We start from the raw sequence: 61,321 nt of genomic DNA, 5'->3' as shown, positions 1-61,321 counted from the left end.
GCTGGTTTGGAAAAAGCGGCAGGGCACCAAAATCAACCAGGAGATTATTGTACTGGTTTTGGGAAACAATTCGCTGGTCCAGCGGATTTCTTCACTGGACCAGTGTTCTTTTACGCTGGATCAGCGTTTTCTATCGCTGACGTCCAGGTTTTTTTTCCGGCGGCAGCACCTCGTACCAAAATCAACCAGTAGATTATTCTACTGGTTTCGGCGAAAAATTCGCTGGTTCAGCGAATGTTTCCACTGGACCTGTGTTTTTTTGCACTGGATCAGCGTTTTTTTTATCACCGACGTTTGTTTTTTTTTTTTTTTGTTTTGGCGGCAGAAGCCTATGCCAAAATAAACCAGAGGATTTGAGAACCAGAGATTAATTGGGAATCGTGTAAAGATTTCGCAGTAACGGAAGCAGAATTAAAAGAAAGTCCAGCCAGGTTGTACTTACTTGCCACAGCACAAACTGTTCCGCGGCCATGGGCAAGTTCCTCGTTGTACTTACTTGCCACAGCACAAACTGTTCCGCGGCCATGGTCAAGTTCCTCGCCTACGATTCTTGCTGCCACCTGCGACAATTTGTGCACTCGTCTATGCAGCAGTACAAATACATCTCCAGCTTCACTGCACCGTATTTTTCTGCTGCGAGAACTTTATGGAAACGTGCTTCTTTTCATTGAAAAGAACCATCACCTGTTGAGTATGTATTTTAATGCTGAACACTTGATGCAGAACTTTTTCATGCTTTTTGTTTTGAAAAACCCTAAAGCAATTCGATTGCCACAAATCGCTTCCAAACGTGAACAATAACAAACATTTATGACGGCTGTCGGAAGGATGTGTATCAAACCAGCGAAAACTTTCGCTGGAAAAGAAACCGTTTCGGAAATAACAAACCAGCGAAACCAAGTTGCTGAATTTGATTTCGCGCAGCCATTTTTTTCAGCGAAAAAATTCGCTGGTTTAGAGAAAAATTTCGCTGATATCAGCAAAACCAACCCAGCAAAATTCGGTCGCTGGTTTGGCGATCGATCCCCTTTCCGTGTACATTATGTTATAAATTGTATAACAGAATGTCATTTGACACACTCTACCTTTGACTAGTTGATCAATATTTCGACTCTCGACTCTCGGGTTGTCAATATCCAAGGGACCGTCGAGGAAGAGAATCATCAGTTTACAATACGATGCAAAATGAAGAGTCGATTGATTTTTTTTTTCTTGATACCCAGCTATGGGAGAGAATCATGGCAACGTCCAGCAAACAAAAACAAACTTATGTCAAACACCCTTCAAAGCTTCGTTTCGCCAAGAAAAATGTCTATGCAAGCCATAAGAAAGTGAAATTATTGACAACCGGAAGAGATTTTTAAAGCAAACAGAATCCAAGGGACCGTCGAGGAAGAGATTCTTCAAGCAAGGGAAAATATTGAGGAATGAAGATAGTTGAAGTATGCAGATTGAAGGGACTGAAGAATTCATCGATAGATGGAAAATTATTGATATCGAGAAGATCGACAGCCAGAGAGTCGACTGTATTTCAATTTATACAAAACAAGTCTTACCCGACAAACTTGTCTTGTCCTTTTTTGTTTGTTGACGTATAGCTTGTTTGCTTATTCAGCCTCCTGTGATCAAAATTTGATTTTAAGTAACTTTTCCCATACAATCTGCAGATGTTCCGGAGTCGGCCCAGAGTGGCCAAAGTGGCAATTTTTTGGCATATAAACCTTCCTTGGACTTATAAAAACCCAACGCAACAAAGAGCACCTCGATCCGACGTTCCGTGTTGAATTGATTCGCGTTCGAAAAAAACCGTCGAAATTTGTTATATATATATAGATTGTAAAAAAGGAAAGAGCATTCCAAACCCAAATGATTTTTTTTATCAAATTTTAACAGATTCACTTTCCAAATACCTAACAAATACCTAACAAAATTTGTCAGACTAATTTTATGAAATATAAATTATTCTGAAAAACGATCTGAAAAGGATAAGATTAGAAATTCAAGAAAAATCTGGCAATTGACAAAATCCCAGGCAAAATCCTTAATTTTATGTTATCGACTGCGTCAGTCCCATTTCATCTAGCATAAATTTGCTAATCACATTTTGGCACGCTGGCACGCAGCAATTTTAATAATGATATGAAAATAACCCGACACATTTCATTAGCAGTGAAAACATAAACTTCCCGGCAAACTTCTCCTCCGAACCCAACCTTCCAAAACTGTTCCGGCACTGGTAATTAACCTGCCACAAAGAATAGCGTGGATTTTGGTTACGTTTTGTAAACTACAACATTTCCGATGGTAAATTTGGGACTACAAGGAAAATTGTTTGAAAACGTCTTAAAATTAAATGTAACTGACCGTAATTTAAAATCAAGCAAACAAGCCCTTTTCAAACCTTTCACCGGCCACGTTCCACCCTTAAAATTCATTAACCAACATCTAAACACTTGCAGCGCGTCCAGCTATGCACGAATTTCCCCATTTTCAGGGGGGAGGCGTGCGAGAGAGTTTTTCCCAACTGATGTTGGGATTTCCAGTTCACGAGAGCTTCCTATGCACGCGCATATGCACTATATTAGCACCACATGTATGAGTTGATGGTGCCGCCGCCGGGGGAGGACAGCAAAGTTGGGCCCCCAAAAATTAATTATACAATAATATTTTCCACTTCGGTGGCGGTGTAAAAGTTTTGCTACAAACACATCCACATCGCACTAGCTAATGGGGAATACAGGTGGTGATGGGGCAAGTTTAAACGAAAATCAACAATTTCAACTGCCACGTGCATACGAGTTTTGAATTTTACACGGATGGTTTTTGGCTGATTACAGGGGTAATGAGTGGTATTTGGGGAATTTTAAAAATTTCAGCAGTTGAATAAGAATTAAGTGTGATTGTTGGTAACGAAATTCCTAAAACAACAAAATAGACTGATGATGATTTTTCTAGTCATCAACAGATGTCGTTTCTCAGAGTTATCAATCTTGTATGCAAGTTTTCCATGCAAGAAACTGGCTTGCAACAATTATTGCAACATGTATCCCAAATTATACTGTCATACAACTGGAAACGAATGCATTTAACTCAATGTTAAAAATAACCTTTAATCAGGTTTAAACAGTAATTACTTCTACAGCCCTTTTTTGATCACTCCTTTAACGAACCCATCAAACATGAAGGGGAAACATTTTACGCTGATCTGGCAGCGCTGATTATGTTAAGGTACAAAAATGGGCAGGGGTGCCAGATTTTTTAAGTCTTATCAAGTTGAATCAATTAATAACTTGAAATCTGTAGTTTGATTGTAAAAAAATAAGCTTCAATTGATCAAATACCAATTCTGGCAACTTTGTCCCCACGGGTTTTCGCAAACCTTTTCATCACCCAAAGCTCTCAAGCATCGTTTTTCATTTTCTCTAGTGACACCGCCAGAACCGGGTGGGGGATTATTCTATAACCAATATCCGTCGTTGCAGCGGCAGCGTCAGGGGGAAAATAAATTTTCTTCAAAATTCAATTAAATGAACTTTTCCACCCACCACACACTATTGAAATTTTGTTCTGCATAAAACACTCACCTTCAACCGCAGAGGTGGTCTCCAGCAGCTTTGAAAGCTGCAGCAACCCATCGTTGAGCTTTTTTGTTTGTACCTTAATCACGAGGAACTCACATAATGAATTATATTCAAAACTCAAAAATTTCGAAAGCACAAGTGAATCTAAAAAAATGCTACCAGACTTCGAAGTTAATTATATGTTTCAAAAACCAATATCCATATCTAATTGTCTCTGAGCCGTCATCCTCAAGCATTCGATAGTGGTGCCACGAAGGCTAAAGTTGGTTGTAAGGGTAGAATAATGTAGTGTGTGCAAATTTCTTTTGTCTTGCATTTCCTGCCAGGGAGGGAGCACGAAAATGTGGTGGGAAAGCGCAGCAGCTTCGAGTTTTTCGAGCGGTGTTTTTCAGCGCCACACTCCCCAAAGCTTTTTGTAGTATTTATTTGAATTGTGTCTTAAGCTAAGATGAACTTGTGGTGATGGTACACAATTTGTAAGCAAAAAACAAAAAATCTCGATCAAACTATTACGATTTGTCATCCGGTAATGTCATGCACATTTCTGACAAGTTTAGGAAATTTGATTGATTTGTGTTACTGATAGTTAAAACGAGTTTTCAAAATTTATAAATACTCACATATTTTTGCTTCCTTAGGCCGTTGCCAATATTTTTTTTTTTAAGTTTATGTCCCTCTGGCCAAAGTCGAGGGAGGGGGGGGGGCAAAAAATAAAAAAAAAATATCAAAATTAAAATTACAAACCAAGGCTTTAACATTTGGATGAAAAAGTGTTTTAAAACGCATTTTACAGGCGTACAGTTGCTTTTCAATCATTAGTTTTAAAAATATCTAGGTATTAAGGGAATTTTTTTTTCGCAAAAAAAAACTTTTCGTGGCCTGTACATTGGTATTTCATGAAAATTTAAAATGTTTTTAAAGGAGTTCAAACATGCTAAATATGATTATAAACGCGGGAAAATGCATTTTAACTGGTTTTCAGTTGATTAAACTTTAATTTTTATTGAAATTTTTTTTCTCGAAAAAATATGGGCGACATAAACTTTGAAAAATATTTGTAACGGCCTTATCTTAAATTAAAATAAATCAAAATCCCCTATTCTTTAAGCTGACTGATTACGAACTAAATTGAAATCTAAACTGTATTTCCAAATCATAACAAACACCAACAAAAAAACACATAAATTTAATTTCGCCAAATCCTTATTTTTAATTTGTTCGTTTTGTTTTAGTCGATAAAACCCACAACATTTGCGCCTTAAAGAAATACTGCCAAAAAAATTGCTGCAGTGATCGATTTTTTGACAATTATGTTAGCTGAAAAAAAATTAAATTTCACTCATTTTTCAACTAAGTGTTTAATGTAAAATCAAGTAAGCAATCGAAAAGTACGTAGCAAAAATTTTGATAAAGTGTACAGTTTTTGAGATATGTAAAGTAAATCTTTCCCAGTTCCTGAGGGGAACACCCTTGAAGAGTATCGGGGCCGGCATTTACAAAGCGGATTCAGTGGCAGTTTCATTCTCAACTTAATGTTAACATGTTAAGGTTAATGTTAACATTCCATAGGTCGCCTCCCTAAGGTGTCGTGATAAGGTCCAGTTTGTGACGATACACTACCTTCCCTTTACTAAGCAATCGATTCCAGAAGAGAAAAGATCACCAGTTGTGTTGGTCCGAGCCGGGATTTGAACCCCGATCTACCGCTTACGAGGCGGAAGCGTTACCACTGGGCTACGTGGCTCGGTCGAGATATGACCAGATAAAATTTGGTTTCCACTCAAAATTAGAAGTTTTTCGTTAAACGTTTTTTTTCGAAAGCTTATAAAAAATTAAAGATATCTGATTGAAAAAAAACATCCGTTAAAATCTTTGGTGGTTGTGGTCGGATAATGTCAAAAAATGAAACAATTGTAAAATTTTCTGATCATTTCGAAATAAAAACCTTAAAATTTGAAATAAAAACAGTTTAATTTTCAATGTTTTGAATTTTAGTATTGATTCCAATATTTTGGGTAAGATTCCTAAGTTTTCATAAAATCATTAATTGGTGGCAAACTTTTTGAACGTTACTTCCAATAGCTCAAAAGTTGCAGGTTTTTGTCCCCTAAATAGCATAAAAAAATTGCAATAAATTGAAAATAGCCAATTTTAAATAGGTAATTGATTTTTTGTAAAGAAAAAATAATAAAAACATATTTTATTTTTTTGACAGCATTTTCTCCTGAAAAGTCATCATCAATACCCAATACCTATACAAACCTACGAAAAATTCTATCAAGGCTTGAAACAATCTTTGGTCACTAGCCCGATTTTGCACGAAAAAAACAAACATTTTTTCAACTTTTTCAAATAAAAAAAAAATCATCTCCTGGATGAACGATTCAGCTATCCTTATTTCAGTGTCATTTAGGCAAAAAAAATCATTTTTCCAACTGAGCAATTCTCTACAAAATCGGTCTTTTTTCTTAAATTTTAATTTTTGTATTTTTTAATCCGACTGAAATTTTTTTGGTGCTTTCGGTATGCCCAAAGAAGCCATTTTGCATCATTAGTTTGTCCATATAATTTTCCATACAAATTTGGCAGCTGGCCATACAAAAATGATGTATGAAAATTCAAAAATCTGTACTTTTTGAAGGAATTTTTTGATCGATTTGGTGTCTTCGGCAAAGTTGTAGGTATGGATATGGACTACACTGAAAAAAAATGATGCACGGTAAAAAATTTTTGCTGATTTTTTATTAAACTTTTTGTCACTAAAACTTGATTTGCAAAAAAAAAAACACTATTTTTATTTTTTTTATTTTTTGATATGTTTTAGAGGACATCAGATGCCAACTTTTCAGAAATTTCCAGGTTTTGCAAAAAATCTTTGAGCGAATTATGAATTTTTAAATCAATACTGTTTTTTTTCAAAAAATCGAAAAATTTGTCACAAAAATTTTACAACTTCATCTTTCGATGTAAAATCAGATTTGCAATCAAAAAGTACGCTAGTGAAATTTTGATAAAGTGCACCGTTTTCGAATTAAATCCATTTTTAGGTGACTTTTTTGAAAATAGTCGCAGTTTTTTCCTTTTTTTAAATAAGTGCACATGTTTGCCCACTTTTGAAAAAAATATTTTTGAAGAGCTGAGCTGAGCTTTGCATTTTTGAATTTTGTTGATACGACCCTTAGTTGCTGAGATATTGTCATGCAAAGGTTTAAAAACAGGAAAATTGATGTTTTCGAAGTCCCACCCAAACAACACACCATTTTCCAATGTCGATATCTCAGCAACTAATGGTCCGATTTTCAATGTTAAAATATGAAACAGTCGTAAAATTTTCCGATCTTTTCGAAAAAAATATTTTCAAAATGTTTATACCAAGACTAACATTTTAAAAGGGCGTAATATTGAATGTTTGCGACTAATTTTTCGATTTTTTGAAAAAAATCAGTATTGATTCAAAAATTCATAATTCGCTCAAAGATTTTTTGCACAACCTGGAAATTTCTGAAAAGTTGGCATTTGATGTCCTCGAAAAAAAAATCAAAAAATAAAAAAAATTAAAAATGGTGTTTTTTTGCAAATCAAGTTTTAGTGACGAAAAGTTAAATAAAAAATCACCAAAAAAATTTTTACCGTGCATCATTTTTTTTCAGTGTAGTCCATATCCATACCTACAACTTTGCCGAAGACACCAATTCGATCAAAAAATTCCTTCAAAAGATACAGATTTTTGAATTTTCATACATCATTTTTGTATGGCCAGCTGCCAAATTTGTATGGAAAATTATATGGACAAACTAATGATGCAAAATGGCTTCTTTGGGCATACCGAAGGCATTAAAAAAGTTGCAGTCGGATTAAAAAATACGAAAAAAAAGGAATGACCGAAATCTGGGAGAATTGCTCAACTTTAACATGTTGCCAATGAAAACTGACGACTTCCTGGACCAATATGAATACAGAATATTATTGGTAGGACTCCTAACTGTGTGTGTGTGTGTGTGTGTGCAACCAACCAAACGGGACCACGCGGTCGCTTCTTACAAATTGAGTTGTTTCCATTTTTTTTTAGATTTTGAATCTTATACATGCAATTAACTCGCATAGGCATTTGGCAGGTGTTAGCTCTGCCGAGCTTCGGTGACCCATTTCTACGCAGGCTAGCCGTGCGCGAGGTACTTCAGCTTGAATCGACAAGCCCCGCCCTAAAGAACGTTTGCATCAATCGGATTCAAACGTTATTTAGCACTTCCGAGTCCTTGTCAAATGGACAAAGACCCAGCACGTATATAGTTTGTAGTAGTAGTATTCCTAATTCTACCAATCCAAAGTACGGGGGATTGAACCCTGGTTCGAGCGACTTTGATGTTTCGTTCATGTTTAGAGTTTCAAAAATTCATATTTCCTGATCTTTCTCGTTTGGAGCAGATGGGAATCGAACCCAGGATCATTCGCTTACAAAGCGAACACCGTAACCAGTCAGTCACGGCTGCTCCATATTTTCAATTGGAAGTTTCTCACCCGAAAAGCAGCATCATCCGTCAAACCGGCAGCGATTACATTCACTATTTCGTCACGAATCCGGCGACTTCTCGAGCCGCCTGCATTTTGAGCCGCTCAGAAATCGAGCCGCCAATCTCAGCAAACGTTGCCTACTCCCGTCCCCTTCACTCACTACTCAACTCCATCAACATTTTCCTCAGCAATTTTCACAACTTTACAACAATAAAAACTTGGAAAATCCACCCATTTTTCTCTTAAAGGGCACCTCCTGTATCGGCAGGAATTTCTGACCAAAATTTAACAAATGGCTTCAAAAAACTCCGCTCGGTGACCGAGATTTCTCATTAAAGTGTCACTTCTTCACAACACCCAAATCACATGAAAACCTGCAAAAATCCGTCTGAATTCTTGTACCACTCAAAACCACTTCACTACCGAACCAAGGATTGATTATTGGTAGGACTCCTAACTATGCTTTAAAGTGAAATACGGGACAATTTGAACGCATTTTCTAAGTTTTCAAAACAAAATATAATATTTTTTATGAAACAGACTATTTTTCAGTAATTGGCAAATCGTGAATTCTCAACGATTTCTGGGATTTGTTTGTTGTGTTTTTTTTTACTCGACCCTCTCCGGTTTCAATGAAATTCTGATAAAAAAAATCGCTGCTTGCTTGTAAAATTACAAAAAAAACCCAAATAGGAAAACATGTTTTTTATTGAACTTTAAAAAAAAAACTCCCGAAATGTCAAATTTTAGGTCATTGAGCTCAAATATTACCCCAAACTGCTATAAAGTAATCCTGCAATGCTTAATGTTGGCTTAAAATCTGATTTGATCTCAGAACCAAGTTAATGAAAATAATTCTATTGGTTAATTTCTCCGAAGAAGAAAAAGTATTTTGACTCTAATTCGTATCCTTAAATAACGACTTATTTAGCAGAAAGGCTTTTTGACGTGATTTGAATTATTCAAGGATTTGTTTTAAATTTGTTTTTCTGCAATCAAGCAAACAAAACCAAACAAACGTCACATGTCAACCAATTTATATAATGAATCAAATCAATCAATCATCACACCACTATTTGCATTAGCCGTGCAAAGGCTTGCATTTTCGCCAATGAGCGCAATTTGCATAACACCAGCCACTTCCGTTTTTCCACTTGGTACCTCAAACCTCTCATAGCTGGTCTTCTGGTTCCCGGCAACGAACATGAATCATTTATTCTGATCTGTTTCTAAAATGAAGCCAAAATTGAAAATTGACCAGACCAATTGTTTCCAGCAACGCTGGTGGGTTGTCAAAGGAGGAGCAGGAGAAAGGGGGTAGAAGTTTGTATTTTTTTCAACCCATTCCAACTCCCACGATCCCTCCCCTTGCAATGGGTGTTGATCTGTGGAGCCATTTGGCAGGGTAATTTCAAATGTATACAGAACAGACACCATGCGCAAAATGAGCGCGCTGCCGCCGAATATCTCGGAACACATCAGTATAAATTAACACAAACATTAGTGACTGGTGTCGATGGCGGCTGGAGAGAGATAGAGAGGAAAAAAGTATGTGAAAATTGAAATGCAATTGCAAATTGCAAATGCAAATAGCAGTTGCACTCAACTATGCACGAGACATTCGCAAATGATCGAATTTCTGTGAATGATTTTGATATCAGTCTGCAAACAAAACAGTTTTTTTTTTCTTTCTGTACAAAGGATTTGGGATTGATTAAAACTGGTTTGATTTTATTAGCACTTAAATTAAAACATTTATTTGAACTTAAACTATGCTATTCATGGCAAATGTAACAATTCTTACACAAGTCGGTGCTTATTCTAGCGTCAACTATTCTACTTCATGCACTAATCCTACTAAAACATTCAGTAAATCCTACTATCAGTCGATTGGAATTTGTGACAATCTGTCTTTCGTGGTTTGTTTCTTTTTGGTACACAATTTTGACTATCTCAGATTTCATCTCCTCTCCCCCTCCCTCCTCAAAACTTTCCCTTGCCACTGCTGACCACCTCAAAGTCAGCCTGCTCGAACCGGCGGTAGCTTCCATCCCCCTGCAGATAGTAAATCGCATCCTTCACCTTCTCCAAGTTGTACCCGTCCAGCTGCAAGTCTCGCTTCTTCAGCTTGAACGTGGTCGTCATCGGAAGCTCGGACAGCACTCGGATAAACAGCGGCCTCGCGTAAGCCGGAAGACTGCCCCGGATGCCGGCGCCCAGCTGGACCAAATCAAGCTTGCCCGCGGTGTCCACGATGGCTGCCATGCCGGCTTTGCCCTCGGTTCCGGGAATCTGTGGGGAGAAAAATAAAATAAAACAAAATTTAATTACTTGACATACAAAAATCCATATCCATTTTGTTATAATTAATCATAAAACTCACATCAACTCCGTACACGGCACAATCCTTCAGTCCGACAATGTTGGTAATGACGCCCTCAACCTCGGAAGTAGCGACATTTTCACCGCGCCATCTGAAATCAACAAAACAGATAAGTTTTTTATGAGGTAAAAATGTAAAAACCTGCTCTCGACGGTCCCTGCAATATCGACACTGTACCATTGGAATGTTAGGTCTGGGAATGTGAGCAGATTTTGTGTTAAAATTTAGTTTTTTTTAGAATTCAAGGAAGCATGTTTCAAGCAATTCATGTTATTCAAGGAAGATCCACTCAAAACTTTCCACAAATACGACCGAGAAATTAATCAAAACATACATCTTGACAATTTTGAAGTTGGTGCTTGTAAACACTTCAGTTTCGTCAAGGTAGGATGGATTTGGGCTCCCTTAACACGCATTTATCGACAAATTTGAAAATGTATTTATTGGCCGGGAAATCATTAAGTTTCTATTCTGTCGATTGGAGCATGTTTAGGGAACCCGAATCAACTTCAAAAATGTCGAGTTGTGTAATTGGTTAGCATGAAAATATGATTTTTGATGATGATCTGAGGGAGTCCCGTGACATTCTGTACTAATTATATTACTAGATTCCACATATATTTGAAACAATTTGTAACAATAACCAACTCACCTGAAAGTATCACCGGTACGATCCTTGAAGTAGTAATATCCAAACAAATCCGTCACCAAAATATCGCCCGAATTAAAGAACATATCCCCCTTGGCGAACACATCCCGCAGAACCTTCTTCTCGGAGGCCTTCTTATCGGCATAACCCACGTACGAGTTCAGCGCCTTCTTCATCTCAATCTTCCCGATAAAGACCCCAGCCTCTCCAGGTTTACACCGAATGCAGAACCCATCGGAATTTCGGATAATTTCGCCAGTTTCCTCCTCACATCTGAAATTGAAAGAATTGAAAGAAAAGCTTACTGATTACTCAAAATTTCATGGAGACGCTTGGTATTTCAACGCAAATTTCACTGCTCTTGCAAATTTCCTGTAGGCAAATCGATATCGAACTCACCTCACCAGTGTCACCGGATAGAACGTCCGAGCAAACGCCGGAACGAACCCAACCGCCCCGACCGTGTTGTCCAGGTTCACTGCAATTGAAAGGTAAAACGACAAACGAAGCAAAAAAAATGGTATTAAGGTACAACTCATCAATCAACATCAGAAACATTGGCAGAAAGAGCAAAAAAAAAACAACAGAAGGAAAACTCACTCAAATTGGAATTTCCCTCGGTGGAGCCGTAAAATTCGCCAATCTGTTTGATGTTGAAGCGTGACGCAAATTGGGTCCAGATCTGGGGCCGCAACCCATTCCCAAACATCATCCGGACCTGGTGCTGAGTGTCGGTAGGCTTGGCCGGCGTCGTCAGCACGAAGCGACAAATTTCGCCGATGTACTGGGCGACGGTGCAGTTGTACTTGATGCAGTCGGCGAAGAAGTTGGACGCGGAGAACTTCTTGCGCAGGGCCGCTGTTAGGCCGCACAGGAGCACACTGCCGATGCCGACCATTCCGCCGGCCGAGTGGTACAGCGGGAGCGAGTTGTAGATGATGTCGTCGTCGCGCAGGGCCAGCATGTAGTACACGCCGGTGCCCATCATGATGAATCTGGTGGAGCGGATTGAAAAGTGAAGGCAAAATTTAATAATTTAAATGCAAAAAAATCAAATATGAATTCCTTATTACGATAGAATATTATTGTTATTATTTGATATCTTTTTTATAGGTTTCTTTAGGTTACACAACAACCAAGAAAGTTGTTGACCATTTCTCAAATATGTTTGGCATTTACAGACTCATTTTCATGGCATACCAATTATAAAACATCGTAAATTTCTCTGCAGTTTCACAATACTCTGAAATAAAAATGTTTTTTTTTTTTTAATATTTGTGTACAACAAAAAACGTTCAAAATTGCAATAATTTAAGACACTAAATATTCAAACACAAAATTTTCATAAGTTTTTTTTTAAAATTTTCAGAGTTTTCATCAGCTAAATTAAAAATTCAGCTAGCCTTGTTTTTCGGAACTTTTAGAAATTTAAATAAGTACCGTAAAACGGGGTGACTTTGATAGCCGGGGTGACTTTGATAGGTTTGCGATTTTTCCGCAAAATGAAGAGTACAATTAAAATACGTAAGGAATGGTTCAGAAACATACTGACCGTGGTAGAGAAGTGTTCAAAGTACCTCATGAAGAACTTTTCATAAATTTTTGAAAAGTTTATAAAGTTAGTTAACTATAGTTAAGAAAATGTTGATGAAAGTCATTATTTTAAACTTCTCAAAGTGTCATGATTTTCTCAATGAACATGATTTTTAATCGGAAAACGGAATGCATTTTCGGATTCTTTGGACAATTTTCCACTAGGAGAAGGTTAAATAAGTTTGTAAATAATAAATTATATGTGTTTTTGAAACACAATTAAAAAAAATCTCCAAATTTATAGGCAAATTCAGTTGAACAAATTTCATGTAAAATGTGAAAACTTGTGATACGTGCTTCGAATTCAGTTTAAAATGCAATATAAATCGATAATTTTATAAACAAAACTATTTTCAACAAATTTCAGGCAAAATTCCGACTTTTTAACAATTTTACCTAAAATTTATATGTATTTTGTTAAAAAGCTTATAAACTTAGTTAACTTAATATAAACATTGATTTTTTTTCTTACAAACTATATCAGCTACTTTAGTGATGGTACATTTAACGTACAAATAAAGTTTGAACATCTTAAATATGATTTTAACAAGAAAAACTATGACTATCAAAGTCACCCCGGAATTAAAACCAAGAATTTTTAACGTAACTATTTTTCTAAACACTATTGAGAAAACTTTTTTTCCAAAATAGTGCATGGACTTTGTGTGGCCTACCCCAGTACATGTTTTAAAAATAATAATCTTGAGAAAAACTCTACCTGTTGGAAAATATTCTAAAAACAAATTGAAATCCTATCAAAGTCACCCCGGTTTACGGTATCAAATAATATGCAATAAATATCTCTTAAACCCATCACATTCTTGAAATTATAACAAATTTTTATTTGTTACAGGTTAATTTTTATATTGATATGCCCAGAATTTTTTTTTCATGATGAATTTTAAAAAACGAAAAAATTAAATTATCTATCACCCAACCACAACAGCAGTTTTTTCATTGCAGTTTTCAGAGAGATTGAATGACTCAGCGGTGAGAGCGCATAGTCTACAAAAAGGGGAGGAGTGAGAGAATGACATCGCTGGAAATCACGAGACACAAGAAGAGATCTCACACGCTATACACCCTTACCAAAAATCATGATTTTTCGAGTTCCAAATCCCACTTTTCATACGATTTTTTGAGTTCAGGTACTACAACCATAAAAATGGCTAAATGGGTTGAACGAATTTTTATTCGTATGAAAAGTGGGATTTGGAACTCAAAAAATCATGATTTTTGGTAAGGGTGTAGTTACGGTCGCTTTACTCTCTGATGTTTTGGTGCAGAGATCATCAAATGATAGCTTCTTCTATCACTGACACACTGACGAGAAGCATTTTTTCCGGGTTACGTGGCTTACGCGAAATCGCAAAAAATCACTAGCCCGTCATGGCTTACTGGTAAAAAATGTCAACAAAAAATATAGTTTTTAGTGACTATAAGGCCGGTTTAAATTTTATTTAAGAGGCAGTATTTGTAAATATTGCTCGGTTTGTTCTAGAGGTCGTATCGAGGTGCTCCGATTTGGATGAAACTTTCAGCGTTTGTTTGTCTATACATGAGATGAACTACCTACCGGCCAAAAACTAACGTTGTAAAATGCTTGTTCTAGAAAAATCGAAAAACTATGAGAAAAACTGCGATTGGCCAAAAAGTTAATACCATAGGCTTATAGTCCATGTAATTACCTATCTTTTGACCTATGGGAGTATGGGTGTTGGAGGCTGTTGCAAAAAGATATTAAGGTTTTAAAAAAATCCATTTTTGACAGTAATTTGCAAAAGCTAAGAGAAAAAGTCGAACCAATCCTGGATGTCTATGGCACATTTTGAAGTGCTTCAAAAGACCTTTCGAATGCATCAAAGAGAGTTGGAATTGATGAAGTTTTACAGAAATGCGAGCAATTTTAAGATTTTTTAGGTTTTTTGGACCTCAAACTTCAAAGCCCATTTTACCCCACTTCCCTTTGTCGTAGAGGGCTCATATTTGGCATGAGTTCATCTCATGTATAGACAAACAAACGCTGAAAGTTTCATCCAAATCGGAGCACCTCGATACGACCTGTTACACATTGGTGAAAAACTCGCTCTTAAGTATTTGTATCTTTTTTTGCATCAGATAAAAATCTGCAAAATATTAATGAATCTATGAAAATATTTTTTTGTTAAAGTTTTACATCTTCTCCGATCTGTAGTTTTAAAATACACCATTTTAAAAGAAAAGTTTAACATGCGTTTACCTTATAAAAAAAAATTAAAAAAACATTATTAAATGTGAATAAATAGTTTACAATCAATTTAACATGTTTTTTCAACGAGAACTTCAATTATCTCTGATTTTTTTGAAAAAAAAAAATCAAATTAGCACTGGTCTAACTTGAATACAGTGCATGATATCGGAATGTGTGTAAGGCTGATGTAAATATTTTTCAAAGTTTTTGTCGCCCAGTACATCGGCGAGATTGTCACTTTGCGCAGGCGACCCCGACCAAAAATCCACAGTCAGCTTGAAAAAACAGGGGGCAAAATAATCTGAAAACTGCAAAATATCAATAACATTTGAACAAAATGTTTTCAATTATTTTAGCTTAAATTCATTTATTAATATGTTACTTAAAGAAATATTTTCTTTAACTTTTAGTTTTTTGCAAACTAATTATTGCAAACCAATTTTTCAAAAAATTGAATGAAAATGTTGAAAATCTGGGTAGTGTACTATTTTTTATGAAATTCTAATTTCTGCGTTACGTAATAAAATAACGCTCCTACAACCCTACAACTTTGACATAATTGAAGAATTCATTCGCTAGGCTCGCTGTTGTTCCAGCGGTGCTCTGAATAACAGTCCCCATACACAGGGTTGCCAGCAGGGATGCCACATGGTTTTTTTAAATGTCTGTATAAAATTATGTGTTTGTCTGTGCTTTGTTCTAAAATTCAATTTTATTAAATCATAGTCATGGTAATCCATCAGAAGTTGCGTTTTTAAGCATTTTAAGGCTAACGAAATAGGTCTCGGTTGATATTTTTACAAAATAATAATTGAATAAAGTTTTTTAAAAGTCTGTAAACCCAAAAAAATGTCTGGCTCAAGCTTAAATGTCTGTGAAACACAGACAAATCTTGTATCTTCGGTTGCCAGGTTGCCAGATAAATCTGACAGATTTTTCAAGCTTAAGCCAGAATAAAAATTCTCTATTCTCTGTGCCATTAATTGAGAGATTTTGCCAGATTTTTCGATTTATTCCCATTTTGAACAACGTTTTTATTAAAATGAACTAATTTTATTGAATATAAAAATAGAATGTGTTTTCTTAAAGAAAATATTAATTCAACACTTTTGAGGCCTTAAAAACAGTTAAACCATTTAAATGTTACAAACTCATAAATTAATTAATATCCTCCCTCCCCTTATCATTCAGAATTGTTAGATTTTTGTCTGACAGATTTATACAGTTTTTCGATACTTTGCAAGATTTTTCAAATTTGGTCCTGGTAACCCTGCCCATACAGTTTGAGCAGTTTTGTAAGGAAAAAATGCATTTATAATAAAAAAACGTTACTTAATCCACCTTTAGGTGGTTGGTGCCTTCCTCGCATTCATAAAGTAAATACACTACATAGCTTCAAAAAAGTGTAGAAATAACACTCATTTTATCACTAAAGTACTTATAAATATTGATAGGATTGTCAGATCTTTAATCTTTTGGACTCGTTGGAAAGGTCTTTTGATTACCTATCTAACGACGGGTCGCATGATAGATCCGGACAACTTTCTCATCAAAATATTTGAGATCCGGTCTCAAAAAAGTGAATAAATAACACTTAAGTGTTCATAACTTTTGATGAGGTAGTCAGATCTTCAATCTATTAGATGCGTTGGAAAGGTCTTTCAAATACCTTTCTAACAATATGTAGCATGACGGGGTTTCTTACAAAAACCATCCTTTTAACATTCTTGTGGGACCCCAAGACGGGTCGAATGAGACCAGAACGGTCTAAATCGGTTAAGCCAGTCCGGAGATAACCGTGTGCATATTTTTCGGTGCACGGACTTACAGACATATACACGCACAGACATTTGCTCAGAATTTAATTCTGAGTCGATAGGTATACGTGAAGGTAGAACTACGAGGTCGAGTAAAGAAGTTCATTTTTCGAGTGATTTTATAGCCTTTCCTCATTGAGGTGAGGAAGGCAAAAACAAACATATTCAGAAAAAAATAAACAAATATAAAAATTTAAATTACAAGCCATAGTCTCAAAATTGTAATCCAAAAAGTGTTTTAAAATGCATTTTACACAAGTTCAGTTGTTTTGTTATAATTAGTTTTCCAAAAATTTAGGATTTTACGAGAACAAACATTTGAGCAAAAAAAAACGTTTTGTGATCATTAGGGTGCCCAGAATATGGGCAAATGTTTCAAAACCTCGCTCCACAAGCCGAAAACTGATCCCTAGGGTATTCTAAGCCTCTGTGCAAAATTTGAGCGAAATCGGTCAACATTAACCCATTGATACTCGGGCATGAAGTTTGTATGGGAAAAATCGTCAAAATGTATGGAGAAACGGCACAGTTTCGTAATTCTCCCTGTAGGTGGCGTTGCGAGTGTCCAAAATTTGCCAAACGTGATATTCTTATGTGAAATTTAATGCCCAACAACTTTGTAGAAGAGTGCAAGACGATCCGAGTTAACCCCAAAAAGTTATTAGCATTTTAGTGAAGTGGTCTCCAACCGACATGGCCAAAGGGCCTAATCCGGTATTGCCACTAAGGAAAGCAAGCATAAAATTGTAATTTTGGGATATTTTTGTCAAACAAAGAAAACAAAATGAACAAAGTATGAATTAGACTAAATCGATCCAGCTGAATCCGAATTTAAAGGTTGATAGGCGGAATTTTCAAAGAGACGCAAGACATTCAAGATGGCGGCCAAGATGGCGGCTGTATAGAAAACCCTATACATAAAGGGTATTATGCGACCTGCGAACGACTACTCAAATTTAACTAATCTTGGGGCTCTGAACACGATTAAGACCACTACAGAGTTCCAAACAGACAATGTTATTCAAACCAAGATGGCGGCCAAGATGGCGGCTGTATACAAAATCCTAATGAAATACTAAAATACTAAAATACTAAAATACTAAAATACTAAAATACTAAAATACTAAAATACTAAAATACTAAAATACTAAAATACTAAAATACTAAAATACTAAAATACTAAAATACTAAAATACTAAAATACTAAAATACTAAAATACTAAAATACTAAAATACTAAAATACTAAAATACTAAAATACTAAAATACTAAAATACTAAAATACTAAAATACTAAAATACTAAAATACTAAAATACTAAAATACTAAAATACTAAAATACTAAAATACTAAAATACTAAAATACTAAAATGCTAAAATACTAAAATACTAAAATACTAAAATACTAAAATACTAAAATACTAAAATACTAAAATACTAAAATACTAAAATACTAAAATACTAAAATACTAAAATACTAAAATACTAAAATACTAAAATACTAAAATACTAAAATACTAAAATACTAAAATACTAAAATACTAAAATACTAAAATACTAAAATACTAAAATACTAAAATACTAAAATACTAAAATACTAAAATACTAAAATACTAAAATACTAAAATACTAAAATACTAAAATACTAAAATACTAAAATACTAAAATACTAAAATACTAAAATACTAAAATACTAAAATACTAAAATACTAAAATACTAAAATACTAAAATACTAAAATACTAAAATACTAAAATACTAAAATACTAAAATACTAAAATACTAAAATACTAAAATACTAAAATACTAAAATACTAAAATACTAAAATACTAAAATACTAAAATACTAAAATACTAAAATACTAAAATACTAAAATACTAAAATACTAAAATACTAAAATACTAAAATACTAAAATACTAAAATACTAAAATACTAAAATACTAAAATACTAAAATACTAAAATACTAAAATACTAAAATACTAAAATACTAAAATACTAAAATACTAAAATACTAAAATACTAAAATACTAAAATACTAAAATACTAAAATACTAAAATACTAAAATACTAAAATACTAAAATACTAAAATACTAAAATACTAAAATACTAAAATACTAAAATACTAAAATACTAAAATACTAAAATACTAAAATACTAAAATACTAAAATACTAAAATACTAAAATACTAAAATACTAAAATACTAAAATACTAAAATACTAAAATACTAAAATACTAAAATACTAAAATACTAAAATACTAAAATACTAAAATACTAAAATACTAAAATACTAAAATACTGAAATACGAAAATACTAAAATACTATAACACACTGAAATCCCGATGATTTGAAACCAACTGTTGAAAGGGGTCACTTTTTAGTTTGTCACGCTTTTCACACAGTGCTTACAATTACTACCATTTTGTTTGATAGTATGTGTGAGTCCCGTGAAAAAGTGACCGTTCGTCACTTTTAGTTCGACTTTGTCAAACCAACGGGGTAAAAACTAAAAAGATTCAAACGAAAAAGTAACCAACCACCGGGGATTGAGTGTACTAAAATATTTAAATACTTCAATACTGAAATACTAAAACATTAAAATATTAAAATACCAAATTAGAAAAAACAAAAACAATTCATTTCAAATAATTTCATCAATATTTGTGAAGCCAAATTAGAATTTTCTATCATTTTGAGCAACTTTTGTTCTACGAAAAACATCACTTCTCTTGTTTTATCTTTTTCTTGTTTCGTTTTAAGTATTTTAATTTAAATTATTTTTGTTAGGTTTATGTTTGTTTTAGGTAGTAGTTTCGTCTTTTCTACCACCTCCTATCATTACATTTTGCCTATTTATTTTTTCATGTTTTTACAGTAACTTTTTTATTTATTTTTGCATGTTTTCAACATTTTCTGCTTTGTAATGGCACCATAATCATTTAAATTGTAAATAAATGTTAAGAGGCAAAGTCTGGGGCACTAGAAAAATACTGCATTCTTCTTTTACTTAAAGTCTAGGAAATGTTAGTAAAAACACAACCAAAGCATTTTAAAATACATTTTTAAAAACATTGACGAAGTCACTCACAATAATCAAGTACTTCCAACCCACACAGTATTTAAAATTTAAGGGCTCTTCTTTCCAATGCTTTTAAAGATCAAAAATTTGTTGAACAATGGATTTTTGGCGATTTTTAAATCGAAGCCCGTCTAAAGGCGGGGTTGGGTTGTAGAGGGATAACCTTGTCTGTTTGGAAGTGTGTGGTCTTAATCGTGTTCAGAGCCCCAAGATTAGTTAAATTTGAGTAGTCGTTTGCAGGTCACATAATACCCTTTGTGTTTAGGGTTTTCTATACAGCCGCCATTTTGGTTTGAATAACCTTGTCTGTTTGGAAGTCTGTAGTGGTCTTAATCGTGTTCAGAGCCCCAAGATTAGTTAAATTTGAGTAGTCGTTTGCAGGTCACATAATACCCTTTGTGTTTAGGGTTTTCTATACAGCCGCCATCTTGGCCGCCATCTTGGTTTGAATAAAATTGTCTGTTTGGAAGTCTGTAGTGGTCTTAATCGTGTTCAGAGCCCCAAGATTAGTTAAATTTGAGTAGTCGTTTGCAGGTCACATAATACCCTTTGTGTTTAGGGTTTTCTATACAGCCGCCATTTTGGTTTGAATAACCTTGTCTGTTTGGAAGTCTGTAGTGGTCTTAATCGTGTTCAGAGCCCCAAGATTAGTTAAATTTGAGTAGTCGTTTGCAGGTCACATAATACCCTTTGTGTTTAGGGTTTTCTATACAGCCGCCATCTTGGCCGCCATCTTGGTTTGAATAACCTTGTCTGTTTGGAAGTCTGTAGTGGTCTTAATCGTGTTTAGAGCCCCAAGATTAGTTAAATTTGAGTAGTCGTTTGCAGGTCACATAATACCCTTTGTGTTTAGGGTTTTCTATACAGCCGCCATCTTGGTTTGAATAACCATGTCAGTTTGGAAGTCTGTAGTGGTCTTAATCGTGTTTAGAGCCCCAAGATTAGTTAAATTTGAGTAGTCGTTTGCAGGTCACATAATACCCTTTGTGTTTAGGGTTTTCTATACAGCCGCCATCTTGGCCGCCATCTTGGTTTGAATAACCTTGTCTGTTTGGAAGTCTGTAGTGGTCTTAATCGTGTTTAGAGCCCCAAGATTAGTTAAATTTGAGTAGTCGTTTGCAGGTCACATAATACCCTTTGTGTTTAGGGTTTTCTATACAGCCGCCATCTTGGCCGCCATCTTGGTTTGAATAACATTGTCTGTTTGGAAGTCTGTAGTGGTCTTAATCGTGTTCAGAGCCCCAAGATTAGTTAAATTTGAGTAGTCGTTTGCAGGTCACATAATACCCTTTGTGTTTAGGGTTTTCTATACAGCCGCCATCTTGGCCGCCATCTTGGTTTGAATAACATTGTCTGTTTGGAAGTCTGTAGTGGTCTTAATCGTGTTCAGAGCCCCAAGATTAGTTAAATTTGAGTAGTCGTTTGCAGGTCACATAATACCCTTTGTGTTTAGGGTTTTCTATACAGCCGCCATCTTGGCCGCCATCTTGGTTTGAATAACCTTGTCTGTTTGGAAGTCTGTAGTGGTCTTAATCGTGTTTAGAGCCCCAAGATTAGTTAAATTTGAGTAGTCGTTTGCAGGTCACATAATACCCTTTGTGTTTAGGGTTTTCTATACAGCCGCCATCTTGGCCGCCATCTTGGTTTGAATAACATTGTCTGTTTGGAAGTCTGTAGTGGTCTTAATCGTGTTCAGAGCCCCAAGATTAGTTAAATTTGAGTAGTCGTTTGCAGGTCACATAATACCCTTTGTGTTTAGGGTTTTCTATACAGCCGCCATCTTGGCCGCCATCTTGGTTTGAATAACCTTGTCTGTTTGGAAGTCTGTAGTGGTCTTAATCGTGTTTAGAGCCCCAAGATTAGTTAAATTTGAGTAGTCGTTTGCAGGTCACATAATACCCTTTGTGTTTAGGGTTTTCTATACAGCCGCCATCTTGGCCGCCATCTTGGTTTGAATAACATTGTCTGTTTGGAAGTCTGTAGTGGTCTTAATCGTGTTCAAAGCCCCAAGATTAGTTAAATTTGAGTAGTCGTTTGCAGGTCACATAATACCCTTTGTGTTTAGGGTTTTCTATACAGCCGCCATCTTGGTTTGAATAACCATGTCTGTTTAGAAGTCTGTAGTGGTCTTAATCGTGTTCAGAGCCCCAAGATTAGTTAAATTTGAGTAGTCGTTTGCAGGTCACATAATACCCTTTGTGTTTAGGGTTTTCTATACAGCCGCCATCTTGGCCGCCATCTTGGTTTGAATAACCTTGTCTGTTTGGAAGTCTGTAGTGGTCTTAATCGTGTTTAGAGCCCCAAGATTAGTTAAATTTGAGTAGTCGTTTGCAGGTCACATAATACCCTTTGTGTTTAGGGTTTTCTATACAGCCGCCATCTTGGCCGCCATCTTGGTTTGAATAACATTGTCTGTTTGGAAGTCTGTAGTGGTCTTAATCGTGTTCAAAGCCCCAAGATTAGTTAAATTTGAGTAGTCGTTCGCAGGTCGCATAATACCCTTTATGTATAGGGTTTTCTATACAGCCGCCATCTTGGCCGCCATCTTGAATGTCTTGCGTCTCTTTAAAAATTCCGCCTATCAACCTTTAAATTCGGATTCAGCTGGATCGATTTAGTCTAATTCATACTTTGTTCATTTTGTTTTCTTTGTTTGACAAAAATATCCCAAAATTACAATTTTATGCTTGCTTTCCTTAGTGGCAATACCGGATTAGGCCCTTTGGCCATGTCGGTTGGAGACCACTTCACTAAAATGCTAATAACTTTTTGGGGTTAACTCGGATCGTCTTGCACTCTTCTACAAAGTTGTTGGGCATTAAATTTCACATAAGAATTTCACGTTTGGCAAATTTTGGACACTCGCAACGCCACCTACAGGAGAATTACGAAACTGTGCCGTTTCTCCATACATTTTGACGATTTTTCCCATACAAACTTCATGCCCGAGTATCAATGGGTTAATGTTGACCGATTTCGCTCAAATTTTGCACAGAGGCTTAGAATACCCTAGGGATCAGTTTTCGGCTTGTGGAGCTGGGGGTCATTTTTTCTGGGCACCCTAGTGATCATAGACATCAAATATATTCAAAAAAATCAAAAGATTGTTTAATTAACCCAAACATGCTAAAAATAAATCTAAACGTAGGGGAATGCATTATTAAATGATTTCAGCATGATTACACTTAAATTTCGAATGACATTTTGAAGTTTTTTGAAAACATATTTTTGCCCCTTGATTTTTCGGGACGTTTTTTAAGGAGGGGTGGGGAGGTCACGAAAACATTAGATAAAATTTGTGCCAGCCTAATGAAAACTAAACGAAACGCTACGTTATCAAACGCTTATCTCGTACCTGGAGTTGGTGATCACGGCCGCCTTGGGCATCCCGGTCGTGCCGGACGTGTAGATGTAAACCAGCTTATCCCGGGGTGATATATCACGCCAGATAGTGCTCAGATCCTCATCGCACTGCACGCCATCCAGGGCCTGTCTTAGGTTCTCGGCCTCTGTGGAGGAGAAGGGAAAAAACATACATTCAGTCACTCTCACGAGAATTTTTGGATGAGTTGGTACGAGCATTTCTTCTGAGGTGTGAGAAAATGATTTATGATTTTATCAGCTAAGGTAGAGGTGGGTTTTTAAGGGGGTGGGCAGCAGTCCAACACGAGTTGCAATCTTCCCCGCCGTGGGAAAGTATTTAGTCTGACCACCTTCGGACAACTGGACATAGGGGGATAAGTAAGGACTAGTTCTTTACTTTTGCCTCGTGCAACAACACCAGACACGGAGTATTTTGAATGTCAAAATAATCAAAATGCGTTTTTTTTTCATTCAAATTGTGGTAATGTTATTTTTGAAAAGTTGAACAAGCGAAATTGGCAGTTTTGGCTATTTGATTGTGAAGTTGTGTCATGGCATGCTACAATTGACAGTTGAACTATCATTGAGTGCAACCAAAGTTGTTTGACGATTCATGCAACACTTTCTTTGATTGGATGTAGATTTTTTGTCTTTCCGTGCAGATCACCATCTCACCGGAACTGGCATTACTCTTCTTCGGCAAAACGGGACTCGGAAACGCGGGAACTTGAGTGGAGTGAGGGAAAAACAGTGAAAGGAACCGAACCGGAAAGGAAATACATCATCGGGATCTCGGGCGAAATGTGTGCAATTTATGGGAAACTGGCAGCCGTTTTGGACATTGCTGATAATGGAGAATTGGACAGACAGAAGCGCTCCACAGCTCCGATGAGGGGTGCTGGGGATAGGAAGTATGCATACAACAGTCCAGCGCGGTACAATTCAGGATGAATGGAGTTCTTGCCACCACCACCACCACCCCACAAAAAGTAAGAACATTCCCCTATTCCCACCCCAAAATGACGAAGGTGAAAACTGACCAAATATAAGAAGAACGATGGGAATAAAATATGCAGAGTTACTTTGGCACTGGCACACACACGTGTGTTTGTACACGTGGCACTGCCGCCTGCTGGCAACACGGTCCACGGGGATTAGGTGAAATAGTGTCCGATGGAAAATGGACGATGTGAGGGAAGAATTGTAATGGATTTTCGGGTCTTACCTGGCAGCTGGTCAAATTTGGTCTGCTCGGATGACTGGTCGGAACCGTACACGAAAATGGGCAACCCCTTAATGCCATCCTGGTCGATGATCTCGGCAATGGCTGAAAATGAATTATTGAGATTTTCTTAAATCAATGTGTTAACCAACTTTTCATTTCAAAATGTGCCCCACCATCTGTTTGCCCTTCCATCAGTTAGAAACCTCTTCAAAATTGGCAACCGTTCAAATCATGCTCCTAATCCAGTAGTGCCACGACGAATCAATACCGTACTCTGAAAAGCTCTTTTCTTGGCAGTTTCTCTTATCGTGTTGTACACACAGCAACACCGACAACAAAAGCACCTCTATCGGACAAGAAACCATCAGCTGCAGACGTGTTTCGACACGGGATGGACGGACCCTCGCAGTCGGTCCGATTAGGACAGGTTTTGGACACAAGACGAGACACTAGTTCGTTGGACGGAATGTACCGTTGATGGAACAAATTTGAAATTCTTTACGTTTAATTTTAGTTCTACATGCAATATTTTTATTTATGGATACGATTTGTTAAAAATATCGGCAATATTGTAAAGATCTAAAAAATTTTAAAAGTCAAGCAAAAAATCCATGAAAATATCGCTTAAAACTACGATAATTCATTTTTTAAAATCTTTATAAATTGATCAATTAAACCATATCATGTTAAATTCTCAATGCTTTCACTTAGAATATATTTTTTGAAAATGTAGTAAGTTTTACAGTAAAATATGTACTCAACATTGTTCACAAAGTACCAAATTTTGAAAGTACTCAAATTTTTATAATTTGCGATATGGGTATCAAACGAATTTTTTTATGCTTTTTCGCTTAATTAGAGTTTTTTTGCTAAAAACCAATTTTTCACAAAATACCGTAGTTTTCGGAAATACTATAATTTTCAAAATTTGCAATATGGATATCAAACGAAGCGAAGTTTGGTTTGCTTTTTCATCAAACGAAGCGATTTTTTTTATGCTTTTTCGCTTAATTAGAGTTTTTTTTTTTTTGCTAAAAACTAATTTTTCACAAAATACCGTAGTTTTCGGAAATACTAAAATTTTCAAAATTTGCAATATGGATATCAAACGAAGCAAAGTTTGGTTTGCTTTTTCACACTAAAAGAGTTGTTTTTTTGGAAAATGCTAAAATTTTCATAAAATACAGTCATCCCACATATTCGGAACACCCACAAATTCGGAACTCTTTTGAGATAATTTGTCAATAGCATGCCACATGCAGCTTTTCTGTCGACCCTACTATTTTTGGGACCTTTATTTGGACATTCTCTGGCTATTTCACTAGTAAAAGTAGTACTTTTTAGACAAAAACTTCATCTCAAGACAATTTTATCCAGAGCAGCAAAACACTACCTCCAAATTGCCTGTTTCATAATTGTGGGTTGTTATTGTGCCTCCCACAATTGTGGAACACCTGAATTTAACTGAAATTTCCACAAAAAAAAGTCATCAGACCATGTATAAAACATCACTAAGCTTGAGTTTCATTGATTTCAGTGTGTGAAGTCATTATTTTGTTAAAAATCTGTACTCCTGGAGAGAACCAAGGTTTGTTTACATCCGTAAGAAAAAAAACTGTTCCAAATTTGTGGTTTTCATAGGTCAATGTTTTTCATTAAAAAGTAGATATAAAACGTAAAAAACTGCAGCCGGTCTATACATCAATCAAAAGATCTTAAGAAAAGCTTCCACATGAAGGTAAAAGCAAAACATTATGTTCGACTCTATGATTGTTTGACCAACCGTTCCGAATATGTGGGATGACTGTACCTTATTTTTCGAAATACTAAAAAAAATTAGCTATGCAAACGATGCAAAATTTTGTATGATATGAAGCATACACAATATGAATGTTTGTATGAAGCACACAAAGTCGCATCGTTTGAAAATTATTATTTTGAAAATTTAAGTGCTTTCAAAAAAAAAGATATTTTGTGAAATTTTAAGCATTTTCCAAAACTCTCTTAGTTTGAAAAATCAAACCAAACTTCGCTTCGTTTGATATCCATATTGCAAATTTTGAAAATTTTAGTATTTCCGAAAACTACGGAATTTTGTGAAAAATTGGTTTTTAGCAAAAAAAAACTCTAATCAAGCAAAAAGCATACAAAATTTCGCTTCGTTTGATACCCGTATTGCAAATTATGATAATTTGAGTACTTTTGAAAAAATACCTTAATTTGTGAAAATTTTAGTATTTTCCATGATAATAATATAACGCAATTTTCATTTATTGAAAAAAATAGTCATTTTCAAAAGGAAATTGAAGCAGACGTTTTTATTTATTGAAAATTTGGCTTTTTTCACAAAGAAACGTTGACAGAAAACAATTTTCAAAAACATACATTCTTATTACAATGGAATGAAATTTAAATAATACATTGCAAACTAAAAACTAAAAAATTGCAATTGTTTACATAATTATTGAAAAAAAAAAATGAACATAAAACATAAACAAACAAAAACAAAACTATACAAAACATTTTTTTCATAATTGCATAGATGTCTAGTTTGAAAGATTGCAATTCACATATATAACTGCATTTTGTGTTATTTCTACATTTCATAACCAAAAAGTTTTTTTTTTTTTAATTTTCCATAAGCTTTAACAATTATAAATTCAACATTGTTTTATAAACTCTCTGAATCAAATTGATTAAAAAATCCTTTTTATAAGCTTCTGTTAATATTTTTCTTCAAGGCAGCTTGATATTTTTTTCAAATTACAGATACTTACAGATTTTGACGCTTTAAAATTCTTAAAAATTCTTGTCAACATTTGGTCACATTTTGGTAGATTTTTGTCATGGTCGATTACATTTTTGTGGTTGAACTTGCTTTAAAAATATCAATCCAATTTTCAATGTCCAAAATTGGAGATATTGATAAATAAGGAGAAAAGTTCTTTTAAAATTACGACTTTTATTTATAATGACAAATCTAAGCATTATTTATGTTGCATGTGATGGTTTTTTTAAATTGATGAATACGTTTATTTCAAAATAATGGTACCAAATAAGATTCATTTTTCGATACTAAATTGAAATAAACAGTTTTCAACATATTCAAATAAAAAAGTTACTGTAAGTAAAAACAATAAATATAAATTGGGTTCAAGTGAAATGTTTTGATTTATTATTAAAAAATATGTTTCAAAATATCCTATCAGTGGATTTATTTTTTAGGTTTTTTGAGCTTAAAAGCACATCTAAATAAATTATTTTTGAAAAGCTTCGAAAATTTCCAATACGTTTTTCTCTGGAACATCGAAAGTTGGACAATGAGTTCCTGAGACACAGCCTATGTTTAAAATATTTTTTAAAAGCTTTTCAGAAATATTTTTTTCGGATGTGCTTTTCGTTCAAAAAGTATTTTTAAATGCAAACAGAACTAAAAGAAATAAAAACGAGAAGAAACTATTTTTTTAAATATATCTCCTAAAAACCTTAAACCTGAAACAAATAATAAAAAAATCTAAAATTAAAAAAAAAACGTATTTCGTAAATTCAATTTTAAGTGATAACGAAATGAATTAAAAAAACTTTTTTTTCATGCACTCTATTTTTTCGAAAAGACCTAATCATAACTTACAACTTTGCCGAAGACACCAAATTGATCAGAAAATCTCTAATTATGATGTAGGAAATGCCTAGACAAAATTTTGTCCAAAACAAAAAAAATAAAATTTTAAAAGCGCGTAAAAATTTGCGAATTCGCAAAGAAAACTCAGCTCTTACTAGCGTATTTTTCTATTAATTTATAAAATTTTGGAAAAAGGTCGTTTGCTTAAAAGTTGTAATCTTTTGTGCAACAGAAATATTTTTAAAAAAATCAAAGGAATAAAGTTTGCAAACTCGTTCTTTTCAGAACAGTATTTCTGATATAACTGTTCACAAGCCATAACATTTTTTATTAAAAAAAAAAACAGAACAATATTAGCAATCCCTTTTGAATAGACAGATCATGAAATATTTTCATAGAACCATTATTTGATCAGCCCCACGTTTGTATGGATACTTTAATGAAGGCAAAATGGCTTCTTTGAGCACAGGAATAAATTATGTTCAGTAATTAAAACAATACAATTGTTGAATGAATATAAAACATATAAGCTGTATTCATCAAAACATATCTTGTGAAGCCTGATTAACTTAAACAACTTTTAAAAATTAAAACCAGAGTATTGCTAACTCAACCCCACCTCACGGTACCGAAGGACCTCTATCTCTCTTTCTCTGGGCCACTCTGCCAAACGTCTCAAAAGGATGAGAGCCGGCTGATTGACAGATTCCATTTGCAGAGCCCCCCCCCCCTCCGCTTCCTCCTCCCTATTCCGCGTGCAATTTCGAAATCTTGAACAAGAAGTGCTTACCGCCGGCCAGCTCCTCGCTGACGATGATGGCTTTCGAATTGGCCACCGCAATCGAGTGCCGGAGCGTCTCCCGGCGGAGGTTCGTGTTGATGAGGGCCGTCACGACGCCCAGTTTGGCGAGGCCCAGCCACACGCACGGGTACTCGCACCGGGTTTCCATCAGCAGCGCGACGGTGTCCCCGCGGGAGAAGCCCTTGGACCGGAAGTGGCACGCAACGCGATCGGACAGGCGACGAACCTCGTCAAAGGTGAACCGCTGGTCGTCCATCAGCAGGGCCACTTTGGACGGGTTGCGCGCGGCCACCTCCTCGAACCGCCGCACAACGGTCATCTTGCGCTTCTCGTACCGGTGCAGGACCAGGCTGAGACGGAGAAAGACCCAGGCGGCACTGCAAAGGGAAGGGGAAGAACCAGAAGAAGAACGATTTTTAATTAGTGGGAATGACACGGGCCACGACAGCTTGCGGTTATTATTAGACGGAGAGAGGCCGTGTTGATGGCTGACGAAAATTGGATCTTGGCATGTTGTTGCATAATGGCATGAAGGTGGGCTGCGTTATCACTGTAGAGCTTCTGATAGCGGAGAACGAACAAGATGCGTTGTGAAGGAGCGATTGTTTTGTAGGGAATGATGCTGTTTGATTGAGATAAGAACTCTACTTTTTATTTCTATCGAATATTGACTTAGTCCATTACTGCCAAAATAGTTTTTTCAACATGTTTTTTTTTTCTCGTTATCAGGTAGTGATTAAAGAAAAGGTTTTTTCCTCCAAAAACAGTTCTTTTCATATTTTATATTAACTAACTTTGTTTAATATTTAGTGTTTTGGCATATCTAATCTAATCTAATCTAATCGAACACAAGCGCAGCCAGTCCGAAGAAAGCATCCTGGAAGAACTTGGGGTTAGATTACGCCCCAAGTTCTTTCTTGTCAATATCAATTATTGCAGTACACTTGAGTAACCCCGAAAATGTATTGCATAAATTAAAGCGGCCAGGCCTACTGCGTTGCATTAACCACAGAGACAGATTCTGTGAACGGAGCACATTTCACAGAATCTACAGGGGTGGAAAGATGCGTGGACATACCGTACCAAACGCTCCTGTTTACAGTTTCATATGTGTTTTGTATAATGTGTTAAGTGTAAAATATAGTTTGGTTATATAATCAATTAAATATAATAATGCAATATAATGATCATTTAATAAAATCCCTTCACCTATATATAATAACCACGCACCCAAGCACACAAACAGCGACACTAAAGAAATGAAAATGAACATGCAAAAACAAGACAGCGCGTCCCCGTGGTCAGCGCACTAATGATCTAATATTTAGTGTTTTGGCATATACAAACTTAGTGGATTTTTATACTTATCATGGCACTTTTACAGATTTGGCCACAATTCAGGGTTATGAAATTATTCGTAAACGAACATTGGCAATGTTCTTTGTCATACATCATTTCCATTTGAAAAGCGAATAAACCGAAATCATTGGCAGAAATAATTGGACCAGTATGTTTTTCATTTGGCCGTTAGGGTAACCAACACCGTGCTAGGGTAGTCCCAAATATTTCCAATTTCGTAATTTTTTGCAAAAATCACTTTTTCGAAAAATCATAACTTCGCGCCATTTTACAGATTTTAGCTGTCATGGACGCAAATGAAAGGGTATTAATTGGCCTTTAAAGAAAACTAGTTTAAGTACAGCCTAACATTTGAAAAGGTCCCCCCCCCCCCAGAGTGTCCACGTGGTTTATGGAAGGTCCCTAACAGGATTTTAAGAAATGATTTCTGTTAATAAAAACTGCAGTCCATGGATTCATCGGCACGCCGCGCGCAGAAACGGGAAAATGACGAAAACGAGAAACTAGAACTTCACTAGTTAAGCCGTATCTTCTAAACTACGAGAACTAACGGTACAATTTTTAATTGATCCCCTTAAGTACTGTCAACAAAATTACGCAAATACTTTTCAAACATTATCTCGCCGAAAAATCAGGGAGTAGAAATATTTCCCAATAAATGCATCATGCCCTAAATCAGGGGTGCTCTAAGTTTTAGAGTGGAGGGCCAAATTTGAAGTTTATTTAAGTTTGCGGGCCAAATGTGCAAAAAATGTTTATTTTAAAAAAATAAATGGCGTTATTTCAAATAATTAAACTGTAAAATACATGTAACAGCTGCAGTTTTTTTTAAATTGCAGTTTTTTTTTTTTTTTTTTTGACATTTTCGCCATTTCAATCCTGTAGAACAGAATATTAATTTTTTCCAACAGTTTTGCTTACTTGGTCAAATTAAAAACATATATATATATAGCCAAAAAATTGCAATTTTCATATCTCAACCAACAGATTAGGCTGTACAATATTTTTGTAAAAAAATACTCCGCGTGGTCTAGGTTGATGGATGTTTCATAATTTTGTGACTGAAGACAATCGTTGTTGAACACTTAATTCACTTATATTTTCACTTTTTTTCTGTAGAAATAATTAAAAGACAGGCGATTTATACTTGGATAAATGGAAAATTTTAAAATAGGGGAGAGTGGGGAGACTTGATCCCAAGCCTGTATCTCGTCAGCATGTGGGTAAAACAATTAGCTTTGTTTTAGAAAGTTGCGCGAAATTGACTAAAACTCATTGTAGAAAACAAAGAAAAAAATTAAAAAATGTTACACACATTTTTCTGAAAAGTGGTGCAAAAAACTTCCAAGAGATCTTTTTTCTTTGTTTTGATAAGTATAGAAAACACTCAAAAATTATTCAAAAAAATATGTTTTATACATGAATTGTTTGATAAACATAACAACTCCAAAACCCTTACGAATTTGACGTTAAATTTATCATCAAACTTTTTTTACAATCAATTGTTTAAAAAAGTGCGTTTAGGGAGACTTAATCCCTGCATTTTTACATTCACTGGAATCAGCCTCAAAATCAAATAATTGGGCTGGGTTTTTTGACATAGGTTCCTTTAGTATAGTTGTACATAACTTACTGCAGTTTGAATCATTTTAAAAAGTTTTGTAAGCAAAAATTACCAGCTTTTGTAAACATGCTCAATTTTGGTTCAAAAAAGAAAATTTTAAGTTCTTAAATATTTTGCATGCTAAACTTGTTATATTTTGAAAGCAAATGCACAGGTTTATTGTGAAATTGCTTTAACTTATAGAAAATTAAAAGTTTGGATGAATAAGCAACATTTTGCTTAAGATTTCTTCAAAATGTTGAAAGGGGGATCAAATTACCCCCAACATTTTGAAAATGTTGGTTTAAAATATTTTTTCAAAACGCTTGGCATGATTCGAAGAGTTTATCTGATGAAATACCCTTATCAGCCAAACATAGTTGAATGTTTAAGCTTTCAATTCACGCAAAGAGTTCATAGTTTTGTGAGAAATTGACAGAGTTATGTGCGCTACAAAAAAGGGGATCAAGTCTCCCCCCTATAAATCGTTGCAAAGAAATTATTCCACGATTATTCCACCAATTTCAATATTACTTTTATAAACTTTCGACAAACGGAATCAGATGTTAGGTACTCAATTCGTAACTCAAATGTCATGAGATAGGTGGTGCAAAAAAAAAAATTGGAGTCAGCTCATAAAAAATGTTTTTGCTGTCTTTACAGTTTCATAACTCATTCGATGAAGTTTTTGACGAAATTAACTGTTTTCAATCACATTCACACTTTTTTAATCTGTTTCAAAACGATAGATTTTTCAACAAAATATCTGTTTCGTATATTCAGGATCAAAGAATGGATAAATCATTAGTTGACCTAAATGCACTCAACTTGAAAACAGTGAAAATTATTTAAAAAAATGCCTGTTCCAATGCCAGTGCCAATTGCAAGCCATTGTATTGACATTTCAATGAAAAAAACGTTACTTAATCCACCCTTAGGTGATTGGCGCCTTCCTCACATTTAAAGGGTGCTAACCAAAATGCAAAAAATGCGTAAATAACACTTAAGAGCGAGTCCACGAACAGGGCATACCCCTTTGTATGGGACGTCGTTTGGACCTCACCAATCTGCCTGAAATTTTCAGGGGTTGTTTGTAAATATAAAACTAGCATCCGGCCAAAATATGAGCACTCTAGGTCAACGGGAAGTGGGGCAAATCGGGACACAAAGTTTGAAGGTTCAAAAACGTAAAAAATCTTAAAAAGGCTATAACTTGGACAAAATTCTATTTAATTTCAAAATTCAAAATGCATCTGAAAGGGCTTTAAAAATGCAACAAAATGCAGGATAGAACATCCAAATTGGTTAATTCTAAAGGGAGTTATTGGCATTTTAGTGAAAACATAGCATAATTTTCAAACTCAAATAAAAAAGTGTTCCATCCAGATATCAACTCGGATCGACCTGCAGCTTGTAGGGGAACACATCTGGAACTACCATCTGAGACTGAGACCGGGTTGGGTAAGGCAGTTTAACATATTGAATAGACACTTTTACTTTTAGTGAAGTTTTTGGTTGTAATTTTTTGCTCGGGGGACCCCTTAGATCCCATTTTATGGTGATAATTTTATCATATTCGTGTTCCTGAGACAATTTCACAATAGAAACATACTTAAAAATGTATATTATCATCCATTTTAACCCTTTAAAAAATGAAAGATAAATAAAATTAAGAAGCTGCTTTTTTTGGTGTCATCTAGTATCCTTGGAAACGAACTTGATTTTCAATAAATGTGAATCAAAGTTTTTTTTAAACTTTCATTTTTTAAAGGGTTAAAATGGATGAAAAAAAACATTTTTATGCATGTTTCTAATGTGAAATTGTCTCAGGAACACGATTATGATAAAATTATCACTAGAAAATGGGATCTAAGGGGTCCTCCGAGCAAAAATTTACTACCAAAAAATTCACTAAAAGTAAAAGTGTCTATTTGATATGTAAAACTGCCTTACCCAACCCGGTCTCAGTCTCAGATGGTAGTTCCAGATGTCCCCTACAAGCTGCAGGTCGATCCGAGTTGATATCTGGATGGAACACTTTTTTATTTGAGTTTGAAAATTATGCTATTTTTTCACCAAAATGCCAATAACTCCCTTTAGAATTAACCAATTTGGATGTTCTATCCTGCATTTTGTTGCATTTTTAAAGCCCTTTCAGATGCATTTTGAATTTTGAAATTAAATAGAATTTTGTCCAAGTTATAGCCTTTTTAAGATTTTTTACGTTTTTGAACCTTCAAACTCTGTGTCCCGATTTGCCCCACTTCCCGTTGACCTAGAGTGCTCATATTTTGGCCGGATGCTAGTTTTATATGTACAAACAACCCCTGAAAATTTCAGGCAGATTGGTGAGGTCGATGCGAGATGGGTATGCTTTGCTCGTGGACTCGCTCTTAAGTGCTTATAACTTTTGATAGGGTAGTCAGATCTTCAATGTTTTGGACGCGTTAGAAAGGTCTTTTAAATACCTTTCTAAAAATGTATAGCATGACGGGTTTTCTTACAAAAACCACCCTTTTTACAATCTTCCTCACTTTTGCTAAAATTGTTATTTTAGCATAACTTTTGAAGTACTTAACTAAACTGCATAATTTTTAATAGCGACTTATGGGACTTCAAGACGGATCGAATGACGCCAAAACGGACAAAACCGGTTCAGCCAATGTCGAGATAATCGAGTGACAATTTTTTGATCAACATCCCACCACACACACAGACATTTGCTCAGAATTTGATTCTGAGTCGATAGGTATACATGAAGGTGGGTCTAGGAGGTCTAATTGGGAAGTTCATTTTTCGAGTGATTTTATAGCCTTTCATCAGTATCGTGAGGAAGGCAAAAAGTGATTTGAAAAGCATTTTAAACCTGCCCAGTTGTTTCGCAATCAGTAGATTTCAAAATATCTTAGTATTGAAGTTTTTTTTAATTCGCCGAAAAAACTTTTTACTGTTCTATTCAACGGAACTTTACAAAAAAAACTATTTGATCGATGTAAAATATGGTTTGAAACGCTGGAAAATGCATTTCAATCATTTATTTTAGGTTGATTAGACTTCTTTTTTTGCCCCCTGATTTTCCGGACCGATTTTATCCCCGTTCAGCGGCGACATAAACTATTTGAAATTTTTCATAAACAGGTAGGTTTTGAAGTGTTATCTATCTTGAACAAAAAAGAGTGCAGATACAACGGTTTCATTGAAATTAAACAAATTTAAAATTTTTGTACGATTTATGACTCCTTTTCCTACTAGTAGAATATTGTTTTATCTCACTTTAAAGAAAATTATAAGGATTTTCATTTTTTATTCAAAATTAAATTTTAGAACTTGAATACTTCCGATGCTGCTAAATCTAATTTAAATTAATCTAACGCACTTCTTCAGTTCTTCAAACTACATACTCAGTTCTTCAAACTACATACTCCGACACTCTTCATTTCTTGATATCTGCTTTCTTCGATATATTGTAATTACAAGCCGAAAAATTTGGAAAATATTTATTTACCTTTGTCTAACTTAAACTTCCCTTGGCTTGCATAGACGACTGGCTTGCTTTGCGAAGCCTTGCGAGCCTTTGAAGGGTGTTTGACATTTGTTTGTTTTTGTTTGCTAAACGTTGCCATGATTCTCTCCCATGAAAAAGTACAGCGAAAAACACATTTTCAATTGAGTCTTCATTTTGCATCATTCTGTGAACTGATCATTCTCTTCTTCGATGGTCCCTTCAACATTGACAACCGGAGAGTCGACTGTATTGTGAAAAGCATACGAATACTTAAGTCATGGAAATTTGATCAAATTACTTTTAAAAACTTCTCAAAAATCTTCAAAAAAAATTAAATTAAATATTTGAAATCAAATTGAAACCACCTGTGAAATTAACAACGCCCACTTCTCAAAGATGCCCAAGTCACCTGATGAACTCATATTGCATGCACGCGGAAAGTTCAAGTTCAAAACAGTTATGTTTATTTGTCATGCCATTTGTGGATCTATCACACTGCATGCAATACACCAACAACAACAAAAGCGGAAACGAGATCTACTCTACACTGCCGAACGAGCGCGAGATGCGATCACAACGATGAAGATGATGATCACGCAGCATCACAGTCGGATGTGTGTGTTTGTTTTTTTTTTTTTGTGAATATGATGAACATAGATGGAGTAGTGTTTGTATTTTGGAATCTTTTTCAAAAGTGGGATGATTTGGCCATCACAGACTGAGTTGCTCCAGGGCAATTTATTTCTTGAATTTGCATCCCTTTCTAGGGAAAAGTTTCAGAATATTCATGGATTTCTAAACTAAAACTATTGTTTTTACGTTTTGAAAAAAACACAAAATTGTTGTCAAATAAGCAACAAAATTACTGACACCACCCGCGATTCAAAAAACTCCGCGGGGAATGTCACCGCGATGAATGGAAGGGTACGGTAAGTCCAAAGTCTGCACCGGTAACACGAGATCAAAATCGGGTGTCACACATGGTGTGATATGCTGTTTGATGATAAAGCGTGTTTGTGTGTGTGTGTGTGACTCGCAATTGTCTCTCATTCAGAGCGATCATAACATCAGACACCGGCCACACAGACGCAACCACAAACCACAAACTATATCAGTTTGTATGCGTTAGGGTGGTCAATGTTCTGAAACCTGTATTGTAACATTATAAATATATCATTTTTATCATAAGGTCAAAATAATGTTCAAGGATCCAATAAAAGAACACATTAGTTTCTTATATTAAATCACAAAAAAAAATCAAGAACCACCCTAGAGTGATAGTTTAAGGTGTAATAATGCCCATTTATGCACTTCAACTGGAAGGTTCTTTGAAGTAATTCAGCAGTGAACAAGATCGGTTCGAACGTCATTATGCAATTTTGCAATCAACCTTAAACAAGTCGTTTCAAATCAAGACGAGCTTGAAGAAGTCATTCGGCAATCTGAATTTATTAAGAACAAACCATCTCGTCCTTGCTCCTTCTCTAGAGAAAAAAAAGTCGCCTCAACTTATGCAACCCCCCAAACCATACTCACTTGATGTCCCGCGGGAGTGTCCTGACGGTGGCAAACAGCAACGTGGGCCGTTCCCCGCTCAGCAGGTACAGCGTGACGGCGGTCAGCAGCGTCTGGGGAAGCATCCGGGGACCGATCGCGAGGGACAGGCCACACGCGGCGGCAGTGATGCACGCCAGTGTGGCCGTTTTTTGCTTCAAACTAAGTTCCACTATCATTTCGGGGGCAGGTTTTAAAGCTCCAGTGTGGTTTTGAATTAACGATGTGTGGACGAAAAAACAGGCTTCGTCACGCCCAGATTTGGGTGAGGGACAATCTGAAATAAAGAAATTGAGTTTAGAAATCAATAATGAACCTTAGAAAAAATAGAGGAAATTGACATAAGTTTGTCAAGTTTGCCACTTTCTATGGAAAACTGAAAAATAAAACGCAATGATTATTCAAAAATATTTGAAAAAGATAATAAAATTTTTTTGTGTTTTTAGATTTTAAAATTATTGGAAGATGTTTTGTTCTTTAATAAATAAATGGGTTTCAAATTGTTATTTTCGATTTTTCACATTTTTTTCAACCTTACGTAAGGAATAAATCAACTTAAAAAAAGCAATTGTCTAATTGGGCTATCGAAATTTCGCGAGATTTTTCATTCGTCCGAACTTAAAAAGTTAGTGTTTTTGTTTGAGTTTGAGTATAAGTTGAGTTTAATTAATGAAATTTTGCAATTTCGATAGGATGAAATTTATTTATTTTATAATATCATTTATTTCAATTTTAGATAGGTGTGTACTAACATTCCTCCACTTCCCAAAAGGATAGCTTAGGCAAGGACCCTTCATGCCTTCATACTACACACTCATCAAGGGTGTCCTAAAATGCTAATATTATTTATATAAATTTCTGTTAGTATTATGCATTCTTTAAAACAGAAACATTTATTAACATTATGAAAAGAAAAGTTGTTTTTTTCCATATTTTGTTTTTTTTAATAATTCTATGAGTATGTATTCAACTTATTAGACTGCAGACATTTAACTCTTTCAGGCCAGAATTTTGAAAAAAAATATTGTTTTAAATAAATGATGGGAAAATGATTTTTATGACCATACGAAAATTATAGGCTGGTTTTTTAAATTTTGAATTTTGGGTCATGTATTACAAGAAATAAAAAAAAGCTGCATTCTTTTATACTTGAATGTATCTTCAAAAAACATTGAAAGTAACTATCACTACTGTTATTATGAACTGTAAAGTACAGTTTTTTAATTCAAAATTTCAAAATTTTTCTTTCATGCAAAAATCACAAACCACAATAGAAGTTTATGCAACAAAACAACAACAAAAAAGAAGTTTATGCAACAAGTTTCAAAAAGAAAAAACATTCAACACGAGTCGTACATTTACCGAGTTGGATCAATACGACGAATGCTGAAAGAATCAAGTTTTGAAACGAATTTCTTAAAATATTTTTTGCAATTCCTAAAAACGTTTTTTGAATGGATTTTTTGTGGAACATCCATCCATCTGTTGTGTAAATTCACCATTCAAAACAAAAAATATTGAAAAAAAAAATACTTTTCGATACTGGTGCTGAAAAGTTCATTTCATTTCAGTGCTTAAAAGCTTTACTTTTAGAAGGCATCAAAAAGTATTGAAGTTCCATTCTGTTATTTTTGGTAGTGAAATGTACGCCGTTTCGTCGCTCGAGAATGACAGGAAAAGTAAGTATTTTCGGGTGGAATTGCAAAAGGTAATATTTTGTTTTTTTTTTTTGCTATGAAATTTTGGATACTTTTGACAAATTAAGAAATTCAACATGGAGGGATATTTATGAAAATTAGGCAAGAAGAATTGAGGAAAAAGGTTGAGAACCACTGACTTAGGCGGAGAGAGTATTGCCATTATTCAATCTCAAAAGCCTAGCTTTCAAAAAAAATTAACAAATAGTTTCAAAAAATGTTTTATACATTATTACAGTTATGCTACAACTGAAAATGTACAGTTAAGCGTCTATTGAAAATTTGCAAAATATCAATCCATCTATGATTTTTTTTTATCCTGAGGTTTTGTTTTTCTGTTTTTTGTCTGTGTTCCAAAATTCCAAACGAGCAAAGTATCTAAAAGTGTCCTACTGGATCAATAGCAGGGATGCCAGATACACAGATTTGTCTGTGTTTCACAGACATTTGAGCTCGTGTCAGACATTTTTTGAGGTGCACAGACTTTTTAAAAACTTCATTAAATTGTTATTTTGTTAAAATATCAATCGAAACTTATTTTTTTAGTCTTCAAATGCTTAAAAACACAATTTTTGATAGATTTCTATGACTGTAAATTGATTTATTTGAATTTAAGACAAAGACACAGACATACACAGACTTTTTCACAGACATTTTAAAAAATCATGTGGCATCCCTGATCAATAGTAATAAAATTATTGTTGAATATTGTATTTAGAATAGTTAACATTCCATCGTTCAAATTTTAAATACAAAAATTTATTTCCAGCAATTCTGATCTTTGATATGTTGGGGAATTTTTGAAGGGTGGAGGACACAACCTTGAAATAAAATTTAAATTAAAAAAAAAATATTATGTATATTGCAGTTTATTAATTGTTGGCAATGAATCTTTTTTTTCAGTTATCAATTAAATATAAAAAAAAATGAATATAAAAAAATCAATAAAATTTACCAATAAAAATAAATGATTTAATTCTGTTGAGTTCAGTAGTAATCAATGTAAAAAATTGGCATTAAAATATTTTGAAACTATAATTGTATTCAAACAAAACTTAGTATTATTCATTTATTACCATAAAAGCAACTGCTTGATTTTGATTGGTGTTAATTGATTTAAGATTGATAAACATTATTATTTTAATAATTATTTTATGTATTCATAATTCGATCACATACAAAATCTGCCATGTCCTCAGAACGAAATAAATGCAATTTTAAGCAGGTAATATACTAAAACTTTTATTCTCAAGACAACATTTTAAGATATATTTTAGTTTTACCTATACCTATTAATTTGAAATTTTGTCATAAATTTATTTGCTTTAGGTATAACATTAAAAAACATGTTGAACGGTAGAAGTTAATGATGAGGTAGACATTTTTTGGTTGATATTTCAGTATAAAAGATCCTTCTACAACCAGGATCATCACCAATCTACAGCTATCTTCATCTCGTGAACAATCTACACCGCCGAGACCCAATTTCACCGAAATGGCCCGTACCAAGCAGACCGCTCGCAAGTCCACCGGAGGCAAGGCCCCGCGGAAGCAGTTGGCCACCAAGGCCGCCCGTAAGAGTGCCCCCTCGACGGGTGGCGTCAAGAAGCCCCACCGTTACCGGCCCGGAACGGTCGCTCTCCGTGAGATCCGTCGCTACCAGAAGTCGACCGAGTTGCTGATCCGCAAGTTGCCGTTCCAGCGGTTGGTTCGTGAGATTGCGCAGGACTTCAAGACGGATTTGCGCTTCCAAAGTGCGGCGGTGGCCGCCTTGCAGGAAGCTAGTGAGGCTTATCTGGTGGGGCTATTTGAGGACACTAATTTGTGTGCGATCCACGCGAAGCGTGTGACGATCATGCCCAAGGATATCCAGCTGGCGAGACGGATTCGTGGAGAGCGAGCTTAAGATGTGGTTGGAGTTCTAAATTTGATAATATTTCAATAAAATGATTTCAAATAATTTCAAATCGAGTTATTCATCGGCCTCCTAACCACTTTGTTTTCATCCAGCTCATTGCAAACCAGTTTTCTGTTACACATCAGCGGTTTTGTCCTCTTTCTGGGTCATGCATTGCACATGAGTCAACCAGACTTCTGGATAGAATTACCGATGATGCCATGCCATGCAGGTTGACTGTAAGGCTTCTCTGTTTCACTTTGTCTATAGAGTATACGTTATCTGCACTCTTTGTTGGTCGAACCATAAATCCGTTCTGTCATAATCTCTGCCAGACTGATAATCCAATCCGTTCTTAACGAGTCTAGCGTTGTTAAACTCGAACAGCTGAGCAGATCGTGGACTTTGGACCATTTCTCTATCTCTCAACAGAGTTGATTTAGGTCAACATAGACTATAGGTTTGTTACTTTCCCAAACATGGAATCAACTCTCTTTCAGCATTCTAGTTCTGAACAGGTTGATAAGACACACACGCCTTAGCCAAGTCAGCGCGAAGTAACGATCCAGCAAATTGATGACAGGCCAGTAGGTACTTTGCACTTTGGACCGTCTTCCCCTGCGGCTCTCTGGTGCACGACTCCAACTGCTGATTCGTCTTATTGTAAACCGTACAAGCGCGGGTTGATGTTTATTAAATGCAAACGTTCATAGACTCCCACTACCATGTATTGTAGAAGTGACTGAAGTAAATGTTTCGAAGGGAACAGCTGATTTACATGGTTGAGGATTGTGAAACTATTTTGACCTTTTGCAGGAGAATTTATGACAAAAAAAACCTTATTTTTTCCAAAATTAAACACATATTACAAGCAATTCCAAAATACCCCCCTCTCCCCTAGCCAAAGTAAGGTGGTACCTGTTGGTGGAGGAGACACGTGTGCGACATACCGTTCTGATGCCACGCGCGGTTCTGAACTTGATTCTGTCACGCGAAATGTGTGTCTTCGGGGGGGGCTGTGATGGGGGGGCTAAGATAATTATAAATCATTTAACCTCCCTCCCCAGCTGAGGCATGCGAATGTCAATTGAAGTTTATCACCGCGAGTCAACAATGTGCAAAGTGTGGTCGGGGGCAGATGGTACAGGTTTCAGATTCTCGGAAGAGCCTGGCAGTGAGATTTTGGCGCCAAAAAGCTAGTAATGAAATCACAATTTTTCCAGGCTTTTTTTGAATATTTTTAAACTGAAAGTATCTCAAAATACAATATTATAGGGCTAAATCCATAAAGTACGTCACGCTAAAATCAGCCAAAATTTACAACCCCCTCTCCCCTTTGTCACGCTTTTCCTATACTCATAACATGCAATGTCACGCTTGCTCAGACCCCCCTCCCCCCTAGAGCGTGACAAATTGTTTGAAGTTTATGTTCCTCGACTATGGCAAAGTCGAAGGATGGGCAAAATAAATTAAAAAATTGAAATGACAACAGTTTACACTGGCCCAGTTGTTTTGCAATCATTATTATTCTAAAAATTTGAAGTGTTGAAGAGATTTTTTTTTCGTCGAAAATAAACTTTTTGGCGTGCTGTACATTGTCGATCCCAGACATGCTAAATATGATTTTAAATGCAGGAAAATGCATTTAAAATTGCTTTCAGTTGGTTGAATTTCCTTTAAAAATTGATGTTTTTGAAAAACATTTTATCGCCCCATGATTTTTTGAACTGATTTTGAAGTGGAAGATCGATGTAAACATTGAAAAATATTTGCAACGGCCGTACGTGTTGTTATAAAACCAAAATCAAACAATTAATCTTACCAATACTATTTTTAAGGTATTTTGGGTGCTCAATACATTCTGAGTAATCAATGAGGTTCAATAGGTCATTTCGAGTAATTTATAATTAGTATTTAAATATGCGTTTCTCTTGTTCAGTTATTGTTATTTTATACATTTTTTCTTCTTCAAAAATTATTGCATACCGTCAGTGGGGGTGACATTAGGTCTGGGGGGTGAGATTGGGTCAAAGTAATTTTTTACGTATTTAACCATTTCTCAGGTACTTCTCAATGAAACTAAATTCATTTTAGCAGCTGTCTAAAGTTGAGATACGTTTTTGGCCAAAAATGACCTCTCAAAAAATCAGCTTTTTAAATTTTTTGCTGGAATTGATCATAAAAGAACCCAAATGATTGAAAATCTCTACTTCAAACATTTTAGCATGTCAATACGATTCCCTCGAACAAGAAACACTGTTGGATGACTTGTTTTTACCATATCTTTGTATTTGAGCATCGTTTTAGTTTCATTTGATCCAAAGTCATCCCCTCTAAGGTCAATTTTCAAACGATTGCCATTTAAGGTAGAGTCCATCAAATTTTACCATATTTTGGGAAAATGCTAGTAAACTGTCTAAGAACAAATCTACTTTAAAAGATTTTCGATGTTATCTAAATTGTTTTTGTATTTATGAAATAACGAGAGGTGTATCGTTTTTTGACCCATAGTCACCCCCACCAACGGTACTTATTTTTACATAAAAAGAAAGTAAATAAGGAAAGTTGATCTTAAAAAAAATATTTAAAAAAAAATGGCAAAATTACATGAAACAAGTTAAATCATCCAACCAAAGATTTTCTAAACAATTTAAAGTTCTTCTTCCAATGCTAGTTTAAATTTGATTGTAAAATATGTTTTGACAAATTTCCAGTTTGACGCTCTCTAAGCGATTTGGGTCTTAGAGGGTTAATAGTTTTGACTTAAATTGGGTCTCCATATTTTTTTAAGTAAAAATTCTTAAAAAAAATATTTTCAAATTATAATAATTTTTTTTTTTAAATTCTATCACTTCTAACATCAAATTCTTTCCCATTATAGAGCATTTTAGCCATATTTTAGCTCAATGTCCCAAAGCAAAACAACGTAAAAACTGTATTTTCATGATGCGAAAAATAATAGGTTTATGAGGAACATTTTTTTCTTTTCGATATTAAATAAACTTTTTTAAATCCTTTTTTGATTTTCTAATAAGGCTGGTACAAATATTTTTAAAAAAATTTGTCACCCCCTCCTTCAAAATTGGCCCGAAAAATCAGGGGGCAAAAAAATATTTTTACAATAAACTTCAAAATTTCAATGAAAATTCAAATGCAACCAGCTAAAATCAAATTTAAATACATTCTTCTTCATTTAAAATCATTTTTTGCATGTTTGGGTTTATTAAAAAATCTTAAGATTTTTTGAAAATTTTCGATGCAAAATCTTTTTTTTCGATACAATTTTTGTTTTTGTCAGATCTCAGATTTTTTGAAAACTAATGATTGCAAAACAACTGAACTAGTGTAAAATGCATTTTAAATCACTTTTTTTTCATTTAAATGAGAAGACTATGGCTTGTTATTTAAACTTTTATATTTTTATTTCCCCCACTTGACCTCGGCCAGGGCCGAGGACAAAAACTTTTTTAAATATTTGCATCGGCCTAAAAATCATGTTATTTGACCAATTTATTTAAACATTAATGTTTCCATTAATTTCAGAAACGCGAAATATTCAACATAATGTAGTTGTTATCATTCGTATGATCTTATCGAATTTGAAGCAGTAGGGGTGAAGCTTAAAATAAAAAAATTCAAACCAGATTTAAATTTTTTTAGACCAATAGATAAGAAAGTATGTTTTTTTTTTAACTTTTAACCGATCGGCGGCTCCAAAATTGTGAAAAGATTTTAAAGTTTCTAGTTGATTGATAATGAGCGTTAGACAATGTATTCTGAATAGTTTACAATCAATTTTACAAGTTTTTCAAAGCATTTTAAAAACCAAAATCACATCAACAAATTTCAATAAAATACCATGGTTGTTGTTGTTGTTGTTAATTCATTTATATCTGGTAGCTTTAACCTTCTTGGTCATTCGCTGCCCTAAACACCATGGTACCAGCCTAATTTCTTTCATCAAAATTGACTCATTGACAGAAACAATTTTTTTATAATTATTACGAAACTTGAACTTAAATAAACTCATATAATCTATTTAATTTTAGTTAAAACAAAATAATGCGTCATTATATGTTTGAAAATATCAACAAATGTACGTCGCATAATAATATAGGGGAGCTGGGGGTAAGACGGCCAGGCGGGGTAGGACGGCCACCCCACTGTTTTAATAAGTATACTAATGAATATTACTAAAATGTTCAGCAATACTGTTCCTCATGCTAAATAATGCATATGGAGTCACCTTTGCCAGAAATATAGTTTGAAATAGTATAAAAATAGCTCAAAATAAACAAATAATTTTTGAACTTGAAACTGGATGTAATTTTTATGAATTACAACTTAGGCATTTTTGTTATATAACAATATGTTTTTCTGTCTTCAAATATTTTTTCATGTTAAATTGAAGTTTTCCCTAGATTATGTCCCTCGAAAAAGTTCAAAAAATGCGATGAACTGTTTACAATTTTTTTTAGAAAAATAATTTATTTGGGGGCAAGACGGCCACCTCCTCTGGGGGTAAGACGGCCACCAGTAATTTGTAGTTTTTTTTTTATATAGGTTATATTTTTGATGATTTTTGACTATTAAGACATATTTGTAGATAAAGGAAGAGCATTTTCAACTATCCATTTTTAATCAAAATGCTGTTAACTACCGTTTCGACAACATTCTTTACTGTGATATAGCAAAACTCATTGAATAGTATGAAATCTTATCAAACTTTTCATAAAAATCGCTAATTTAATATTGTTTACATAATTTTGATTTTCTTATTGTAATCGAAATACACAAACTAATTTTTTTTTGTATCAAATTGTGTTTGTTTTGAAGTAAAAATTCATAGTTTTTCATAAAATGTGGTCGCAATAATATGAAATTCACAGAGCCAAAATATGAAATTTTTTAAACAGCATTTTTCTTCACATTTGAAACCTGATTTTTTTTCAACCAAAATAGTTATGATGTTCAGAGAAGTCTGTTGAACCAACCATGTAGGTGTTTGGGTGGGTTTAGCAAAGTTATTAATTTTTTTTTTAATTTATATTTATTCAAATTTCTTTTCCATGTACATTCATTCAGTTAAAATATAATTGAGTGTCCAATCACAAACGATGACTTTTCACCTCAATTTTAAATACTAGCAACTTTCATTTATTCATGAAATATTGTAGCTTTCGCTATTCAGTGATTTCAAATGTAGGAAGTCTTACATGTACAAATGGGAAAAGGGATACCTTAAAACTAACTTATAAACTATATAAAGAGCGGATCAATGCAGCTGAAGACTGCAATGATTTTTGTCGAAATGCATCAATTATCTTATTGGACATAACATCCAAAGTGTCAACTTCGGCTAATTGATGAAGTTCACTGGTACTGAACCAGGGAGGAAGTTTCAGAATCATTTTCAGAATTTTGTTCTGAATCCTCTGAAGTTTTTTCTTCCTGGTTAAGCAACAGTTTGTCCAGATCGGCACAGCATAAAGCATGGCAGGTCTGAAAATTTGATTATAAATTAACAGTTTATTCTTGAGACAAAGTCTAGAATTCCTGTTTATAAGTGGATACAAAGTTATTAATTTAATTTATAACATTGGCCGTCTAACCCAACATGGGTGGCCGTCTTACCCCGCGTATTTCATACATATACGATTTCAATTATTTTTATAAAATTGCTGAAAAGTATTGAAAATTGGTTTTTAGACCAACTAATTTATGTCATTTCTATAATGGACTAGTAGTAGAACAATATGTACGTAATTTGAGATCAAAATAATCTGTTGTGTAAATTTTATTTTTATTAGACTTCTCCCTTAGGGTGGCCGTCTTACCCCCATCTCCCCTATTTTCATAAATACAAGTTGTTAAGAATCATACTTGTCATGATTCATTTTGGTGACTGTTTTCATATTCTATGTAAACATATGAGTTTCATGATAAGTCAATGATTGTCGACCTGGACGTCATTGAATACATCATGAAATTATATAAATTTGGAGAAACATTTGTTTTAGATTTATAATCCCTTCTGTGCCTGCAAAAAGGGTTCAGTTTATTAAATTGACTTTACTCATCAAACATTGTAAAGTGATAAGCAATTTTTCTTTTATTTCGCTACTGAATTCATATTTTTATAAAAAAAAAACTTGCTTAATTCACCTTTTGGTGGATTGTGCCCTCCTCACATTAAAATACTCAATATGGATTTATGGGACTCCAAGACAAATCGAATGAGGCCAAAACGGCCCAAATCGGTTTAGCCAGTGCTGAGATAATCGAGAGAATATTTTTCGGTACACAGCCCAACATCCCTACACACACGCAATAGTGATAGAAAATGATTCTTAGGCAGCAAACCAACTGAACTGAGATTATCCATATTCAAACACGAACACAAGTTACATAAAGGTTTCAAAATTTCCCGGAAAACGTCACATTTTCCGACGATGGTATCAATGCTTTTAGTTCGGCCACGACGCACATAAAAAAAATCGTAAAACGCACAAAATTACCCACTCCTCAGTGGCCTTCAAATTCTCCCATTGTATTTAGAACGCGCAGTTCACCCTCCAAAAACAGGGGCAGTCCATAAAACAACCAACACCACCAGCATATTCATCGAACCACCAACTCAGCCGATCCATCATCCCACTCCATGTATCTTAATACAGTTCCTAATACAGCTCTATATCTGTTTTTCAAGCTACATTCTGGCGAGATACACTAAAACGATCTCAACGACTCCGGACGACGACGACGCAGAAAATCGTGCGCTTGCTAATTTGTTCAATGAGTGAGTATGTTTTATCCTTGATTGAAATAAATCCAACGATCGTAACAGTCGCTCAGAGTACTCGCGTAGAACCTTCAACTCTCGAAAAAAAAGCACGCCCATTTGAATGGTGAAATATTTTAAAATACGCCAACGCAACGCAACTGAACCGACAACAGAGTTCATTGATATTCTTTCAGGGTGCATTCTCTCAGCTGATGTTTGCTGATTGGTCGTAGTGGTACGAGGGTGGACTTTGTAATTAAATTCTTGAGATAGGTCATGACGACGTAAAAGGGAAACGACCGATTGATGAAGTGATGAACTTGGCCTTACTTGTTTTGGTACAAAACTGCTAAAGTCGTCTTCACGATTCACTTTCATGAAATTGTCATCAAATCTTCATACATTCTTTGCCCAACTTATCACTCTTCCTAATTCTTTTAGTATCTTCCACAGCTGTCTAACAAATATCACTTGTCCACTTCTTCCAGCCCTTCTTTCAACAAGTGTTATTTAACTTTTATCTGTTTGTTCTCTCTCTGTTTTCTAACAATCGACCAGATTGTCACTTGTTTCCACTTTACTTGCTTTGCTCACACTTGACGAACCGTTCCGAGCCGATTGCACGAGAAGACTGAGCGCGACTGCGACTGCGGCTTCATCAGCCCCGAGAGGAGCCTAAGTCCGATGCGCAGTAACGGGCCCGGTAGGCTGGTTCAACGTTTGTGACATTTTGTGTTATTGCGGAACTCAGATTTTTTTTTTGATTTTTCAATTAGTTTTTTTTAGTAAATAATCAATGCACAAATTCGTATTTCTTATAACCTAATAGAGTTTGGGAGTTCCTTTCAAGTATGAATTCTCGAGTTTTTTTTTATTGTACGATCAATTCCTAATTGGACTCGGTCGTTGGAAACGACCGTATGCTCAACGACCGACGAAATAGGCGGCGGGTCAGATGCCGGCATAACAATGTCAAACCTCTCCCCCCTCCCCCCCTCTCTCCGTCTCACCATGAAGCTGCTGCTTTGTTGACAAACAAACGTAGCACGCGGTCGCATGATGACGGCATCGAGCCATAATTATGGGTGATCATGTGATTGAAAATGAAACTTTTTTCAAGAAAAATAATATTTTTCCGACTGAATTCAAAAATTTGCGAAGCAATTAAAAATCAAAAAAAATTGGTAACATTAATCAGGAAATGATGACAGATTATGTGTCGAAAATGTGACATCAGAAAATGATGAATTTTCGTCAGTTTCTGCGTTTCTGGTAAATATTCATCAGGTTCACATTTTTATATATTTTTTGGGTTAAAAAATTTAACTTACAGGCCACGGTTTCAATATTTTATTTTTGTAAGGTTTTTTTTTAAATTTCATAAAAGTTAAAAAAAAAATTAAAAAAAGCTAAAACAAGCTAAATATGATTATCAATGCAGAAAAAGGCACTTTAATTGGGAGCGTTCTTTTATTACGTAACGCGAAAAATCGAACTTTGAAACCCCCTCCCCCCCTACTGCGTTACGTAATAAAAGAACGCTCCCTTTAGATTTGTATGAGTTGATTATATTTGATTTTCATTGTTATTTTCCAGTTCTATGAAAGATTTTTGCCCCCAGATTTTTCAAACCAATTTTGAAGAGGGGGTGACATAAATTTTGAAAAATATTTTCAGTGGCCTCAATAAAAAAACAATTTCCGATAATTTTTCTAAAACTTCCATGAAATGTCAGAAAAAATTAAAGTGATGATAAAAAATAACCAAAACTCACCCAAATCAATGATTTCATTACATTTAGATACACACTTAAAAAATCTATCAGTTTTTTTTACATTCAGCTCTCAAGAAATAATAAAAATAAGTTTTTAAGGACAACTCTAGATTGCTTCTAAATGTGGGTCATGGGTTTTCTATGTACATAGGACCCTTTGTAAACGAAAATTTATTGAAACAGCCTAAGGCACCACAATGAACCCCTTGCTTTTCTGCCTCACTTCATCAGTTTTAAATATGGGACACGAGGCGTTCTAGTCGCGTGGTTCCAAAAATTCTCCAACACACCCAAACTATTTCATAAGTTGTGAAACAGCATCGGTTGAGATAATTTTCATAGCCTAGCTTAAAGAATTCAGTGATGGAATCGCTAAATTTTCAAAAACTGAATTAAACAAATCAGTTTTGTTGGTTTTGTATAAAACAGTTTAATATACAAATTTTCAACTGCCGGCAGTCAAAGCAGTGGTCGTGGTGATTCATCACAAATTTACTTCACACTCACATTTTGAGGTTAGCTACCGCAATAGAACAAGAAACTAAAACATAAAAAGGGCGCCCATAATACCCTCATAATGGATGTCACTCAACACGCATATTGTACCGCGCCGTTGACGAACATGCTGGGCCTTCCAAAGAGGGTGCGTAATACGTCATTCCAGCATACAAAGATTCTGATCACTCACACAAACACACCCTAGCACAAGTAAATTTTGAAATATCCTAACACAATCACACATTCAGTTCAGTGGAATATTTTTGGCCGAGTTATGCTCTGCAATGTAAAAGTGCTGATCTGTGAGAGGAGAGGTGCATCAGCAGCAGCAGAATGAACCCATTGAAGGGCTTTTTTCATTGATGATGAACAGTACGGCCTGTTGAGCGTGCATAACGTACGACACTTCCGGACACTTTGTGTTGAATGATTTTAGATTATTATAACGTTACCATCATTGAGAAAATATTTGTTTTTCAATTCAAATAATATGGTTGATAAATAAAAGAAAAAATATCATCTGAGGGTCTTAAAATTTCTATTGCCTATTGCCAAAATTTCCAACGTCAAAAATCAAACATTTAAACAATTTTATGAATTGGATATTAATAGCGCCTTTCACAGGTAAAAAACTTAAGATGCTCGTACATCGAAAATTAAAAGTAGGAAAATTGCATTTTCGGGACATTTCGGCAATTAGCATTTGTTTTTATAATAGTTCGTATTGCCATAAACAATCAATTTCAATTACTTTACCACTTAACTTGATCGAAAAATTTGAGATTTCAACCAAATTTGACCACGAGCATCGAAAGTCGTCCATGAAAACAACTTGCCATACTACGTGAGCGACATTAAAATAGGAATATTTTGGTAATAAATTTTTTTTTTATCCATTTTTGAGTAATTTTATGAAATTTTCAATATTCACCAAAATTACAAAGAAAATAAAATTAAATAATTTTATTTACAATTTTATGTACACATTTTTTCTAAAAAACGCATTTTTGAATTCATTTCAGATAGATTTTAGAGAGCCGTAAAGTTATTATGGGATGAATAATCTGCAAGTTTTAGACGCACGAATAATTATGTAGATTAAAATAGACAATCAACTAAGTTTATACTTTTCAATTGTAGAAGATCAGAATCATTTCCGTTGATTCAAATTCCTAAGCTAAGTGCAATTTTCTAAGTAAAGTTATTGTAGATAGGCCATTGATTTAATCACGAGCATCACGTGTCTTTTGTATTTATCTTCGAATAATTTATTTTTCTGTAACCTATTAACCAATAAGTGTAGGTCAGTTAAACAGCCGAACAAAAAATAAAAGAGAATCTTCAGCAAAGTTGTAGGTATCGATTGAGATACAGTCCAGACTCGATTATCCAAAGATTTGTATCGGGATTCAAATAATCGAATCATGAACAATTTTTTTTATTTTACTTTAAACATCAATTTCGAGTTCATTTTATTCTAATTTAAATAGTTGTCTGATGAAGACAATGCATTTTCTCGCCATCTTGGGTTTTATTAAATAAAGGATTAGGTCAAAAATAGGGCAACGATAAAAACCGATATTCGATTATTCGAAGTTGAATTATTTTAAGATCTTCGGATAATCGAGTCTGGATTGTATTCTGAGTTAAACTAGAAAAAAATATTACACTCAAAGAAACATCCAAATTATTTTAAATTCATTTAAGGGCAATCTCATTTGAAAGGATAAAATCAGAATACATTAATAAAAAAAATATTGATGCTGGAGTCAGCGGAGTTGGGTCTTTTGAGTACCTGGAGTTTGCTTCGGAGATGTTAAATTCGGAAAAGTCGGAGTTGAAGTCGCAGTCGACGAATTTGCTAAAACTTTGGATAAGAGTTGTTGTAGCCCTGAAAATTAGTATTTGAACCCTCATTAAACAACAAAAAATATCCATATACGGATGTTACTCGACAAATTATTAAAGGCGCACATCATAGCTATCGTTATAATTTTTTATTCATCCCGTAAAGTACGGTCTTCAAAATGATTTACAACAAAGTTTGACTTTTTTTACAATCAGTTTGGTGCAGGATTGAGTTCGTTAGTTTGACAATTATTTTGAAATAAGAAGACAACAATTTCTTTGGTTGCTGTGCACCCTTAAGTTATTTTGAAATGAGTTTACAATAGGGTGGTTATAATTATACTTTTCGCCTCCAATACAGGCTTAATTATTGCCCGCTTCTCTCGAAGGTATAAGCCGCGCGGCATTTCAGAATTTGCCGCAGACACTGTTGCCAGCAATTTTCTGCACTTTTGGTCCAACAAAAAACATTCCCGGCAACAATGCCATGCAATTCGAAGATGAAGATCAACAAAAACAAAACGCACAGTATGGGATTAGACATCGCGCATTTGCCGTCGTTTCGAGGTTGGTATGCCGCGTGTCTTTTTCGGGAATACGCGCAATAGGGGAAATATACCCTTTCTAATCAAACACCTATCTTCGTCATATGGAGAGTTTGATGCTCGATTAAAGCTCCAAAAATACTATTTAGGCTATCGAGGTTTTTAAGCGAAGATGGCGTTCAAATGGTGAACGCCCGAAATGTCAAAATCACGCAGTGGTACCAACATTACGGAACAAGTGTATCATGGCATGACAGCCACATTTTTTTTCTAATGTTGGTGCTACTGCTCGATTTTAACATTTCGGGCGTTCACCATTCGAACGCCATCTTCGCTTGAAAACCTGGATAAACTTACCAGCAACAGCACCGCCTCGAGTAAGCACGCAAATGTATGCCACTTACTGGCCAAAAAGATCAAATTTAATGCACTTTTGATCATAATTTCTATTTAACGAGACCATTTCTCATCATTTTGGTGGCACACACATCCACACGCCAGATCAGAGGTTAACTGCTTAACGAATGTCGCCATCAATAACTTTTCACTTGCGCTAACGATTTCAAAGCGCTTAAGATATAAAATTGCTTCCAACTACCGGCAACATGTTCTTTTGACCGTTACTTAGTCACTCACTTGAAAAATAATCCCGAAACATGAAAATAATTAGCAAGCGCCATCAAAAAAACAAACGCGCTAAGTCTTTTGACGTTTCAATTTTGACCATCCATTCTAATCGAAGGCTGAAGAAAACCGAGCGAGAAGCGAAGGCAAATAAAGAACAAAGGGTGGCCACCAACACCACCAGGAGCGCTTGTGGTGTTGCCAGGAAACTTTCTCTATAAATGCTACTTTTCGTGAGTGTTCGCTCAAAATTTCATCAATTTTGGCAGCACGAAGCAGACGTTGGAGCGTTGGAAGAAAAAAAGAACTAAGCTGAAAATAGAAAAATGGGCTTGGTGCAATGCACACGACTGATTAGAATGCGTTTTTGAAATATTTTTTTAAAATGCTTGTAAAAGGAACAGCATAACTTTTAATTAAAGTGAAAATAAACAGAAATGTTCACAAAAAGTTGCTCTACTCGTTGGTGTACTTGGTTTTACTGAATTTCAAGGAACACTCCAGATTATCCAGAATCATTCAAACAAGACCGCTTATTAGGCTTAAAATGGGTTTATTTCCCCTATATGGGTGCTTTAAGCCTCGTTTCTAAAGGCTTGACTGAACAAAACAGCGAGCAGCTCAAGCCAAATGCATTTTTCATACTACTATGGGAAAAGACACTTTAAGCTGCTAGCAATTTTAGAGCATGTTAAGCATGTTAATTAGTCATATTTGCAATTCATGTTATCATCATAGACGGAAATTTTCTCAAATTAAAAACATAAGCACTAAATTCATTAACCACATCATTTTTTAATAACACTACATCAACTTCAAATGCCCTGCCAACGAATCGATAACCTCCGCCGAGTCTGGCCCCAGTCCCAGCACCGTCTCCGTCCCGCTCTGCACCTGTGTTCTTCCGGCATCGCGCACAATCTCCGCAACGACCTTCTTCTCTGCTGCCAGCTCAGCTATCCGTTCCATCCCTTCCAGGTCGTCCACTTTGACCACAATCTTTGGTTGACCCTGAACCAGCCAGCGCTTCAGCATCGACTCATTAACCGAAGCAGACCTCACGTAGCACATGACGGCCGCGTGAGCACACTGGGAGGCAATTTTACCCTTTTTCAGTCCGAGATCGGATCGAACTACGAGGACCATCTTTGTGGGACCGGCGACGGCTTTGACTACGGATTTGAGAAGGTTCATTTCTGGTCGTACTTTTGGCGTTGCTTTTGGGTGTAATCCTGCATACAGGATTTGAAGTCTTTGACCACGTCTTGGCACTTGCGCCAGTCGCCGGTTTCCGCGATGCACTCCTAAAAGCAAAAATAAACGAATATTTACGTAACTGAAGTGAAAGCCGGTATGCCTTTTTATTCTTACTTGAACTTTGTAGTGAAGATTTATACAGCCAGTCTTTTTCAACATCTGCTCGACGGGATCTTCAATATCGCTCATCGTAGTTTTTTTACAGTTTTACGAGGAAATTACGCTAAACTCATTGATAAATCACTGAGTTTTTTTCAATGAAAACCAACGTAAACAGACGAACGGCTCTCCGGCTGACAATCAAAACAAAATCACGTGCGTAATGCCTCATCGACCAAACTAGTCAGGGGACTGAGAAGCGCCACAAGGGATTATGTGCTGATACACTGTCAGGAATAATTTATAAATAACATATTTATTTATTTTATTTAGAAAATTTTTTGTTCTTGCAAAAAAAACTATATTCAGATGCTGTATTTTTCAATTACAGAGCGGATTTGTCAATTCAAATCCCTGTTTGAAAAATGTCGCACGTCGTACGAGTTGTCGCACGCATTTGATTTTACCGTTTCGATATCGATTGGTCGAAAGTACGACAAACGGACGACAAACGCTCGACATGCATGACATCTTTTTTCGCATCAATTTTTTGACAGATTGACGATTTGGCGATGTCGACGAAAGTACTCTGACAAGCAAAAACATGTTCTGACTGGATCCAAGAATTAGTTATAAGTGTTGAAAAAATACAAAATCAAATAGGAGCAAAACAAAGTAAGTTTGTTTGAGTAGTTAGTTGATTTCTATTTTAATTCAAGAGCATTGGGCACTGTTCTTTGTTTATTTTTCAGATGCCATACGCCGAGTACCGGTCCAGCAGTGGAAACATGGTTCGATGCCAGGCATGGCACCGATCTTGTCATTGTAAATACTAGCAATCACATTTATCATCCGGTCAATGCCATTAGTCCACGTCATCCGATTACGGCCGGAATGAGCAAGGGATCTAATCAAAGTTTCTGCTGTTCCAGATTTCGGTGGGTGGATTAGAAGGCGGACGGAAAATGTCATGAACCCGGCGGGCTATGCCGGAAAATGGAGGGCAAGTAACCGGTCAGCGATCGTGGAAGCAATCCTCCTTGCAGAAGAGAATGAAACGTCAAGTAATAAAAAGGTAGAGGAGGACGAAAAAAACTCCCGGCAGCGATCCTGATCCGCCAAAAATTGTTATCAATGGAACTGGTGAGTAGTGTTTTTTGGCGGAGTTGTGCCAGGGGTGATTTGGAACTGGTGAGTAGTGTTTTTTGGCGGAGTTGTGCCAGGAGTGATTTGGATGACGAAATTTCAAGAATTCTAAACATCTAATATGTCATAAACAAAAATTCTTTAATTTCTAAAATGCTACAGTTATAAGATTGTACAATCCTCAAATTCTTCACATTCTAAAGTTTTAACATTGTCAAGTTCTAAAAGTTTAAAATTAAAAATAAGTAATATTAACATTTGAATGTTTATAAAACAATCTTAAATTATTCAAATCCTACATTCTAAAATTCTAATATTCCAAAATTCTAAAATTCTAAAATTCTAAAATTCTAAAATTCTAAAATTCTAAAATTCTAAAATTCTAAAATTCTAAAATTCTAAAATTCTAAAATTCTAAAATTCTAAAATTCTAAGATTCTAAAATTCTAAAATTCTAAAATTCTAAAATTCTAAAATTCTAAAATTCTAAAATTCTGATATTATAAAATTCTAAAATTCTAAAATTTTAAAATTCTAAAATTCTAAAACTCTAAAATTCTAAAATTCTAAAATTCTAAAATTCTAAAATTCTAAAATTCTAAAATTCTAAAATTCTAAAATTCTAAAATTCTAAAATTCTAAAATTCTAAAATTCTAAAATTCTAAAATTCTAAAATTCTAAAATTCTAAAATTCTAAAATTTTAAAATTCTAAAATTCTAAAACTCTAAAATTCTAAAATTCTGAAATTCTAAAATTCTAAAATTCTAAAATTCTAAAATTCTAAAATTCTAAAATTCTAAAATTCTAAAATTCTAAAATTCTAAAATTCTAAAATTCTAAAATTCTAAAATTCTAAAATTCTAAAATTCTAAAATTCTAAAATTCTAAAATTCTAAAATTCTAAAATTCTAAAATTCTAAAATTCTAAAATTCTAAAATTCTAAAATTCTAAAATTCTAAAATTCTAAAATTCTAAAATTCTAAAATTCTAAAATTCTAAAATTCTAAAATTCTAAAATTCTAAAATTCTACAATTCTAAAATTCTAAAATTCTAAAATTCTAAAATTCTAAAATTCTAAAATTCTAAAATTCTAAAATTCTAAAATTCTAAAATTCTAAAATTCTAAAATTCTAAAATTCTAAAATTCTAAAATTCTAAAATTCTAAAATTCTAAAATTCTAAAATTCTAAAATTCTAAGATTCTAAAATTCTAAAATTCTAAAATTCTAAAATTCTAAAATTCTAAAATTCTGATATTATAAAATTCTAAAATTCTAAAATTTTAAAATTCTAAAATTCTAAAACTCTAAAATTCTAAAATTCTAAAATTCTAAAATTCTAAAATTCTAAAATTCTAAAATTCTAAAATTCTAAAATTCTAAAATTCTAAAATTCTAAAATTCTAAAATTCTAAAATTCTAAAATTCTAAAATTCTAAAATTCTAAAATTCTAAAATTCTAAAATTCTAAAATTTTAAAATTCTAAAATTCTAAAACTCTAAAATTCTAAAATTCTGAAATTCTAAAATTCTAAAATTCTAAAATTCTAAAATTCTAAAATTCTAAAATTCTAAAATTCTAAAATTCTAAAATTTAAAATTCTAAAATTCTAAAATTTAAAATTCTAAAATTCTAAAATTCTAAAATTTAAAATTCTAAAATTCTAAAATTCTAAAATTCTAAAATTCTAAAATTCTAAAATTCTAAAATTCTAAAATTCTAAAATTCTAAAATTCTAAAATTCTAAAATTCTAAAATTCTAAAATTCTAAAATTCTAAAATTCTAAAATTCTAAAATTCTAAAATTCTAAAATTCTACAATTCTAAAATTCTAAAATTCTAAAATTCTAAAATTCTAAAATTCTAAAATTCTAAAATTCTAAAATTCTAAAATTCTAAAATTCTAAAATTCTAAAATTCTAAAATTCTAAAATTCTAAAATTCTAAAATTCTAAAATTCTAAAATTCTAAAATTCTAAAATTCTAAAATTCTAAAATTCTAAAATTCTAAAATTCTAAAATTCTAAAATTCTAAAATTCTAAAATTCTAAAATTCTAAAATTCTAAAATTCTAAAAATCTAAAATTCTAAAATTCTCATAAAATCTAATGGTACAATATAATTGCTAATATGCTAAATTTCAATAAAATCTTTTTTTTTAATTCTTCGAGTTCTAATATACTATAGAAGTTTTAAAATGTTTGAAAGTGTAAATATTTTGAAGGTTCTTTTTTTTAAATTTAACATTCTAAAATTTTTAAATTTTCTAATCCTTAATATCTTTTTAAGTCTATAATTCTATAAAATAAAATACATGGCCACTACTCTAAATATATATAACACATAATAGGTATCTTAAAATTCTAAAATCCTTGATTCGTTCCAGAGTGCTTTTTGCTGGACGTGGACCAGCAAGTAGAGAAGGACAATGAAATTGCGTTGGTGGTGTTAAACTTCTAGCGGAATGGCAAAAGCGCCATTATCAAGAACTCATTCTTCTTCCTGGAGATACTTTCGGTCGAGAATATCCTCCAGGTGAAGGCGATGGAGGGGGACAAATTACAGCACTCGAACATTGGCAGGGTAGACAAACAGAACCCTTCCCACAGCGGTTGGCCATCGTCGAACCAAACGAAGTCGGTTTGTATTTCCTTCTTTTAACAGACCTAGGAAAGTCCAGCGGAACCGAAGGCAACCGGATTAGCCGCCATTGAGCGAAATTAGGAAAACTGCCCTGACTGAAAAGTCCGTCGGACGTCCGTCGTTTGTCGTCCGTGCAATCGTACGACGTCGCACGACAATGTCGCGCGACTATCGCACGAATGTCATACGTTTTTGCACCAAAATGTCGTATTTGTCGTGCGATCGATGATCGAAATTGTACGACATTCGACCGACGTCGCACGGTTTTGTTATTTAGAATGTCGTGCTATTGTCGTGTGCTGTCATTTCGGATTTTTAGGTTATGTTGCAGTTGAAAAAAACTTTTGTTTTGTTTTTATTGTTTTTTTTATTTCAACTGTCAACATTTCACAAAAATATTTACTTGTTCACTTAATTTCACTTGCGGATCGCCGATTCTTCTCCAACTTTGCTTCCTTCGGGATTTGCCTTGACCGCAGCTTCCGGCTTGGATGTTTGAGGCGGCCGTGGCAGCATCTTGGCCGTGTTGGACTTTTGCTCCTCGACGCGCTGATCAAAACCCGGATGCGACACCTTGGCGACGATCTTGAACCTCCGACGGATTGATGTTTACCGGAGTTCGAGAGGCTGCTTCCTTGGGTTCTACGGAAGCCACGCTGGACCACACGGGGACGCATGGTTTCCGGCAGGATCAGATCAGAATATGTTTGTTGCCTGAAAAAATATAACATCAATCAACAATTGGCAAGAATTTATAAATTAAATTCAGAATTCAATAATAATAATAATAAAATTTCAAAACAATACAATTTCAAATATGTAATATTCAAATATTTTGAAACTATAAAAGAAAAACTAAATTTATTTATTCTCGCTTACTTTTAGAAAATGTCCTATGTACATAGAAAACCCATGGCGCATTGGTTTTTTTAAAAAGAATTCTAATTGAAGACATCTTAAAAATTTAAATTTAAAAACGTATAAAACTCAAATTACTGCAAATAATTAAAAAATCCGACAGTATTATTATTATTTAAAAATTGTACCAAATTTGAGAATTCTAAAAATATTTAATGATCAAACGTTTACAAATTTCAGCATCATCATCTCATCATCAAATTCTAAAATTCTAAATTTCTAAAATTCTAAAATTCTAATTTTCTGAATATTAAAATTGGAGAGTACCTCAATACCAAAATCATTTACTTCAATTCGTGATATTTTTAACTCCTATTTTTCATTAGACCAAAAAAATTCAAAAGTTAATAGATTTAAAATTTTTCCAATTTTAAAATTGAGAAATTTTTAGATTTTTTTAAAAGAATTTTTAAAAGTTTAAAATATTTAAAAGAAATAAAAACTTTAACATTTTTAAAATTTAAAAAATATATTTTGTAAAATTTTTGTATTTTTTTTTTATTTTTTTTAATTTTTAGAATTTTTTAAATTTGTTTTATTTAAAATTATCAAAAATTTAAGATGTGCAAAAAAAGAGATTTTTTTAATTTTTAGAATTTTAAGAAACTTACTAATTTTTAAAATGCGTAGAATTTATAACAAATAGAATTTTTGATAATTTTTATTTAAAAATATAAATTATTTGAATTTTAGCATTTTTAGAATTTACAATTTTGGAATTTTAGAACATATAATTTTTAGAATTTTAGAATTCAAAATTTCAACTCGTGCGACTAACGTTTTGGGAATTTATGAACTTTATAATGTTAGATTTTTAGTATTTATGAATTGAAAAATTTTGTATTTAAGAATTAGGGAATTTTAATATTTAAATTATTGTCAATTTTAAAATTTTCATATTTCAGAGTTTATTTTTTTTAATATTTGAAGACTTTGAGAATTTTAAATTAATGAATTGTATAATTTAAGAATATTAACAATTTGCACAATATCAAGAAATTAAATGAATTTAGAATTTTCAATTTCTTGCATTCTTAAGTTCTGGAATGCTAGAATTTTAAATTAAGAATGAAAAACTTTATAATTTAATTTTACAATTATCAAATCAAATCAGCGTTGAAGTTTTTTAAGCATTATTGGATTAAAAGTTAAGAATTTGTGATGTTCATCTAATTTTTAATTTCGATCGTCCAATCGCACTCCCAGCACACCTCCTCCATCGTTTCTAAAACATGACTCACCAGTTCCATTAGATATGGAGGCAACCTCCCGCGGAAAGTAAAACACCAAACACTAACGGCTTCCTCGATCGCAAACTGGTTCCTTCCCGTCCCGTCTTCCAGAATGGCTCGCCGAGTAATCCATATTTCCCGTCCTCCTCTTCCTCCTATACCGCCACGAAGACCGCAATCTGGAATACAAGACAATTTGATTCGGTTGTCGCCCACTCCGGCCGGAACTTTCCGGCAGAAAAAGTAATTCAATCTAGAACACAACTTACCTTTAAACTGGCCAAAATCCTCCCAAAGCCTAAAACCAACAACAATTTGTTCGACTCGGTTGCAATCAAGTCCGAACAAGTTCAACTGAAGAGAACTGTCAAACTGTTTGCGTCGACGATAATCGACGTCGAATTGAAGGTAAATCGATGGAAAAAAACAACGTCGGGCATGTCGAGTGTTTGTCGTACGTTTGTCGTCCTTTCGACCAATCGATATCGAAACGGTAAAATCAAAACCGTGCGACAACTCGTACGACGTGCGACATTTTTCAAACAGGGTGTGGCTGCAGTGATAGTGAATAATTCAAAACAATGTGCCAGACTAGTGCAAACTATTAAAAATGAATGAAAATAATCCAAAAGTTCAACAAAGTAAATTTTATTTTAAAAATAACCTCAAAATTCCGAAATGACAGCACACGACAAAGGTACGACATCCTAAATAACAAAACCGTGCTACATCCGTCGAATGTCGTACGACAATGTCGAGCGATTTCGATTATCGATCGTACGACAAATACGACATTTTGGTGCAAAAACGTCTGACATTCGTGCGAAAGTCGCGCGACATTGTCGTGCGACGTCGTACGATTGCACGGACGACACGTTTTGATTTTACCGTTTCGATATCGATTGGTCGAAAGGACGACAAACGTGCGACAAACACTCGACATGCCCGACATTGTTTTTTCCATCAATTTACCTTCAATTCGACGTCGATTATCGTCGACGCAAACAGTTTGACAGTTCTCTTCAGTTGATCTTGTTCGGACTTGATTGCAACCGAGTCGAACCCTCGGTCGAACCCGTTGTTGTTAATTTTAGGCTTTTGGAGGATTTTGTACAGTTTAAAGGTAAGTTGTGTTCTAGGTTGAATTACTTTTTCTGCCGGAAAGTTCCGGCCGGAGGGCGAGCGACCGAATCAAAGTGTTTTGTATTCCAGATTTCGGTCTTCGTGGCGGTATAGGAGGAAGAGGAGGAGGAGGAGGACGGACAATATGGTATACTCGGCCGGCATTCTGCAAGACGGGACAGGAAGGAATCAGTTTGCAATCGAGGAACCGGTTGGTGTTTGGTGTTTTACTTACCGCGGGAGGTTGCGACGCATATCTAATGGAACTGGTGAGTCATGTTTAAGAAACGATGGAGGAGGTGTGCTGGATTTGATTTGATAATTGTAAAATTAAATTATAAAGTTTTTCATTCT

The 61,321-nt window shown here is 34.3% G+C and overlaps 4 protein-coding genes and 1 long non-coding RNA gene across 5 annotated transcripts; 2 read left to right on the top strand and 3 right to left on the bottom strand.

Annotated features, from left to right (window-relative positions):
- Positions 1–9,822: 9,822 nt before the first annotated feature.
- On the bottom strand, positions 9,823–47,895 carry LOC6051249 (long-chain fatty acid transport protein 4). The gene is made up of 10 exons (XM_038253375.1): positions 47,588–47,895; positions 36,862–37,156; positions 28,847–29,235; positions 24,435–24,536; positions 23,202–23,355; positions 11,726–12,120; positions 11,525–11,603; positions 11,129–11,398; positions 10,477–10,567; positions 9,823–10,385 (listed from the first exon to the last, which is right to left on the bottom strand). The coding sequence occupies exons 2-10, from the start codon at positions 37,056–37,058 to the stop codon at positions 10,077–10,079; spliced, it is 1,986 nt and encodes a 661-aa protein (XP_038109303.1). The 5' UTR covers positions 37,059–37,156; positions 47,588–47,895; the 3' UTR covers positions 9,823–10,076.
- On the top strand, positions 40,026–40,482 carry LOC6051248 (histone H3.3A). Its single transcript, XM_001867682.2, has one exon. The coding sequence runs from the start codon at positions 40,072–40,074 to the stop codon at positions 40,480–40,482; it is 411 nt and encodes a 136-aa protein (XP_001867717.2). The 5' UTR covers positions 40,026–40,071.
- Positions 47,896–53,321: 5,426 nt separating the features above from the next.
- On the bottom strand, positions 53,322–54,084 carry LOC6051247 (peptidyl-tRNA hydrolase 2, mitochondrial). The gene is made up of 2 exons (XM_001867681.2): positions 53,918–54,084; positions 53,322–53,850 (listed from the first exon to the last, which is right to left on the bottom strand). The coding sequence occupies exon 2, from the start codon at positions 53,738–53,740 to the stop codon at positions 53,351–53,353; it is 390 nt and encodes a 129-aa protein (XP_001867716.1). The 5' UTR covers positions 53,741–53,850; positions 53,918–54,084; the 3' UTR covers positions 53,322–53,350.
- Positions 53,712–54,057, bottom strand: LOC119767968 (cytochrome c oxidase assembly factor 4 homolog, mitochondrial). The gene is made up of 2 exons (XM_038258078.1): positions 53,918–54,057; positions 53,712–53,850 (listed from the first exon to the last, which is right to left on the bottom strand). The coding sequence occupies exons 1-2, from the start codon at positions 53,990–53,992 to the stop codon at positions 53,737–53,739; spliced, it is 189 nt and encodes a 62-aa protein (XP_038114006.1). The 5' UTR covers positions 53,993–54,057; the 3' UTR covers positions 53,712–53,736.
- A 341-nt stretch (positions 54,085–54,425) lies between the features above and the next one.
- On the top strand, positions 54,426–57,500 carry LOC119767358. The gene is made up of 4 exons (XR_005277470.1): positions 54,426–54,577; positions 54,655–54,757; positions 54,835–55,045; positions 57,439–57,500. It is a non-coding gene; the product is annotated as an uncharacterized LOC119767358 (long non-coding RNA).
- Positions 57,501–61,321: the final 3,821 nt, after the last annotated feature.

This window comes from Culex quinquefasciatus, chromosome 2 (genome assembly GCF_015732765.1).
Source record: "Culex quinquefasciatus strain JHB chromosome 2, VPISU_Cqui_1.0_pri_paternal, whole genome shotgun sequence".
In the NCBI taxonomy this organism is placed as follows: Eukaryota; Metazoa; Arthropoda; class Insecta; order Diptera; family Culicidae; genus Culex; species Culex quinquefasciatus.
This window is presented reverse-complemented; position numbering and strand designations above follow the sequence as displayed.

Coding starts and splice junctions, on each gene's coding strand:
- LOC6051248 (XM_001867682.2), top strand. CDS start 40,072: ATGGCCCGTACCAAGCAGACCGCTCGCAAGTCCACCGGAGGCAAGGCC.
- LOC6051249 (XM_038253375.1), bottom strand. CDS start 37,058: ATGATAGTGGAACTTAGTTTGAAGCAAAAAACGGCCACACTGGCGTGC. Junction 11,399..11,524: donor TATCCGGTGACACTGGTGAG/GTGAGTTCGATA, acceptor TTTCAATTTCAG/ATGTGAGGAGGAAACTGGCG. Junction 10,386..10,476: donor GTGCCGTGTACGGAGTTGAT/GTGAGTTTTATG, acceptor TTCTCCCCACAG/ATTCCCGGAACCGAGGGCAA.
- LOC119767968 (XM_038258078.1), bottom strand. CDS start 53,992: ATGAGCGATATTGAAGATCCCGTCGAGCAGATGTTGAAAAAGACTGGC. Junction 53,851..53,917: donor ATCTTCACTACAAAGTTCAA/GTAAGAATAAAA, acceptor TTTTGCTTTTAG/GAGTGCATCGCGGAAACCGG.
- LOC6051247 (XM_001867681.2), bottom strand. CDS start 53,740: ATGAACCTTCTCAAATCCGTAGTCAAAGCCGTCGCCGGTCCCACAAAG.